The sequence below is a fragment of the Thamnophis sirtalis genome, unplaced genomic scaffold, assembly GCF_051295495.1.
Source record: "Thamnophis sirtalis isolate CommonGarterSnake01/CBP01778 unplaced genomic scaffold, rThaSir2_p1.2 scaffold_16, whole genome shotgun sequence".
Lineage (NCBI taxonomy): Eukaryota > Metazoa > Chordata > Lepidosauria > Squamata > Natricidae > Thamnophis > Thamnophis sirtalis.
In genome coordinates this window covers 5,450,761-5,522,849 of record NW_028261396.1, presented here as the reverse complement: position 1 = coordinate 5,522,849, position 72,089 = coordinate 5,450,761, and the positions used below count along the sequence as shown (strand labels likewise).

The 72,089-nt window shown below is 41.0% G+C and overlaps 1 protein-coding gene across 1 annotated transcript; it reads left to right on the top strand.

Moving 5' to 3' along the window:
* The first annotated feature begins 13,751 nt into the window (after positions 1 to 13,751).
* DCDC2C (doublecortin domain containing 2C) lies at positions 13,752 to 46,843 on the top strand. The gene is made up of 13 exons (XM_087702773.1): positions 13,752 to 14,050; positions 19,459 to 19,510; positions 21,102 to 21,178; positions 23,991 to 24,122; positions 25,633 to 25,770; positions 28,263 to 28,311; positions 30,476 to 30,629; positions 35,782 to 35,882; positions 37,482 to 37,544; positions 43,005 to 43,028; positions 43,360 to 43,370; positions 46,292 to 46,352; positions 46,793 to 46,843. The coding sequence occupies exons 1-13, from the start codon at positions 13,752 to 13,754 to the stop codon at positions 46,841 to 46,843; spliced, it is 1,212 nt and encodes a 403-aa protein (XP_087558899.1).
* The last annotated feature ends 25,246 nt before the right edge of the window (positions 46,844 to 72,089 follow it).

The following is a 72,089-nucleotide window of genomic DNA, read 5'->3' as shown; positions in this document are numbered from 1 at the left end:
ATCAAGGGTAGCTCGCGCTGAGGGCGAATGTCTGGGGGGGCCGGGCCGTCTGTTTCCGCAGGGAGGCGGCGCCTTAACTGGTCCTGGTGGCGCCTCCATTGCGTTCCGTCGGCCAGACCGGCCCTGAAGGAACAGGGACCAGTCAAAGCTGTAATTGTTGCGGGGACCCACCGTGGGTCCCCTGAAAAGGAACGAGCCCAAACAGGATCCCCTAACTTAAACGTATGGGACGGAAGGGCCCCCAAGTTACTCGGTAAATCCCCTGCATAAAGTGGATGGAGCCTATCTAGGGAGGTTCGCAATCTCCTACCCATCAAGAGCTCCGCAGGACTTTTATTAATTGTTGGACAGGGAGTAGAGTGCTGGCTCAAGAGGTAGGCCGCCACTCTCTCTTGCCAGTCCCCCTGATCCATGCGGCCCAAAGCTTCTTTAGCTGAGCGAACTGCGCGCTCCGCCCTACCGTTACTAGCTGGATGATACGGGGCTGTAGCCGCGTGTCTAATCCCTTGCTCTGCCAAAAATTCTTGGAACATAGTGGAGGTAAACTGGGGCCCGTTGTCTGAAACTATCACATCTGGTAGCCCGTGTGTGGCGAACATCTTACGAAGAGCCCTCACGGTACTCTCTGCCGTAGTGGAGGTCATGATTACCAACTCCACCCACTTAGAGTAAGCATCAACCACTATCATAAAGTTTCGGCCGTGAAAGGGACCGGCAAAATCAATATGTAAACGGGACCATGGGCCTCTAGGAATTTCCCACTCCCGAGGGGCGGCTGTGGGGGGATTCGGCCTAGAATTTTGGCATATTCTACATCGACCAACATAATCTGCGATCTCCGAGTCTAACAGGGGCCACCACACATAACTACGGGCTAAAGCTTTCATTCGCGCTATCCCTGGATGATTTTTATGGAGCGCGGGCAGGATTCGTGCCCGTAGAACTTTGGGGATCACTACCCTATCCCCCCAAACAAGGCAACCCCCGTGAAGGGCAAGTTCGGCCTGTCGTGCCTTAAACGGTCGAAATTCTTCCGCTACCTTTTTTTCGGGCCACCCCCTCAACACCCATGAAGCTACTTGAGACAAAATGGGGTCAGCCTTTGTGCAAGCTGCAACATCCACGGCTGAAACGGGAAGATCGGATTCAGCAATAGACAAAATGGAGAGAGAGGGCACGAGGGCTGTGTCCGTCTGTGGCAAAGGGCAACGACTCAGGGCGTCTGCGTGCCCAAGCTGCTTACCCGGACGGTATACCAGCGCATATGAATACGCCGCCAAAAACTCAGTCCAACGTGTCATGCGGGGGGACAAAATGGGGGGGGTTGGCTTATCGCCCGCCAATAGGCCTAAAAGCGGCTTGTGATCCGTAACAAGGGTAAAATTCCTACCGTAAAGGTAGTCATGAAAACGCTTGATACCGGACACTGCAGCTAGAGCTTCTTTGTCAATTTGGCTATAATTTCGCTCCGTTGATGAGAGCGTCCGGGAGTAGAAGGCTATAGGAGCCTCTGAGCCGTTCGGGAGGGCATGGCTCAGAACCGCCCCTATGCCGTAGGGAGAGGCGTCACACGTTAAAACCAAGGGCATCCAGTCGCTATATTGGATTAGGACTGCTGCCGAGGTTAAAATGTCCTTTATAGCCGCGAACGCCTGCGCTTCACGGCTACCCCATTTCCAGGCCGCTGACCGGTCAAGCAATCGGTGTAACGGTTCAGCTAACGACGCCTTGTGGGGAATAAAAGGGGCATAAAAGTTTAAAAGCCCCAGGAACGCCTGCAATTCCGCCCTCGAGGTGGGTGCAGGAGCGTTTTTTATGGCCGCAACTTTCGAGGGAGTAGGGTGGATGCCTTGTGCATCAATGAGAAATCCCAAAAACTCTACTTGGGGAACAGCAATTTCGCACTTGCTGCGCTTTAACTTCAATCCGGCCTCCCTGAAGCGTGTAAGGACCTCCCGCAATGTTTTTTGGAGTTCCTGGTGGCTAGGGGCTGCAACTAGGACGTCGTCAAAATAAGGAACGACGCCTGGGATCCCATGGAGCAACCGCTCCATGAGGCTCTGAAATATCCCTGGAGCAACCGAAACGCCAAATTGGAGGCGGCGGCAACGGAAAGCCCCACGATGGGTGACAATAGTCTGGGCTGTAGCCGCATTATCGTCTACGGGGAGCTGCTGATAGGCCTGTGCCATATCCAGCTTAGCGAAAATGCGGCCTTGCCCCAAAGAATGAAGTAGATGTTGCACTACAGGCACAGGATATGGATTTGCCTGCAGGGCCAAGTTGATGGTCGACTTATAGTCGGCACATATCCTCACCGATCCGTCGGGTTTGACCGGGAGGACTATAGGGGTTTCCCAAAGGGCATGATCTACGGGCTCTATTACCCCCTGCTCTATAAGCTTATCCAATTCAGCATCTACCTTCGCTTTCAATGCAAGGGGAACCCTACGTGCCTTCAACCTAATGGGCGCGACCTGGGGATCGAGGCAAAGGGAAATGGGGGTGCCCTTATAACAACCTAATTTCCCATCGAACACGTCTGCGAACTCATCCAAAACGCTATCTACGGCTCGGGGAACTATCCTATGCACCCCTTCTATAGTGAGGCCCAAAACGGGGAACCAATCTAACCCCAAGAGAGCGGGCAGGTTATCCTTAACAATTAAAACTGGAAGTTTCCCCTTAAAATCTCCGTATTCCACCCAAATGTGGAATATTCCTGCCGTGGGAATCCCATTTCCCTGGTAATCTAAAAGGGAGACCCCGGCAGGACGCAATTTACTCTGTGGAACCCTAGGGCAAAGGCGGGAAAACAGAGCCCAAGATAAAAGGGAACGGGAAGACCCGGAGTCCACCTCCATTCGGCAAGGCTGACCTTCAAGACGAACGACGGTACTAATTTTACGACCGCCGGCAGGGACGTGGGAAGCCTGATAGACTACACACTCGGCACTAGAGAGCTGGTGGGTTGAATGGCAGTCCTCAGCTCGCCTCGCTGGACGTGGTTGTTGGCGGCGTTGCAATGTCTGACGCTGGTTGCTGGGCTGCGTGAACGATGGAACTGGCAAGAAAACCCGGCAAACCCTGGCGAGATGTCCTTCCCCCCGGCAACGGCGGCAGACAGCAGAACGAAACGGGCAAGATACGCGGCTATGACGGCCGCCGCATCCATGGCAAGGCATGTTTGAAGCTGGCTGAACGGACGTCGGCGGCTGCTGGTGTGGCCTCTGCTTCGGCTGCGTCCTCATCTGTCCGACGGTTTCCTCCTCCTCGTCTTCCATAGTGGAGAGGTCGTCAACGAGGTTCGTTTGATTGGAAGGTCCCGCAGCGGTTTGCATGAAAGGTTTCAGCTGGAGGCGTTCCATGTCGGCCGTGGATTGTTCGGAAAGTTCTGCTGCTCGCGCAGTCTCCACAGCTTGCGCCAAAGTAATTTTATGGTTCCAGAACATACGGCTGCGCAATCGTACGTCGCGGACCCCGCATACAAACTGCTCCACAAGATTCTCCTCTAGGTCTGCAAAGTCGCATTGGGCGGCCACTGTGCGCAATGCCTCGAGGAACTGACTGATAGATTCGCTGGGCTTCTGCACTCGGCGGCGAAAAGTAAACCGACGAGCAATCAAAGAAGATGAGGGGGCGTAATGGTCCCTCAACCTGGACATTAGCTCGTCCCACCCAAGTTTGTAAGCTGGCCTCGGAGCGGCCAAAGCTCTCGCAGAAGCAAACATAGAAGGCTCGCAACAAGACAGGAAAAAACAGCACTTCTCCTCGTCAGTCTGTGCCCTGTTTTTTGACGCGATTAAATAGCATTCAAAACGCTCCATGAAGCCGTCCCAGGATTCTCCCGCAGACCCAAACGGCGCGAAAGGAGAAAGCACTGTTGCCATTCTGATGCAAAAAGCCAGGAAAAGAGGAAAGAAGAAACAGAGAAGATTTTGTTCGCTGCCGGCGTTCCTGACCTGAAGGTATGGTTTAAACGCGGAGGCAAGCTGGTTTGTTCTTCTCCGTGGTCATGGGAATCTCATCCCACCTTCGTCGCCAGTTTTGCATCTTGGAGCGGAAAGAGGAAGACGCGACAAGAGGGTAGTAAACAGCAACCTTTATTCTAGCAGAGTAAACTATGATTCACCTAGCGTGGTTCGCATCAAATGTTTATACTCCCGGGTTTGGGCAATGAGCCAATGGGCGTCAAGTCTCTCGGCCAATCAGGGAAGAGATTGAACCGGCTCCGCCCGCAAGCCAGTATTCAACAGATATTAATGTAATTGGCTTCCCAAGGTTGCTAGTGTTGGAAGTAAACTGGGATACGTTTATTAATATAAACGAACTACAAAATTAACTCCAGCATGCAAACAAAACTTAAAACTGATTAACTGTCTCTGCTTGATTTTTGGGGAATCCAGAACCCTACAGCTTCCTTACCACAAACAGTATCAGTGGCTTATAATTTCACAACAGCACAAGGAAACAAGTCAGTTAACAATTTTGTAGACCTGTGTATGGATAACAAACTGCATATGCTTATTTAATAAACATAATTAATAAAGCTGTTCAATTTTGATATTTGCTGTGATTGATTATAGTTCTGGTTTAGGTTCACCTTATTATCTATATTAAACTTATCTACGTTAACCTACATTGTTATGGCATTTCTAAATAAGTCACTGAATCAGCTGGGTACATTAGATAAACAAAACATTTTCAGTTAGCACGACTCTTCCTTGCTTTCCTCCACCACTATACCAATGAGTCCTCACAGACTGTTTCAGTGTGCTGTTATAGGCTAGTAGTACAGATGTTAGATAAGGACTCGGGGGACCCACAAAGCAGATTTGATGAATGGGGAGATCTTTAGTTCTTAACTTATCTCACAAAATAATTGTGAAAAGTGAAGTTCTATGTCCTAGTGCTATTTAGTGCTTCAAATTCATTTCCGTAAAAGAGCTTCTGGGAATGTGAACATAATTAAAGGAGTTATATTTTCCCCTGGATCATATGACAGTTCCAGGCGACAAGGTCCAAGAAAAAAAGGTAATTTCTTTAAAGAATTGCAAACAAGATGCTCAATTGGCATTTCCATGTGCTCCAAGCATCTTTTTGGAACAGAATCTGAAATGCTTTTATGGCCCACTGATGTACACCGTCTTGAGTTCATATAGAAGAAAGATATAAAGGACCAAAGCATTTAAAAAAAAACCAGTGGGATACTGATCTCAAAAAAATAAAATTTAAATGGCTAAAATATAATATTTGTATATTTAGCATAATATAGACAAACTGGCAAGAAGTTCCAGTAAATGATAATTAAGAAACTTTCAAATCCTTATAATCAATGGTTCTAAGAGTGAACATATATTTCTAAAAAACCTATTGCTAGCAACTAGCACATGCACACACAACAATAACTTTGTTTCTTATATGTTTGCTTTCAAAATAATTATCTTATGTATAAGAGAATAAATTTTTTTTATCTTATTTTGTTGTGAGTTTTTCTTTTGCTCCCATTTATCTTTCTGTTAAAGCTAAAATCTGACAGTGTACCACTAATAAATGTTAAACAGAATTTACCTGGTAACTGATTTAGTATCACAAAATTTGACTTTTTCTTCTATGACAAATGGTTCATTATGCTTTCCATGTAACAATTCCCTTTTTGCTTATATTAAACATTACAGTTTGGCAGCAAATCCAATCTTTTAAATGCAACGCTAGGATAAGAACTTGTAAGTTGTTTCTAATTTTCTAATTGTCCCTTTGGACCCACAGGAATTCATTCATTCATTCATTCATTCATTCATTCATTCATTCATTCATTCATTCATTCATTCATTCATTCATTCATTCATTATTTATTTATTTATTTATTTATTTATTTATTTATTTATTTATTTATTTATTTATTTATTTATTTATTTATTTATTTGTCTTGTATGCCGCCCACTCCCGGAGGACTCCGGGCGGCTCACAAAAGACAAGGGAAAGGGGGGAACAAGACAAAGACAACATATTAAAAACAAAACCAACATTCACAATTTCTGTGGAGGTAGATGTTTCTCAGCCCCCCCAGCCTGCTGGAACAGCCAGGACTTGGTGGCTTTGCGGAAGGCCGGGAGGGTAGTAAGGGTCCGGATCTCAACAGGGAGCTCGTTCCAGAGGGCTGGAGCTGCAACAGAGAAGGCCCTCCCCCGGGGAGTCGCCAGCCGACATTGGCTGGCCGATGGAATCTGGAGGAGACCCAACCTGTGCGATCTAATTGGTCTGAGAGAGGTAATCGGCAGGAGGCAGTCTCTCAGAATGAATCTGTGGAGATCCCATTAATTGCAAGAATTCCAATACTGTCGCTTGAAAAAGCTTAGTCCAGGCTGTGACCACAAAACACTGCACAACTTTTGAGTTGTCTACAGTGGTGGGTAGTGAAAGGGCTGGGAGGTTCCAAAGTGCAAGGGAAGACTCGACAGCTCAGATCCACTCGGGAACCTGCATTACTCTCACATGTGTCTGTTCTCTGGATGCAGTTCTATAATCCAGCTGTCTGAAGATAGTTTGCATTGTAATATTGAATTCTGATTGTTTTGAACCTGAGACAATCATCAGAAGGGGATGCTGCTGCTGCTGCTTTTATCCGCATCCCCTTTCCCAGAAAGCCGATACCTGTTGAAGAAAGGAGAGCCGCTGCTTTCAAAGGTGCCGGGTTTCAAGTCCTACGACTTCTATGCCTAGGAAAATCCTCACAAGTGGAAAAACCAAGTTCTCTCTCTTTACTGGTGCTTTTCCAAACATGTGAATCAGATGTTTGGTCTGGATGGTAGAGAAAATGGAAGCTTTCAATTGCCAGTTTCCAAATTCACAAATCAGCTGATCCCCAGCACTGGAGATTTAAATAGCGGTTAAGATAATAAAGTTTGGTTTGAAAGAAATGGACTTTTCCATTGTCTAAATCAGAATGATTCTGGGCCGGGGTGAGTTGCTGCCAGTTTTACTGCTGGTTCGCAACCCCTTCGCACGTGCTCTGTTCAATGTAAATTGTTCTTCGCGCATGTGCAGAACAATTTACAGTGAAGTGCGCATGTGCAGTCACTAAAAACCAAAATGGTGGCGGCCCAGCGGTGGTGAGGGAATTGGTTCGGGGGCGTGGCAGGCCTGGGTCACTGATGGTTCTGCGGCCCAGGCCTGAATCCCACTACCAGTTCGGCTGAACCGGGAGCAACCCACCTCTGATTCTGGGCCTGGAAAAGAAATAGCATCACCTACTAGGTGGCTCAGTGGCTAAGACACTTGATCAGACGGGTCGGCAAGTTCAGTGGTTGGAATCCCTAGTAGAGGTCTCTGCATGAGCAGGGATTGGACTAGATGGCTTCCAAGGTCCCTTCCAACTCTTGTTCCTGTTTACTGTTTACCAGCTTTTCAACAGGTGCTCAGCTGATTCTAATATTTCTGAAAGGTGTTTTAGCATGACTCAGGAATTGGCAGCTAACCATAGTTCTCTGATACACCAGCATTAGGTCCCCTTGTGTGCAATTCTCCTCCCTTCGTATTGCGCTATTTTTCTCAGCTATCTGAAGGATCTGCCGCTAACACACCTCCCCAGGTTGAATCAGCCCTAAATGTGGAAATCAGTGCACGCCACCCAAGTTGAGCCATGTGCAATATAATCATTTATGTTGCCACATTGCCCTCTAGTGCCCTTGGGTGTGAAAACCAAGAAGTTTGGGTTTATCACAAGTAGTGGTGAGTTAAATGCTTTGAAATGTGTCAAGGAACTTTTTGCCACTTCATGGGAATGCTGATTGGATAACCGCTGCTATCACCATCTCTAGTGTATAGGTACGTAAGAGAGGAATACTTACAACCCAGAAGACAGGCTCACTAAGCCTTATCAAACAAGATGAAATTCAACGGCGATAAAAACACTTAGGCAAGAAAAACCAAATGTACAGGTACAGAATAAGTGATACCAGGCTCAATGGCAGTAACTGTGAGAGGGATCTTGGAGTCCTAGTGGACAACCATTGAAATATGAGCCAGCCATGTGCAGCAGCTGCCAAAAAAGCCAACACAGTTCTAGGCTACATAAACAGAGGGAGAGAATCAAGATCACGTGAAGGGTTAATACCACTTTACAAGGCCTTGGTAAGGCCACACTTGGAATACTGCATCCAGTTTTGGTCGCCATGGCATATAAAGATGTTGAGACTCTAGAAACAGTGCAGAGAAGAGCAATAAAAGTAATTAGGGGGCTAAACACATGAAGAACACGTGCAGGATTAGGAGTGGGGGGGAGTCAAGAGGGAATCAAACCCATTCTCCAAAGCACCTGACAAAAAACAGTGGACGAAACTAATCAAGGGGAGAACCAACCTAGAACTAGAACTCAGGAGAAATTTCCGGACAATGAAAAATCAACCAGGGGAAGAAGGAGCTTCCTCCAAAATTCGTGGGTGCCACATCACTTGAGATTTTTTTGAAGATATTAGATAACCATTTGTCTCCAATGGTAAAAGGCAGTGATAGCAAAACTTTTTCGCCTCGGATGCCAAAAGAACGAGTGTGCGCGCTATTGTGTGTGCTCGGATGCCCACCCCATAACTTAATGCCCCCCTGCACCATGTGCCCTGTGCATGCGTGCGTGACACACACACAAATCTGCTGCCCTGCGCATGGCTTTCTTAGAGCCCGGGAAGGGCAAAAACAACCTCGCCTGCACCCCCTGGAGGCCAGAAAGGACCCATTTTCCAAATTCCGGTGGGCCAATAGGTCCATTTCTAGGAGCCTGGGGAGAGAAAAAACGCCCCTCCCTGCTCCCCGGAGACCCTTTGGAGGATGGAAATGACCCGTTTTTTCCCCCGACTTCTGGTTTGCATTTTGGGCCGTTTTTTTGCCCTCTAGAGACTTCAGGGAAGCCTCTGGAGGGCAAAAAAAGGGTGCAATGCACAAACTGGAAGTTTGGGAACAGGTTCTGAGTTGCCCGTAGGGCCGTTTTTCTCCCTCCAGAGGCTTCAGGAGGGTGAAAAACGACCAAAAATGAAGATCGAAATCAGCTGGCTAGCCCATGCATGCGTGCTGGAACCGACAGGGCAATGCCTTGCATACCATAAGAAATGGCTCTGCATGCAAATTGTGGCACGTTTGCCATAGGTTCATCGTCACGGGAATAGGGTCTCCTACTTGAAGAGGGGATTGGACTAGAAAAACCTCAAAGGTCCTTCCAACTGTTGTTTTGTTCTTCTTTGTTATGTTAAGCATTAGAACATTATCTTACTTGAAAAAAAGATATCATTAGAGAATTTTTTAACTTATTTTAAAAAAATTGAACTGAAAACTAGCATAACTTTGTCATTTTACTTTAGTACAGTTCTGTGTCTTTTACAATTGCAAAATAAATACATGGATTTCCCTTACTGTTTTTTTTAGAATAGAGACTATTAACAGAAGCTTAGTATTTAGGAAGTATTTTCCTCAAAATCTTCTGATACAAAGAAAATATGATAAGCATTATTAAAATTGGGATAAGTGGTGTATGCTTTAAAAAAAACACTGATTATGACATTTAGAACATGCTAGATATCTTAAAATACTGAATACTTTCCTGATCACAAAGTAGCTGGGAGGTGATGACTTTGGGCCAAAATGTTTGCCATCGAAACCTGTTTCCAGGTAAGAAGACTTGAAGCTCCGCGGACTACAGACACCCCAACCCTGGACTGCATTCTATTTTGAAGTTTTATTAAGTATTTTTAAAAAGAGCTGGATCAGACTGAACCCATCCAAGTCACAAACAGAAAGCTCAGTAATGAGATGATCAAGTCATGTCTTATTTTTTTTGCTATTGAACAAACCAGCATAAAGTGGAAGTTACGGTGTCAGACCAACCTGGTTCTGATCTTTGTAGGTGATCTGATCAGAGGGACTTCTTCTAAATAGCTATTTTTTCAGCAAGTCCCTTATAGCATCATATTTCTCTCTGCCTTTCACTGTTTCAATACAACCCATTTGCAAGGACAGAATTTGTAGACAAACTAAAACTTTATAATTCCCTCGATCCTTCCAGAGCCAATTTGTTCTTTCCATCATACTCCAGGCATCAGCATTTTACCCTGGACCCAGATAATAGGGAAGCCTTCCTTCTCATCTAGGCTGCCACACGATTGATGGGGCAAATCCAAGGACAAGAACACAAAGAAACAAATATACACTATATTGGCGAAAGTATTCGCTCACCCATCCACATAATCAGACTCAGTTGTGAGCGAATACTTTTGGCAATACGGTGTATGGAAATACCTCTGCAAACCTCTGCAATTCTTAAATTAAGATAAAATCCATAAAGATCCCAGTGTCAACATATTTTACGTTCCTCAAATACAGATCTAGGTATCCTGTCATCTGCACTGACAGCTATAGGAAGACAATGGTCTTTTAGGGTTCCTAGACATATGCCCAGAGGTGGGTTCCTACCAGTTCGCACCTGTTCGGTAGAACCGGTTTGTCAAATCTACCAAACTGGTTAGAAGAGGTTCCACCAGTGGACCCGGAAAGCAGGCCACACCTACAGAAGAGGCTCCAAAAACTTTTGAAACCCACCACTGGTCCTTGGATATGATTATTCTACACTATCATGCTCCTATTTATAAAACTCAGTGCCTCTGTGAAAGGTAAGGATGACGACTGCGTTTGTGGTGCAATCAGAACATTGCGTGTGTTGAAGTTGTTTTAACGCAAACCAAAGATGCCTTTTAAAAAACAAGTTTACATCCTATTCTTATGCATGCCAGTGCTGTGTGAGAGGTAATTTAAGGTGGTTCTGACAAGCGTCGTCGGCATCTTCATATCCGGTCACATGGGCGGCAAGCCACTCCCATCCGGTCACATCGGCAGCAAGCCACTCCCACAAAGGAGGCCACACCCACAGAGTAGGTTCGAACAATTTTTGAAACCCACCACTGCCTATGCCGTACATGTCTCTTTCCAGCAGTGGGATTCGCTTACCATCCCTACCAGTTTGCAGATGTGAGCGTTAATGCGCAGTGCTCGCACATTACATCGGGGTGGGGTTCGCCGCTACTGGTTCATCTGAACCGGAGAGAACCAGCTGAATACCACCTCTGGTTCTTTCAAAGCATAATGACTTGTCCTTGGTGCTTCTTTTTTTAAAAACTCCTTTCTGCCAACACTTCTAAAATGTTTATCTAGAGTGAAATTATTGGCTGTCCCATATGACCTTGAGCAAGTCAGGTGGCAAAACTGCACGAAGAGCATGGAAATTAAGAGACAAGTGCATTAATCTTTAATGCATTAATTAGTTAGAACATCAATCAAGACTACTAATTAAATTTCAAACTGCATTTGCTTTTGGAGTTTTATCTATTAGAAGGATGGCAATTTAATTAATGTCTTCTGGTGCTTGATCAAATTCCACTCATAAAGGAATACTCGGATGGGTATACATATAACCCAGGCCCTCTGGTGAGCAGATGGATGCATGGTTCCATTAGTTTTTGTGACAACGCATGTCAGTGGTTGGCCAATGCTTCCTTCCAGGTGTTTTCTGTCTCCTTAACTCAGCCCCAAATCCTAATATTCCCTGGAGATTCCCATCCTAACAGAAATGCAACCGCTTATATTGCATTGTCCAAGTGACTGTCGAGACCGTCTGCTGCCACATACCTCCCTCAGACCAATAAGATCGGACAGGATGGGCCTTCTCTGGGTACCGTCAGCGGGACAATGCCGGCTGGCGACGCCTAGGAGTAGGGCCTTCTCTGTTGCCACTCCGGCCATATGGAATGAGCTGCCCCCTGAGATCCGGGCCCTCCCCACTCTCATGGCCTTTCGCAAAGCCATTAAAACCTGGCTTTTCTGGCAGGCTTGGGGCTGTTGACCCCTTGATTGAGGTCCAGCCCCCTCCTGATTGGGTGTTTGTTGTGTTTCCCTTTTTAACCTTGTTGTGTCCCATTGTTTTTAATAATTCTTTCTAATCTTTTTTTCATTTCTGTAAGCTGCCCAGAGTCCTCCGGGATTGGGCGGCATAGAAATTTAATAAATGAAATGAAATGAAGTGCAGCTGAGACAGCCTGAAAATGGTTTTAAGAACTGGAGAGTGGTTCCCCCCCCCATCCTGTTACTCCAGCTCAAGACTTCCTGTTCAGACAATTCTTACTGGAGCTGTCTGAGTTGATTACCTGCTTCTTTGAAGCTCCGTTTCACTCCCAAAGGAGCGTGTGTGAGAGAAGCTCACCCACTACCAGCAAACCGCTTGTGAACGTCAGGGCAGCCCACCTCTGAGTAAGCAATATCATTACTATAAGGCAGTGGTTCCCAAACTTGGCAACTTTAAGACTTGAGGACTTCAACTCCCAGAATTCTCCAGCCAGCAGAGCTGGCTGGAGAATTCTGAGAGTTGAAGTCCACAAGTCTTAAAGTTGCCAAGTTTGGGAACCACTGCTATAAGGTCACCGGTTGACCATCAGGCATATCACTCATCTAGGCAAGGCTACTGCAATTAGAGTAATAACAGCTGTGTTTTACTGATCAGATCGTCTGCATTTACTCGGTGCCTGTTCTGTTATTTTTTTCCCCTTTTAAAAATGTTGAGATATCAAGTTCCTTGACATATAATACAGTATAGAACAGTGTTTCTCAACCTTGGCAACTTGAAGATCTCCGGACTTCAACTCCCAGCATTCGCTGGCTGGGGAATTCTGGGAGTTGAAGTCCAGACATCTTCAAGTTGACAAGGTTGAGAAACACTGTATTAGGAGTTTCTCTCCCCCCCCCACAAACAACCCCCCATACTGATGAGCCAAGGTGGTGCAGTGGTCAAATGCAGCACTGCAGGCTACTGCTAGATCAGCAGTTCAGCGGTTCAAATCCCACCGGCTCAGGGTTGACTCAGCCTTCCATCCTTCCGAGGTGGGTAAAATGAGGACCCGGATTGTTGGGGGCAATAGGCTGACTCTCTGTAAACCGCTTAGAGAGGACTGAAGGCCCTATGAAGCAGTATATAAGTCTACTGCTATTGCTATACTCTAAGCTTGCCTTGCAAGGGAGCCGCGGCTCAACCTCTGGGCTGTTTCTCCATCCTCGCTTTCCCTTTGCTGCAAAGCCTTGGATTTCCTCGTCTCCCCATCCTGGACCGAGGACAAAGTTTCTCAGGGCTCCGCGTGGCCAAGCGAAGGACCAGCAACGTTTCAAACTCTTTCTTGGCAGACTTCCCCGCGGGCGAGAGGTAGCCGGGGACCTGAGCAGGCTCTCTTACCCATCTGCAGACCGAGCAGGTCCTCCCGTCCTCCCGGCTTCCTTGACGGAGCCTGAGCGAAAGCTCCGTGCTGGAAGAGGCAGCTTCTCCTGCTTGCCTCCCACGCCCCCCCTCCATCCCCGTCTCCCCCCAACCTAAGGAGGTTTCGAGGCAACCGCACCGCCTTCCCCCCGGCGGGACCCTCGGTGTAATCTCTGAGTCACAATCCTCCCCCTCGGCGTGACGCCCAGCCCGGTGGGTGGAGGTGAAAGGGGGCGAGACGGAGCTGCTCCCCGGAGGGCTGGTGGTGGGGGGGTAGGGCGTGGGGTGGGGGGCATCAGTGTGGTTGACACTATGAGGTAGGAGGTTGCTGAAGGAGCATCCTTGAAAGGCGAGGCTGAAGCTCTTCATTTTGCCCCCACCTCCTTTCTAAGATAGGAGATCTTCTTTTTCTTTGGATGCCTTTTCTATCTTTCCCAGCCCTCTGCGTAAAGTAGTAGTAGCCGATTCAAGCATGATCGGAACAGCCCGGCCTCGGGCGGTGCACAGCTTAACCGAGTCCATCCCTGTCCGGACCATTTGGGTCTACCGTAACGGGGATCCGTTCTACCTGGCGAGGAAGTTTATCATCAACCCTCGGCACGTGCCCAACTTCGAAGCCTTCATGATCCAGCTGAACGAAGATGTGCCAACCCCCTTTGGGGTGCGGAAGCTCTACACCCCCCTGCAAGGGCATACCATCACAGACCTCCCGGAACTGCAGCAGGGAGGGAGATACGTGGTGGCTGGCAGGGAGAAGTTTAGGAAACTCAAGTAAGTATGAAGAGCGGATCCTTGCAAGTCGGTAGGAGCTTAAAAGTTTGGCAAAGTTTCTTTTTCTCTCCTCAATTTTATTAGGTAACAGTCCAGGTAGTACAAATTCCAAAGAAAATCTTCACCGGCGCTAATTTTAAACCTTTATCCAGTGTTGTCAAAAGAAAAAAAAAAGAGATGCTTGATAGGGGAGTTTAGCATAAAACTGAAGATATTAGTGGGAAATTCAAAAGTCCTTGTTGCAATTAACACCCCCCCCCCCCGCATTCTTGTGCTAACTAGATGAACTGCATTTGCCTTTGCAATATTCATTAGAATATAGTTTATAGTTTATTTATTTGTATGCCGCCCTTTTCCCTGAGGGGACTCAGGGCGGCTCACAAGTTAGGGGAAGGGGAGGACAAAACAAGTTATGAACATAAAACAATACATTGTTAAAAGAAAACACAACTATCATACCATTCGGGTGGGGTTAGGGTCTTTAGCCCCAGGCCTGCTGGGACAGCCAGATTTTAAGGGCAGTGCGGAAAGTCTGGAGGGTGGTGAGGGTCCGAATCTCCACGGGGAGTTCGTTCCAGAGGGTCGGAGCAGCCACCGAGAAGGCTCTCCTCCGGGTAGTTGCCAGATGACATTGGCTCGTTGATGGAGTTCGGAGGAGGCCTAATCTATGCGATCTAATTGGTCTAGTGGAGGTAATTGGCAGTAGGCGGTCTCTCAAACTGATGCAAGTGGATTTATAGCTTGCCTGATATATATGGTACTAGGGAATAGAATAGAATAGAGTTCTTTATTGGCCAAGTGTGATTAAATACACAAGGAATTTGTCTGGTGCATATGCTCTCTGTACATAAAAAGACAAAGATACATTCGTCAAGAATCTTAAGGTACAACACTTAGTGATAGTCATAGGGTACAAATAAGCAATCAGGAAACTATCAATATCAATTGTAAAGATACAAGCAACAAAGTTACAGTCCTGCAGTCATAATTGGGAGAAGATGGGTGATAGGAAGTATGAGAAGACTAATAGTAATAGTAACACAGCCTTAGTGAACATTTTGACAGTGGTGAGGGAATTATTTGTTTAGCAGAGCGATGGCGTTTGGGAAAAATTGTTCTTGTGTCTAGTTGTTTCTGGTGTGCAGTGTTCTATAGCGTCGTTTTGAGGGTAGGAGTTGAAACAACTTATGTCCAGCATGCGAGGGGTCTGTAAATATTTTCATGGTCTTCTTTTTGACTCGTGCAGTGTACAGGTCCTCAATGGAAGTCAGGTTTTTTCCTGTAGTTCTAATTAAATGCACTGAATAATGGTTTTAAAATCCCACTAAACTTTCAGCACACACAAACGCTCCCATTTTGACACTCTGCCGAAAAGGTTCGCCGACACTGGACTAGATCCATGATTTCACACTTAAGTAGCCACGTGAGCTGGCTTAGTTTTATCTTTACCACTAGCAACTGATGATGCTACCTACCTAGTTTTTGCAAGAAAAGAATCAGTCAAGCTCAGCGCCAAGTGCCCCTCTCAGTTTTATTTTTGGCCAGAGTTTCTGCCATTGATTGTTGTGTGATTCCAAGCTATATTGATTAGTTCAGAGAAAAAATGGGTAATTCAAGCAATTCGCTAACCAAGCTGTGTGTTTTATTAATGCAGCCGAGTGCTTTTACATTCTTTCGTTCTTTCTTGTTTTAGCTGAGCAAGGAAATTAAGAACAGAGGTATCGCAATATAGGCCAATAAGTAGATTTCTACCTTGGGTCACATACGTGCTGTTTTTTTCTTTAAGAAAGTAGAGAGTGATAAAAACTTTGGTTTGGCTTAAATGCTAATTTTGGGGGGAGTTGTAGTGATTGGCCTGCCTATAAATTAGTGGCCAGCTGGTATAAAATCATTTGCTTACCAGGAATCTATCAATTGCCGTTGGATTGAAAGAATCGTTTTTATGACGATGTTTCATTGTTCACTTGGTTAAAATATGTTGTTGCTATTAAACTGGAAACTCCAATATACTCTATAACAGTGTTTCTCAACCTTGGCAACTTGAAGATGTCCGGACTTCAACTCCCAGAATTCCCCAGCCAGCATTCGCTGGCTGGGGAATTCTGGGAGTTGAAGTCCGGACATCTTCAAGTTGCCAAGGTTGAGAAACACTGCTCTATAATCTAAACTTCTTCCCAAGGTCTTTTGTTTATATGCATAATTATTCATAATTGGCTCACTAGAATCATTGAGACTCACATCCAAGTTCAGGTAGTCCTTGACTTACAACAGTTCGCTTATTGAGCATTCAAAGTTACAGTGGCGCTGAAAAAAAGGGATTTATGACTGCTTTTCCCAGTTACAGTCGTAGTATCCCCAGGATTATGTGATCAAAATTCAGACCCTTGGCAAACTGGTTCCTATTTATGACCATTGCAGTGTCCCGGGGTTATGTGATCATTTTTTGCAAGCTTCTGATAAGGTCAGTGGGGAAGCCAGATTTTCACTTAACTCGGTTACTAACTAATCAGCTGCAGTGATTCATTTAACAACTGTTGCAAGAAAGGTCGTAAAATGGAGCAAAACTCACTTAACATAACTTTTTGGCTCAATTGTGATCATAAGTAGAGGACTATCTGTAAAGGCAAACTGGGCTGCAGATTTGTTGAACTGTAACTTTTTACTGAGTTTGCTGAAACGTGGTAACTCTCAGTTGCTTGGTGGATGAGAGCTGGAATTCATATCAAATAGCAATAGCAATAGCAGTTAGACTTATATACCGCTTCATAGGGCTTTCAGCCCTCTCTAAGCGGTTTACAGAGTCAGCATATCGCCCCCACAGTCTGGATCCTCATTTCACCCACCTCGGAAGGATGGAAGGCTGAGTCAACCTTGAGCCGGTGAGATTTGAACCGCTGAACTGCAGATAGCAGTCAGCTGAAGTGGCCTGCAGTGCTGCACTCTACCCACTGCGCCACCTCGGCTCTACAATTCCCACTGTAAGATAATGTTTAATGAGGACCCGGATTGTTGGGGGCGATATGCTGACTCTGTAAACCGCTTAGAGAGGGCTGCAAGCCCTATGAAGCGGTATATAAGTCTATTTTGTAGTGACATGCTTATTGTGTGATACCTGGCCAGTCTATTTACAGGGCAAAATTATGCAAGAGAATTTTTATAAAATGATGTATTGCTGGTATATGACACCAGATAAGCTGTCAAAAATATGCAGGGGAATTTCAAATATTCATTGGAAAAGTAATCAAATTGAGGATATTTTTTCATATTTGGTGGACATGCAAGAAAGCTAGGAAATACTGGGGTCAAACATATCGTCTGATGCAGAAGATTTTAAAAGTTAATTTGCAATTGAAACCAGAGGGGTTTTTTTGGGGTGGTGGTGGTGTTAATGGCCAGGCGAATGGACATCAGCTTATGGAACTCCACTTTTATATATGGTAACAGCAGTGAGACTTTTATATGCACAAAGGTGGAAATACCTATAATGGAAGAATGGATGGTGAAGCTGATGTACTGTAATTGGTGGAGATGATGAAAGTGACAGATTTGACTAAAGAAAACACTGACTTAATTTAATTCTACTTGGAAACCACTTTTGGGACCTTGTAAGACATTGAAAGAAATGAAATGTTAATTTTGGGATCTGATGATTAGAATTATATAGTATTATAAGAATAAGATGGGTGGATGGGAGGGAGGGAGGGAGGGAGGGAGGGAAGGAGGGAAGGAAGGAAGGAAGGAAGGAAGGAAGGAAGGAAGGAAGGAGAAAGAAAGAACCTCAGACTTCATGCAGATTTTCAGAATTTGCTGATGAATTCCCAGATACTAAATGGTCAGAGTTCCTTTTCCATCATAGTTAGCTATGTCTGCTGTGTCTTCTATTTCATCAAAAAGTGATTAATCTCCATTGCTCTATGTTGCCATGGGTCTCTAAACAGAGCCACAAAAATATGTGGTGGTCCAATTCCCATGACATGTTTAACTTGATAAGCGAGTGAAGGTTTTGTGTGTCCTGAGAATTACAAAAAGCCTGTTGACAAGTGTCCTTAAGGAAGTTGGATTTAGCACAAAATTGATCCAGATGTAATTCCCCATCGTCATCTAACTCCCTTCGAGTCATGCAGACTATTTATCTGATAATTAATTTCAGAGCTTCTGATGGGACGTCAATTCCTGGGTAGTGTGTCCCGCTGCATGCCCCCCGTCTCCTCCACTGAGGGTCCCCAAAAGTAGAAAGCTTTGTGAGAGACCTATGTAAAGAGTGATAAATAATAAAAACTGATTCTGTAAAATAGACTTAAGTGGGAGTTTATTATCTGTTTAGCCTTTAGATCAAATACATTTCTCCTGCTTAGATTGTTCATCACTTTGGGGATAATTAAATAATGTTGAAGTTCTGTGGCTTATACATTTTTTTAATGAATGAAAAGATATGAGCAATGAAATTGTTTTTGTTGAACTGACACTTGTTAAATGATGCTGTTTGAAGTAAACCAACACTTCAGCCCAAATTGTTTACTGACGCGCATTGTTAATTTAGCTTTATTTTTTTTTTTTTGCCTCAGAGATATTTTCCAAGAAAAATCTATTGTGAGAACCCTAGTAGTAGGGTGCGTGGATTTTAGTGGACTAGTAAATAGTAACATGTCTGCATACCGCAGTGAGTCAGTTATTAGAAACTGGTATAGGTTAGGATTAGGATTAAGATAATGAAATACGTTAAGATTTAATTAATCTGGATCAGACCTATGTATCTCCCTATTAAACCTATTCTTCTAATGTTCATCACTACATACTGGTACATTTTGTCTCTAGTAACCTACTTTAGTTCTGGCATTTGATTGAAGAGAATCTAGGTACATTGCGTGGCACGACAAAACCGCGCTCGACTAAAGCGCGCCCGATGAAACCGCGTCGCTGACATCATCAACAGGGCAACAACAGCGAGCGTGGAGAAAGAAGGGCGCTTTAAATAGCGCTTTGAAAGCAAGCCGATTCAACTTAAGGTAAGGGTTAGGTTTAGGGTTAGGTTTAGGGTTAGGTTTAGTGTTAGGGTTAGGTTTAGGGTTAGGTTAAAGGTTAGGGTTAGGTTAAGGGTTAGGATTAGGTTTAGGGTTAGGTTAAGGGTTAGATTTAGGGTTAGGTTTAGGATTAGGTTTAGGGGGGTTAGGTTTAGGTTTAGCGTTTACAGTGTGCTTCTGTCTCCGCGCTGTTGTCGCCCTGTGATGATGTCAGCTCCGCGGTTTCATCGAGCGCGCTTTAGTCGAACGCGGTTTTGTGGTGGAACCGGTACATTGAGCTTCTACATAAGGCAAGATTGCTGCATTGGACCAGATTTCTCTTTTGGACCCTACTTACAAGTTGATTGACAAATTAATGAGAATGTGATGTATTATACTTTTCCGCAGTTACTCAGATATAGGGACAAAGAAACCTGAAACGAAGAAGAGGGATGAGGTGGTGAGTATCTCATCAGTGCCATGTTCAATAATTTTCTGAAGGAAACCGTGACTCCATTTTATCAATTTATCATGGACCAACTTAATTTAATTCAGCATGTTAAGGCTTAGTAAACGAGCTGAATTTATTTTACTACTTTATATAGAGCAGTGGTTCCCAAACTTGGCAACTTTAAGACTTGTGGACTTCAACTCCCAGAATTCTCCAGCCAGCTCTGCTGGGAGTTGAAGTCCACAAGTCTTAAAGTTGCCAAGTTTGGGAACCACTGATATAGAGAGTTTACATATTTAGCCTACATTTGATTACAACGTAGAAGAGTAAAATGCAATAACTGTTTGGTAAACCATAATATATGAATTTATATATATTCTCTTCCAACTTGCTGGATTTTTTTCTTTCTTTCCTTACACATAGTCTGCACATAACGAATGTCCCTGCATTCAGCAACTGCCAGCATCTGGAATTGTTTCTGAATGCAAATGTTGAATGTTGATTTTATTTATATGCCGTCCTTTTCCCCCGAAGGGGACTCAGGGCGGCTCACAACTCAACCAGGGAAGGGGGATACAAACAAAAAATTAAAAACAACACAAAACAATGCATAATTAAAAACACACAGCAGTCATACCAATTCGAGATGGGGGCAACAGTTCTTTAGTCCCAGGCCTGTCGGAACAGCCAGGTTTTAAGGGCTTTGCGGAAGGCCTGGAGGGTGGTGAGGGTTCGAATCTCCACGGGGAGATCGTTCCAGAGGGCCGGAGCAGCCACAGAGAAGGCTCTCCTCCGGGTAGTCGCCAGTCGACACTGGCCGGCGGATGGAATTCGGAGGAGGCCTAATCTGTGGGATCTAATCGGTCTAGTGGAGGTTATTGGCAGCAGGCAGTCTCTCAAGTACCCAGGTCCAATACCATGAAGGGCTTTATAAGTGACGACTAGTGCCTTGAAGCGTATCCGGAGACTAATAGGCAGCCAGTGCAGCTCGCGGAGGATAGGTGTTACATGGGTGAACCGAGGCGCACCCACAATCGCTCGCGCGGCTGCATTCTGGACAAGCTGAAGTCGCCGAATGCTCTTCAAGGGCTGCCCCATGTAGAGCACGTTGCAGTAGTCCAGATAACAATATCCTGACTGAATCAGTGATTGGAGCTCAGGAACAGACGTGTATAGCAGCAATTGTCACTCCCTGAATGTCCTCCACACAAGAAATAGCTTTTTCCCCCCCTTAGCAGCTTTCCCCCACACCCCAATTCTGTCTTCATCTAGTCACTTCTGCCAATAATAGAATTGGAACTCTGGTTTCTGATGAAAAAGAATGTTTTACAAATTGAAAGTAATTGCAATTTATAAAACAACAACGTGGGGCTTGATGTGTAAGAAGTATAAGTATCATTCAGTCTGGATAATCAAAGCAAATTCTTGGAGAAGGTTTCTTAAATTGCAAGGGAAAGGTTTTAGCAATACATTCTAGCCAGAATTTGAATCATTAGAAAGGTACCCACATTTCAAATCTGGCCTTGTCCGGAGCTGTGCAGATATGTAGGGCAAACATGAGCTGGCCTTTAAGATTCTGGAGTCTTTCTGTCTCTTGCAGATTCGACCAGTAGTCCATAGTAATATAAAAGTTCCTTCCAAATGGCAATCAATTTATAATAAACCAAGAAATATTAAGTGAGTATTTACTTTTAGACTTATTAAGACTGTAAGTTTCTTAGAGTTCTCACATTGCTGTTTATGTCCAACTGAAAAAAATGATATATGAAGATGGCTTGAAGGTTGGGCTAGAATTCAAATCCCCGTTCGACATAGAATAATAAGATCGATAAAAATGACAAATTCATTATCTGGATGGCTAGATCAGTGTTTCTCAACCTTGGCAACTTGAAGATGTCTGGACTTCAACTCCCAGAATTCCCCAGCCAGCGAATGCTGGCTGGGGAATTCTGGGAGTTGAAGTCCAGACATCTTCAAGTTGCCAAGGTTGAGAAACACTGGACTAGATGACCAACCCATAATAACTTATTAAACTTTGGGGCTACCTGACTCTAAAATGACTCTGAGTGGCTCACAACAATCAAAGAAGCAAGTTTGGGGTTAATTATGCTTCTTGTCTCCCAAGGCTTTTTCTGGGGATAGGGGAAGACAGCTTTGCATCCTCCTCTGGACCCTGGAGCTGGGTGGGATCAAACACACAAAAAAACCCCCATAAGCCAATTTTCTCCAGTCTGGTATCTTCCAGGCATATTTGTTTATCTGATGGGCAACAGGCTTGCAAGCAAATAAAAGAGGTCAGTTGGGTTTATATAGGAGCATCCAGACCAGTGGTGGGATTCAAATAATTTAACAGCCGGTTCTCTGCCCTAATGACCATCTGGGTAGGCGGGGCTCGGTGTTCATGTGACAGAATGGGTGTGGCCAACTCAACGTCACTCACATTGATGGGCGCTTCGCCTTAGCTGTTACAATATAATAAGGGTTAACCGGAGAGTCAGTTTCTGTAAGCAGGGCAATGAAGATCAGGCTAGAAACAACACCAGAATGTTTCCTTCCTGCCTTCCTAACAGGATTAGCCCTGTGAAGTGGGGAAAAACAAAAGGAGATTTCTTCCAACAACCGGTTCTCCCAACTGCTTTGGACAATTAACAACCGGTTCTGCCAGATAGGTGTGAACTGGCTGAATCCCACCACTGATCCATACATTAGTTTTTCCTTGTTTTTTTATTGCAACAAGACTCCAACTGGACCACTTCAGCAGGCAGCAAATTCTTTTTTATATAGAAGATCCTGAGAAACGCCTTCTTTTCAGTACTTACCTTTCAGTAATTTATTCTCATCTCACTTTCCTGAAATTACAAGAATAAAGCTACGTTGATAAAGTTAGCACTAATATAAATCTTAGTTTTTCAGACTTCTGGGATATATGAAAAAGAAAAGGAAGGGGCAATGTTTTACAATGTTTGCAAATGGGCTTGGCTATGCCTTTCTTATGCTCAGATAGTGGATCTTTTCTTAAATGTATGTAAGTGCCTCTAAAATTTATTTCAATGAAGAAACGTTAATATGTGTATAATGACAGTTCCACTAGATGGCCCCAAATATCTTATAAATGCAACTTCCATTGCTTTAGAGTCCTGTTTTAAAGAATCAGCCAGACACAAATATTTGGCCTGAAACCAGATTTACATAATTGATTGAGATGGTTAGTGAATACATTGTGATTTTGGTATGTTGCTGTACTAAGAACGATATTGGAATGTTTTTCCTAGATAATATACAACAGTTTTAATAATAGTCAAAGCAACAATCTACAGTTGCTGCAAATAGTTTCAATGATATATTGCTATAGATAAAGAAGTAGGATGTGAAACTAAAAAGATGAATTTGAAACTAGCTGAATTTTCCAGAACTATATAGCACATTGGTATCACAGTATTCTTCAACCCTTGAGGTTGAGTTGTATTTAATAGTTTTTCGTGTAATGGAACAGATACACACTTAAGTGAAATGCTTAAGGGATTAACAGCAGTATTGAGAACAATCCTTGGCTTAACAAAGCTTATTAGAAATTCCCTTTCCTTCAAACACATGTATGACTGTGAAAGAAAAAGTGGAGGAATAGAAGGTCTGTACCTATATGTATATTTATATCTATCTATCTATCTATCTATCTATCTATCTATCTATCTATCTATCTATCTATCTATCTTTCTATCTATCTATCTATCTATCTATCTATCTATCTATCTATCTATCTATCTATCTATCTATCTATCTATCTATCTATCCATCCATCCATCCATCCATCCATCCATCCATCCATCCATCCCTATCTATCTATCTATCTATCTATCTATCTATCTATCTATCTATCTATCTATCTATCTATCTATCTATCATCTATCTCTGTCTATCATCTACCTACCTACCTACCTACCTACCTACCTACCTACCTACCTACCTGATAAATTATCCAAATTCACTCCTTTTAAACAAATATTTTTGTATTCACATCTCAATCATAGTTTCTTAGGAGCATAAGTCCCACTGATTTCATTTTAACCATATCTGGATTAGTGTAGTATCAGTCCCACAATACTTCCATAAATAATTACAGGTTGAGGAAGAAACATTTTCTAATTCAGGCCTCAGTAGAAAAATCAATTGATTTTATTAGCTTTTTAAAAGAATTACACTTTATTTCCTCTGGGAATTGTTAAGGACATCTTCAGTTGGTATAGAGAGAAAATAATTAAATTTTCAAAAGCCAAACCTTTCTTGAGTTCTTCAACTAGACATATTTATATTGTTGAAATATGAACATTAACAACCTAAGGAGTTTGGAATTTATTCAATAAATTAAGATTTAAAATTTATTACTGGATTTGGGTGTATCCTTCATGAAATACCATCAATGTGATTTGCTTATGTATTTTGAGCAATGTATCCTATTAAATTTAGGTTTACGTATGTTTGTTTTTGACAGTGTTTTCACAAATGGAGATCTCTTCATATCACCCATGAAAATCCTTATACCTAGATTTACACTAAATAATTGGAACAGTGTCCTCGCCCTTGTAAATGAAAAAGTATTTCCTCGCTCTGGGTATATTAATAGGTAAGCTAATCTTATAGTAAACTTTTATAAGAAGAATGACCAATGGCGATTAAGATAGGTGGCTTTTAATAACCACAACCAAACAGATCACACAGATCCAACAAAACCACTTCCAGGAACACATTTCCCTATAATATGAGTGGGGGGAGGCAGGGAGAGATACACTAGAAGCAGTTAATTGATTGATTGATTGATTGATTGATTTTGATTTATAGGCCGCCTAATCCCGGAGGACTAGATGGTTAGATGGTTAGCTTCATTAGATATCGAATTATAACATCTATCCCATTGGAATTCTATGGCCCCATATTATGGTAATTTTATCATGGTTTTATCTTAATTTAACATTTTATCTCCTATCTTATATTGTCCACATATCTTTTATATGCACATCAGAGGTGGGTTGCCAATTCAGGCCGAACCATCAGTGATGGTGGGAGGTCTTGCCCAGACGCTTCTGTGCATGCGTAGAAGTGTTGTGTGTGAGGACGCTCGAAGCAGTAGTGAAAAAATTAGCAACCCACCTCTGATGCATATATGTCTGTCTGTATGTCTGTATGTATATGCTGATGCTTTATTTAACCTACGTTTGTATATCAGTGATTGCATGACCTCAGATGCCGTATAGTATAAAGCACGTTAGGGCAGAACAAGAAGCAGTGGGTGGAAACTAATCAAGGAGAGAAGCAACCTAGAACTAAGGAGAAATTTCCTGACAGAACAATCAATCAGTGGAATGACTTGTGAATTCTACAACACGAGACGTTTTAAAGAAGAGATTGAACAGCCATTTGTCTGAAGTGGTATATGCTTTCCTGCCTGAGCAGACAGTTGGACTAGAAGACCTCTAAGATCCCTTCCAACTCTGTTATTCTGAGGAACCTTTCAGTTTTGTAGACCATAGTTTGGAAGAATCCATTGTCTAATTTGTTTTTGCTCTTGAATATTTAAAACTCTTGTCGGTTTGCATGCAAGTTGAAGGAACACAGGATTTCTACATGATTTCTGGGGTGCATCTGGGTTTGGCTTACAACTTGAGTAACCACATTTCTTTACAGCATTGCCAATGGATAGCACTGCAAGTTTCAGGTAAACTGTTTTTTTCCCCCTTCTCTGTACTTGCCTTTAACTTGCAGTAAAGATCTAATCCTGATTTACCCTAAAAGGTATTTTAATGTATATTGCTTTTTTCTACCCAGCCTAAAATTTGGAGTTGAATTACCAATTTCTCAATATTAGAGCCAGAAAATTATCTCTCCATCTGGTCATTGTTTGAATATATTTTTTTATTGTCATTGTTTCTTAATTCTCTTTTTATAATAATTCCATTCTGTTCCTTCTTGGATTCGGAGGTCCCTCAAGTTTACCAGTTCTTCTCTCTGTTTTGGTTTTACATAATTGAAGACCAAAGATAGAATTCAAAATATAAAAATAAACATTTCATGGTGAGTAAAGTTCATAATGTCGTTTAGGTATACTTATACCCATATTAATTTCCTCTTCTTTGTAGATTGTTTACTTTAAATGGTCAGCCTATACATGGACCTGATCAATTAGAAGATAACCAATTTTATGTTGCATGTGGCAAAGAACGATTTCTGCGTTTGCCATACTGGCAACATCCTAAAGTTCCAGAAAATATTCGTCGGTAAGCTGGGTCTTATCTAAACTGATCTTATGTAGCTAGTTGCTGAAAACCAGCTCTAGCTGAGCCAAAAACCTTATTTTCCCTAGAGTTAAGATAAAGATTTATGATGACTTGGATTGTATGTATTTTACAGGAATTGTTTTTCTAAAATGAAAAATACGAAGTTGATCTGCAGATTTAACTGTTTAAATCCTCCTTTAACCCAAAGCTTTTTAAATGCACCCATTTGTCTCTATTACTTCCAATTTGTTTAATATTAATTTGCTGGAATAATAAAGTACTTATTTAACATATATGACAATTTCATTGTCAATATGTCAATAATATTGTGTTAAAATATTCAAATATTTTTTTAAAACAATGGTATCTATCTCATTGTTGCTGTTCCTTTATTTTTTAATTATTGAAGGCGTACTTCTAATTAATATATTAGTCACTGATTTTATTATTTTGTTCCATCTATGCGATATGTAAAATATTACAAAGAAAGCTCTAATACCCCTGACATTCCATAATGCACAGATACTATTTTTAAAATTTCATACATTCCATAATGCAGTGTTTCTCAACCTTGGCAACTTGAAGATGTCCGGACTTCAACTCCCAGAATTCCCCAGCAGTGGTTAGGACAGTGTTTCTCAACCTTGTCAACTTGAAGATGTCCGGACTTCAACTCCCAGAGTTCCCCAGCCAGCATTCGCTGGCTGGGGAATTCTGGGAGTTGAAGTCCGGACATCTTCAAGTTGCTAAGGTTGAGAAACACTGCCATAATGTATAGATTTGGAGATGATGCCAATAGGGAATTCAAAGAAAGCAACACTCTAAATCTCTTGTATTCCAAACATTTATATTAAGTGGGTAGCAGGGAGTTCTTCTATTGTCTTTAAGGCATTCTTTGTCCTTCATGAAAAAATTAGATTGATTCTACTAGGTAACAATAGAGACAGTACTCTAAATAGACTGGAACAGCCTTTAAAATTGTGGAAACTCATATTAAGTTAGGCTTGTTTTAATCAATTTTATTCTGTGATATTTCTAATAGTGTCTCTTTCTTTAACCTTCTGTTTTTATCTCATGGAACTGAACCATCCCTGCTGGATTCTTCCTTTCTAGGATCAAGATAAAGTCATCTTAATTTGATAAGATGTAGTAAAGCAGATGTGTTCAGATCGGGGGTGAGGTGGGGGGGTGGAGGGACCACTTTGTAATCCACTCAAAATTATCCAGAGATTCACAGCTAACTATTTTCAGTGCACCACTGGCAAGGATCTTGTAACTTGACAGCTTTAAGACTTGCATGCTTCAATGCCAGAGTTTCTGAATAGCTGCTTGGACCGACCCAAGTACTAATTCATAATTTCATATCCGGTCACATGGGTGGCAAGCCACTCCCACAAAGGAGGCCACACCCACAGAGTAGGTTCCAACAATTTTTGAAACCCACCACTGTTCAGCAATGAATGGCTTCAGAACATTCCAGAATGTTCCCTTCCCTTCCAGACATTACCAGAGTTCTCTAGAACATGATGTTTTGTGGGCGACTTGACAATTTCTCAAGGTAATTGCCAAACTACAATCCGGAGCTGGTTTGCAAAGTCCTGGGAGTGATCTGGCTCTGAAAACAGACCTGTTTTCATTCACAACTTTGTGGGATCTGAAATGTTCTGTTCTTTTATCTCTACGTATTGCCCATCCTGAACAGTAACTGGTTAGGTCGCAAGCAGTCTGAACCGTTTCACATCGGAAAAGAAAAAGGGGAAGGAAGTGCTTTCAGGACGGTATCTAGCAGTAAATAATGAAAGATTACCTGAAAGGTAAAATCTAGGAAGAAATTTTATGTCCAAAACCTAGATCAGTGTTTCTCAACCTTGGTCACTTGAAGATATCTGGACTTCAACTCCCAGAATTCCCCAGCCAGCGAATGCTGGCTGGGGAATTCTGGGAGTTGAAGTCCAGATATCTTCAAGTGACCAAGGTTGAGAAACACTGACCTAGATCATGCCCTTAAATTAGGAATGAACAATATTTAGTACTGAAATGTTTAAGGTACGGCTCCAGACTTCTGTCAAAAGATGTCAGCATATTGAAAGTTTTAGAATGACCTATTCATAAGTGTCAAGGGAATACCTGGTGAATAATTATACTATATTAATTTAATTTAATTTAACTAAATTTGTACACATTTAGTTTTTATCCTGGCTTTATTGATTTTTCCCCCCTTAGCCCAGGCTCATGAAAGATTGCACACTACTGCAAATTCTTAAATCCTAAGATGTCTCTGAAAAGGTTTTCTATTCTCTCACCTTTCTACTTTAAAAAAATGCTCTCATGCTCACAACTGAGATTATAGTAGTTTCTGACCAACTAATCTGAAAGTTATTTATGAATCTGAATGGTAGTTCTTACTCTATTAAATAAAGATAATTACAATAATATGATTTACAGTTACATTTATAAATAATTATTTAGGTAAATTGTCCTTTGCCTTTTAGACATTTTTTGAATTCACCAGAACCTCCAGAAAAGCCCTCTCTGAAAAAGGTAAGAATTTGTTTTAAATACTATGAAAAATGCAGTGCATATATAACATTAACTCTGAATATTGCTTGAGCTGAATATTGTCTTGCAGTTGAGCTAATTGTATGGGCGAACTCTCAGTCTAAATGATTTTTAGTTACTACTCTACTATTTTTGCATATCATTTATTACCGTACGAAATATAATACCGTAGCACCACAGCACAAAGGTTGTTCTTCCCGGTTCCACCACAAAACCACGCTCGACTAAACCGCGTCCGACTAAACCGCGTCGCTGACGTCATCAACAGGGCGACAACAGCGCGGAGACAGAAGCACGCTGTAAACCCTAAATCTAAAATTAACCCCTAAACCTAAACCTAACCCCCCTAAACCTAACCCTAACCTAACCCTAAACCTAACCCTTAACCTAACCCTTAACCTAACCCTAAATCTAACCCTTAACCTAACCCTAAACCTAATCCTAACCCTTAACCTAACCCTAAACCTAACCCTAACCCTAACCCTTACCTTAAGTTGAATCGGCTTGCTTTCAAAGTGCTATTTAAAGCGCCCTTCTTTCTCTGCGCTGGCTGTTGTCGCCCTGTTGATGATGTTAGCGACGCGGTTTAATCGGGTGCGGTTTAGTTGAGCGCGGTTTTGACGGGTCACGGTTCTTCCCTTATGGCAATGCAAAAAGCAAAATCTTGGTAAATCCCCAAAATGTGATAGCCAATACTCCTTGATTAGTTTCTATCCGTTTCTTCTTGTCCTGCCTTAAGCGCTTTGTAGAATAGGTTGACTCCTCTTCCTTGTGACATCACCTTAGAAGGGGTTGAGGTCATGTTACCTCTGGCCTACAATAACAGCCCAAAGTTTGAGGACAGGGCATAAAAATCATTCATCCCCTTGTACCTTTGAACAATTGATGAAGAAATGGTCATTAAAATAGATATTTTCTGACAAAGGAAAGAGCTGGGCCATATGTTCTCATTCTTCAGTCCATTTCTCTTTGTTACCTTTTGACCGTGAGCTGATGTATATTATGTGCTTGTACTTTTTTTACTTCTTCTTTTTGCTTATTATATTTTTTTATTTTACTTATTTTGCCTTCAAGTCATTATAGACCCTTGGTGATTGCCTAGGCTAGTCCCAGCATTTTCTTGGCAAGGTTTTGGAAGTGGCTTGCCCTTGTCTCCTTTGTGATCGGCCCAACGTCACCCAGTGTGCTTTGAACTCAAAGCAGGCACCCCCGGGCCTAAGAGAGAACTAATGCTGGGTCTTCCCACTTGCGATCCGACACCATAGCCTCTATACCTCACCGAGACTCCAGAGCAGAGAGAGGGAGAGAAAGAGAGTTCTGAACACCAAAGAAATAAATCCATCATTTTCTATTTCTATTTCTATTTATTAAATTTATAGGCCGCCCAATCCCGAAGGACTTCGGGCGGCTTACAGAAATAAAATTTTAAGAAAAAGGTTAAAACAGACAAACAGAAAAGACCAGATTAAAAGAAACACATCATGCACCCAGTCTAAGCGGGGCTGGACCTCGGTTAAGAGGTCAACAGCCCCAGGCCTGCCGGAATAGCCAGGTTTTAATAGCTTTCCTGAAGGCCATGAGAGTGGGTAGGGTCCAGATCTCTGGGGGTAGTTCATTCCATAGGGCCGGAGCAGCAACAGAGAAAGCCCTCCTCTGAGGCGCCGCCAGCCGACATTGTCTAGCTCAGTGTTTCCCAACCTTGGCAACTTGAAGATGTCTGGACTTCAACTCCCAGAATTCCCCAGCCAGCATTCGCTGGCTGGGGAATTCTGGGACTTGAAGTCCAGACATCTTCAAGTTGCCAAGGTTGAGAAACACTGGTCTAGCTGATGGCACCTGGAGAAGGCCCACCCTGTGCGATCTTATTGGTCTTAGGGACGTGTGCGGCAGAAGACGGTCTCGTAGATATCCGGGTCCTGATCCATATAGGGCTTTAAAGGTAATAACCAGCACCTTGAATTGTGCTCGGAGACCAATAGGGAGCCAGTGCAGCTCGTGGAGGATAAGTGTAGTGTGGGTGTACCTTGGTACACCCAATATCACTCACGCGGCTGCATTCTGGACCAATTGTAGTCTCCAAACACTTTTCAGGGGCAGCCCCATGTAGAGCGCATTACAGTAATTTTGGGATTTGTATTGGTTGCAGCCTCCTATAGAAGCACCTAAGCAAAGCGATCACATTGTGACTCCCATAGAAGTATCAAGACAAGGAGGAGGAGACAAGAGCTCCGTCTATTACGCCAAATCAAATAAAGCAAGTCAAGGAAGACAGGCTCCTAGACCTGAGTCTCCCAGCGATGGTAACATGATATAATGTAGCCGGTGCCTAAAATAATCAGAATGACATTGGGTCTTTTCCTACTTGCCCTTAATTGCGGCACAGATTTGATCTGGGAGTTTAGTCGTCCTTCACTATACTAGCATTAAAGTCGTGTTTTCCCCTTATTCCAGCTTCAAGATGTATAAAATCCATTCAGCTTTATCCCCTTCATTTTGGAGCAGTGTTTATCAACCACAGTAACTTTAAGCTGTGTGGATTTCAACTCCCAGAATCCTTCAGCCATCATGATTGGCTGAAGAATTCTGGGTATTGGTCCAGAGAGATCCAGTCCTCGGCTGCTATTTTGGGATGTGCTACAGGGCTCAATACTCTCCCCACTCCTTTTCAACATCTGTATGAAATCACTGGGCTTCATCCTTCCGAGGTGGCGCAGTGGTTAGGGTGCAGTCCTGCAGGCCACTTCAGCTGACTGTTATCTGCAGTTCAGCGGTTCAAATCTCACCGGCTCAAGGTTGACTCAGCCTTCCATCCTTCCGAGGTGGGTGAAATGAGGACCCAGACTGTGGGGGGTGATATGCTGACTCTGTAAACTGCTTAGAGAGGGCTGAAAGCCCTATGAAGTGGTATATAAGTCTAACTGCTATTGCTATTCACCAAAGGTTTAGGTATTTACAGTATGCCGATGACACCCAACTCTATACCTCTACTCTTGGTCACCCAAGTGGTGCTGTGGCTACTCTCTCGCGGTGCCTGGAGACTGTGGGATCCTGGATGGAGGAAAAACAGGCTTTGACTGACCCTTGGCAAGACTGAGTATCTTGGAGTACCCGGAGCTCCAGGATCTAGGACTTTGTCATCTTTGACTCTGGATGGAGTGGCACTGCCTCATTCAGTTCCGGTCTGGAACTTTGGGGTTCTCTTGGACTTGTGACGCCTGTTCGAGGAGCAGGTGGCTGTCACAGCTGGGACAGCCTTTGCACAACTTTGAGTTGTGTACTAGTTGTGGCCTTTCCAGGATCAGGATTCCTTGCACTTAGTCATTCAATAGGAATAGCAATAGCAGTTAGACTTATATACCGCTTCCTAGGGCTTTCAGCCCTCTCTAAGCGGTTTACAGAGTCAGCATATCCCCCCCCCACAGTCTGGGTCCTCATTTTACCCACCTCAGAAGGATGGAAGGCTGAGTCGACCTTGAGCCGGTGAGATTAGAACCGCTGAACTGCAGATAACAGCTGAAGTGGCCTGTAGTACTGCACCTTAACCACTGCGCCACCTCGGCTCTTCAGTTCCTAGTCATCTCATAGTTGGACTATTGTAATGAGTGCTAGATGGGGCCATCCTTGAAGAGCATTCAGAGATGAAGCCGGTGCAGAGTTCACTGGTAGAGGCAGTTTTGGGGGCCCCAAGAGTAGCCCCTATAACACCACTGCTCCAAAAGCTGCATTGGTTGCCGGTCTGCTTCCGGGTAGTAATTCAAGATGTTAGTGATGACCTTTAAAGCCCTTCATGGCATGGGTCCAAGTTGCTTGAGGGAGCATCTCACCACACTGGGATTGACCCATCCCACTCATGCTGGCAGGAGGAGATATGCTGCGGGTTCATTCAGCCTGATTATTCTGGCTGGTGGGGTCCGGGAGGAGGGCCTTCTCTGCTGTTCCTTTTGCCCTCTGGAACATCCTGCCCCCCTCCAATGTGGCCCCAGCCCTCCTATTCTTTCCTGAGGGCCTTTTGTAAGGGCCTAAAGACCTGGCCCTGCCAGTTGGCTTGGAGGCCCAATGGGGGAACAGCATTGTTGATTGATTAGTGGTTGATCAAGTAACAACAGTTTCTACCTCTCCCCATTCTACCCTGGCCCTCCCCACGTGTCCTTGATTTTAATATTGGTTTTAATTTATTCTTGTTTTAAGGTAGATATTTTTTTTTATGTCTGTCTCTGCCTCCCAGAGTTATCTTATGGTAAGAGGAGGGGCCAATAAAATTTAGGAATGAATAAATAAATAAAATATAAATAAATTGAAGTCCACATACTTTAACATTGCTGAGATTGAGAAACACTGCTTTGGAGAGAAGTCAAATATTGGCAATGATTGGGAACAGGGACAACAGATATAAGATAAGGACTGCCAGTGAAAACAGAAATTTTCACACAATATTCTTTCTGAAGGGATGGATGGACCGCAGTGGGAAAAGGCCCTTTGTAATTGTACTTGTATATTCTTCTTGTGCTTGAGAAATAAATATAATTGGGGCTTACATCAAACTATTTTGATTAAATTATATGTGACAGTAATTGCAAAACAATTGTCTCCAAATGCAACTTTCGCTTTTAAACACTTCACAGTTAGTTCTATAAGCTCAACAGAAGAGTTTGCTCTTCAAGAATATTAATTCTTGTTCATACCTCTTTAATTTTTTTGCCTTAAAATCAGTTGTGCAAAGAAAGAACCTCACAATTTACACTTAGTATAGGCACCTCCTGAGGAGCTTAAGAGACTACTTAGAGCTACAAGGTTGATTTAGTTATACTTTAATTCTCAAAATATGTAACATCATCATTCTTTAAGAATTGGGTAGCAAAAAATTCTCATTATATTTTGCACAACATTGGTAGCCTCTTCAGACGCTTCTCATTTGCCATTGAAATTTGGCCATAAAACACATTGCCAAATTTCACTTATTAATGGCTTAGATCCCATATTCACTTACTTCAAAGCTCATGTTAGGAACCGGAAGTTGACAAAATGAAAAATATCCATTTTAAGATTCAAAGATGAATTACATTAAAATTTCAGATACACTTTGGAATTGTTTGTATCTTAAAATGCTCTCATTTCTTCTCTGGGATAAACCTATCTGATGATTGTGTATTTGTGCTTAATGTACAATTATGTGAAAAAGTATGTCTTTTCTTGATTTTCTGGATTTTTGCATATCTCTGCTGCTGCTTTTATCAAAATTACACATGAAAAGGGAATTTGAGTGAATAAATCACCCAAAGGTTTCAAATTTGTTTCATTTTTTTAAATAAACAGAGTCATCTGACATGTAATTTATCAGAGTGAAAAAGTTAATCCCTCTGCTTGTAATTTGGTTGATGTAGTTAAAGAGTTAATTAGGACCGACAAGTATTTCAGTAAATTGTCAGCTGATTTGATCCAGCTTTACATATCTTACACAAACTTTGATTTTTCCTAGTGGCACGCTGTGCCCTTTTCAAAAGAAATTCCTGAAGACTTCCATAGAAATAATATTGATACCTGTCTCTGTGGAAAAAATTCGAAATCTTATATGAAGCTTTGGAATCCACCCATCTATAGTCCAAGATATGGTTTTAAAATGAAAAGATTTGGAACAATAGGGAACAGCTATCCTGTCAAAATCTCTCCAAGAGCATAAAATTGTTTAGAAAGTCACAAAGGACCACAGAACAATATCCAGAGACTTGCAGTCTTCTTTAACCTTTGTTAAAATGAGCTTATAGAACTCCAACACCACAAAAAGAAAACAAACTGAGAAAACATGAAATTCATGCGAGAATAGCAAGACAGAAGTCATGGCTCATAACAGAACATTAATGCTCACCTCAAGTTCGGAAGAAAAAATATCTGGATTACTCCAGACTTGTGAAGCAATGTTCTGTGGACAGATGAATCAAAAGTACAACTTTCGAAGCTACATGAGGTTATGGCTATTGGAAACCAAGCATGGTATTCCACAAGAAGAATATCATACCACTTATCAATCATAGATATCATCATAATTTAGGGACACTTTGCTGCTTCAGAATCTGGATGTGCCACTATTTAAAGGAAGTGGAATTCTGTTTGTTTTGGAAGATTACAAAGAAGAATATTAGATCTTATGTCTCCTAAACGAAGTGGAAACCATGAGGTAGTGATCCCAAACATACAAGTAAGTCTCCAAGAACATGGATAAAGAAAAACAAACTAATTGTTTTGGAATGAAAAGTATCAAAGTCATAAACACCACGCAATTGTTACAGCAGGCACTGAAGTGAATGGGCCACACTAGAAAACCTTCAAATGCTACTGAAATGAAGCAGTTTGCCATGGAGAATTGGCTAACATTCCTACTTAGTGATGTGAAGGACTGAACATTTGGAGGCAGTTATCAAAGTTAAGAGTGGTACAACTAATAACTGAAACTAAGGGGGCAGCAACTCTCTCATATTGGTACATCACATGTTGGATGACGTTGTTGATGCATTCATTCTCTTTATGCCTCAGTAGATCCACATGAAGAGAGCCAGTTTGGTTAAGGGATCAGACTAGAATTCGGGAGAACTTGAGCTCTTCCCACCAGAGACACAATCTCAGCTGGGTAGCCTTGGGCCCTATGCCTCTCCGACCTGGAAAAGAGGCAGTGGCAAGCCACTTCTGGAAAAATAAACGTTGCCAAGAAAACTCAGGAATTACTCTTCAGATTTAAAGGCACCAAAAAATAAATGTAGCTGTAATGAAATAACAAAGTGGATAATGCTCAAGTATTTTTTTCCTTAAAAGTGTAAGATGATGCCCCCTAAAGTACTATTATTATACTATCGCAATATTGAAAAATTAATAACTGTTTAAAACACAGTGTGTGTTTTTCTTATAGGAACCTTCTTGTTGCAATGAACAAATGCACTTTCACCGATGTGTGTACTTTTGTTGTTTTTTTCATTATACTCATTTTGGTTCTTTGTTTTTAGAAAACAGTTGCAAAAATCCAAAGCTTACAGTGGTTCCTTTTTTGTGCATTTGGGTTTTAGGCAGCCCATATTGGATCAATTTGCCTTGAAATACTAATTGAAACCACACATACAAAACAAAGCTGAACAACTTGTAGCAGGCAGCTAAAAATTTAGGAATTTAAATATTTCTATTATTTATCAATTCATGCTTCTGAAGCTGAATAATATCTCCTTTTGCTTACTCATTTACTAATAAGGATGATTCTTTAATGTAAAAAAATACTAACCCTAATAATTATTATTAGACAACTGTTGCTTAAAAAATGAGGTTCAAATACCTGTTAGCTACAAATAACGCTTAGCAAAAATAATGTAGCTGCAGTTGTCATTTTATAGTGTACAATGTATGTGTACAATGTTTATGTTAGTGGTTTCATAGAGTAAGATAAACAGTTTTTTTTAATTAATTTATTTTCAGAGCATAGTGTCTATGTAGCTCATAAATCCCCGACAGAAATTGAAGGAGCTCGTGAGATTCAAGAAGACAAAAATGTTAAAGTGGAAATACCCATTGATCAGGTCAGTTTAAAATAGATTTTTTTTTCTGAATGAATTTATTAGCATTTTTATTCCCAATTGCCCTTGTTTGTTTTTCTTTTAGGACTAGTAAGAAAGTCAGAATGTTTCTGTAAAGAACCTAACATCTTGCCAACTAGATCTCCATTTCAGATTTTAAGTAGCAGGTTTTTTTTTTTTTTTAGTAAGGGGGAGGGAGTGTTCTTTTAAGTGAACAAAAATGATGAGAAAATACAGTCACCAGTATGTATACTCAAAAAAACAGTCTATGCTATATCTTCAGAAATAAAATATTATTATAATAAAATCTTTAGAAGTCTCTGACTTTGTAGATTCGTCTCTGACTTTCGCATTATTGCGTACCAGAGGTGGGTTCCTACCAGTTCGCACCTATTCGGTAGAACCGGTTCGTCAAATCTACCGAACTGGTTAGAAGAGGTTCCACCAGTGGACCCGGAAAGCAGGCCACACCTACAGAAGAGGTTCCAAAATTGTTTGAAACCCACCACTGTTGCGTACCTATTGGCCTAGTTCCACTTCAAGACTCTTGAACACTGACTTATGAGATGAGAAAATACGCAGTCATGCCTTGTTTAATTAAGATGATTTCCAGATGAATGACTTTTCTTACTAGTCTAAAGATGCTATGTAACTATTCCATTTTCAAAGGGGGGTGTTTATATTTTTGCTGCCATCTACTGGCCAGGTATGGTTATACCCCGTATTTCAAAGAAGCAGCAGTATACAGTATATTTTATAATTGTTTTTAAAAATTCCACTGGTTGTTTATTCCCCTGATTTTGATAGTCCATTATTAAAGGGAGAGAATTAAAAAAAAACTTTTTTTCTGACCAAACACAATCATTAGTAAGAAGTGGCTTTTTGATTTGCTTGTAGAAAGTAGAGAAATCAGTTTTTAAAAGCTAAATAGAGCATGGCTTATTTTCTGATTGTGATAAAATTATGCCAAAAAGCTTATGCTTTGCTTTTTTCTGGTCATGTAAATCATAACTGGATTTTATTTTAATAAAGTCTGTTGCTGAGGTTTTCTAAAACAAGGAAATTTATTCATATCCTGGGATTACAATAAAACGTATTAGTTTTCTTACTGGTTTTTCAACATTGGAGAGTAATATAGGTGTTTAAACTCCAGTGCTTTTAATGGCAATAAATCACTGCTTGCCTTCCCCCCCCCCCCTTATTTGTGATAAAATAATATAGGGTAAATTTCATTTTACTGAATTATTCTCATGCAAATCTTAAATAGATTTTATTTCTAAGCAAAGCTATAGTGGAGAGTGTCCAAAATTAGAAAAGGTATTTGCATCCTGGAATTAGAAAAGAAGAGGTTACTTTTTGTTAATTGTTTTTACAGCATTTGAATTCATATTGGTTATTTCAAATGAAATCTCAGGTATAAATCCTTTTTTGTCAGTTTGTTAAAAAAGTATTACGACATTTGCAACAGTTTTTGTGTTTATATTGCTACTCGAAAGAAAAATAGCCGGCTGCCTTTTTTTTTTCTTAATCTGTAATTTTAAAAAGGTGAAAGTTGCTTACTTTTGTTTATATAAATCTGTACTGGAATTTATGTTATCCAAGGTTCCAGCTGAGATCATCCAGGACGAGGAGATTTATGCAGATCCTGGGAGTATAAAAGAGCAGGTTTGTTTCATTTTTTGTTTTTGTTTTTGTGGTTGTTTTAAGCAATAGTTTAGTTTAGTTTACTTTATTGTCAATGAAATTAAATGCCATCTTCAGTGTACATCATACATAAGAAAACTATAAAACAGTATACGAAAACACACGTCCTTCACATGCTATACAATTGAATTGAAAACCCCTGATACTGCATTAATAGTACACTATACAGTAGAATTCCACATAGTTACTGCCCTGGGATAGAAGCTGTTTTTCAGCCTCTTTGTCCTTGCTTTTATTATCCTGTACCGTCTGCCAGATGGTAATAGTTTAAAAAAAAAGGGGAGCTCAGGATGAAATGGATCTTTAAGAATGTTTTGAACTTTCTTAAGGCAGCGGGAGCCATAAAGCTCTTCCAAAGAGGGGAGGGGGCAACCCATGATCCTCTGGGCAATGACGTTGACCCTCTGGAGTGGTGTCTTATCTGCCCCTGTGCAATTGGCAAACCAGACACAGGCGCAGTAATTTAAAATACTCTCCATAGTGCAGCAGTAGATGGTCACCAGCAGTTTTCCATTCATTTGTTGTTTCCTGAGACGTCTCAGGTAGTAAAATCTCTGCTGGGCCCTTTTGACCAGGGCTGCAATGTGGCAGGTCAGGTTTTCTTTTATGATAACACCCAAAAACTTAAAACTGGCCATTTGCTCCACTTGGTCTCCATTGATAACCAAGAGCGTGATGTCTGATCTCTTCCTTCTGTAGTTCTCTATAAGCTCCTTGGTCTTATGGGTGTTAAGGATAAGGTGACCGGACGTCCCAATTTCAGTGGGACAGTCCCGCTTTTGAACAATTTGTCCCGTGCCCCAGGGTTTTTTTTTAAAAGTCCCGATTTTTTTTTAAGTTACGAAAAAGCCTCCAGCCGCCTTGAGGCTCTCCTAGCAACTGGGAGCGTATATTCTTCGAGCCAAGCGCATTCCCTCCCGCGCGTCCTTGGGAGCTGTTGCCAATGGCTGAGGGAGGAGAAGACTTCACTCCATGTGGAGACCGCGGGCTTCCCTCGAGGATTTTTTCTTCTTCTGTTGCTTTGAGCAGCCCCTCCCTCCCCCCTCTCTTTCTCTTTCTCTCTCTCTCCCTCTCTCTCTCTCTCTCTCTCTCTCTCTCGGATCTGGCGGGCTGCCTCCGAGGCTGTCCAAGCTCAGCCCCTCCCCCTCCCCCCGGACTGCTGCTTCACCTCGGCTGCTTGGGGCTTCTAAATTGGCATTGTGTGTTGTTTGGGGAGGGGATTACTGTGCCATAGAAACACAGTGTATGTCTCACGTGGCTGATAACCTGGTCTCTATACAGAAGAGGTAATTTTAAAAACTTCGGAGCGAATCCAGAAAGAGGGGAAAAAGAGGCTGAAGGAGTGTTTGCACAGGGGGGGGGGATTTATAAATGGCCCAGTGAATCCAGAGGAGGAGTGTGTTTGTGTGTGTGTGTGAGAGAGAGAGACTATCACTAAGTGTTGTAGCTTCTGATTCTTGATGAATGTATTCTATTTTATTTTTCTTTATGTACACTGAGAGCATATTCACCAAAGACCGCCTCCTGCCGATTACCTCCCAAAGACCCATTAGATCCCACAGCCTAGGCCTCCTCCGAATTCCATCTACCGGCCAATGCCGATTGTCAACCACCCGGAGGAGGGCCTTCTCTGTGGCTGCTCCGGCCCTCTGGAACGAACTCCCCACGGAGATTCGAACCCTCACCTCCCTTCAGGCTTTCCGTAAAGCTGTTAAGACCTGGCTGTTCCGGCAGGCCTGGGGCTCCTGAGTTCCATCCCCACTCGAATTGGTGTGCTTGTTGAGATCTTTTAAACTGGCTCTGTACTGTTGTTTGTCTTCATTTTCTTTTTCCTTTTGTATTGTGTCCCTCCCCTCCCGGTTTGTTAGCCGCCCTGAGTCCCTCGGGAATAGGGCGGCATACAAGTTGAATAAACCTCTAAACCTCTAAACCTCTAAGACAAATTCCTTGTGTGTCCAATCACACTTGGCTAATAAACTATTCTATTCTATTCTATTCTATTCTATTCTATTCTATTCTATTCTATTCATTTCTATTTCAATTCTAACAAGGAGTTTAGCTTCTCTCTCTTGAAAATGTAAGCTACCATAAGGCATTATAATGCAAGCTAGCTTTAGCTTTCAAACAGTTCATTTAGTGACCAAAGTTACAATGGCATTGAAAAAAGTGACCGATGACCATTTAGCGACCATTTTTCACACTTAGTGACCATTTTTCACACTTAGCGACTATTTTTCACACTTAGCGACCATTGCAGCATCTTCAAAATTTTGATGTTTGGCAACAGATTCGTATTTATGCTGGTTTCAGTGTCCTGGGGTGACCTTTTGACAAAATATAAAATTTTTAATCAAGCCCCCCCCCCCTCCCCATGAATGGTGTACTTCTTTACCAATCTGAAAATCTGGTCACCTTAGTTAAAGACCAAGTTATTGTCTCTACACCACGAAAGCAACCGGTCCCCCTCATCTCGATAGTCAGACTCATCCCCTCTGGAGATGAGTCCCACCACTGGGATTATAGGGAATAATGTATTAGATATGTAAAAAGAAATCCTGATTATAACATAAACTTTTTTTTTTCATTTTAAAACCAAAAATAATTTAGCAACTAAAATCATTTAGGATATTTGTCATTTGCATTTACTGTTCATAAGAAGCGGCATTCAGGGTTGCTGACAAAAAGCAAAAGATGTAAAGGGTTTTAAAAAAGACAGTAGAAAAAAGTTACTTTTCTTTAATTCATGACGATATAGGAAAACTTTGATTTATTTCCATCTTTTATGCAAATATAACTAGAATTTATCTTACCAAGGCTCCAGCTGAGATTGTTCGGGATGAGACAATTGATGCTGAGAATGTAAAGGAACAGGTCAGTTTAACTTTCGTTTTTTTTATAATATAAGAAAGCAAACATAGATATTTAATATGGAATCTCAGTTTTGAGTGCTTGCTTCCTAATTTGTTAAAAAGAGAAATGAACGTAAAATAACCAAAACTATTGGTGATAATTGATCTAATTAACAGCTGAAAAAAAACCCCCAGCACAGATATTTTGCTAATCACCTCAGTTGAAGGGTAGCAAAGCTTCAGGAGTATTGAAATCTATGTGCTTAATAATTAACCGTTTGACGGTTTAGGCAAATCCTGGAAGTGGGCACAATAATATGATTTCTATTTAATTGTCTTTCTGTGTTTAACATAAAAATATATAGTATACATTATGCATAATTTCGATTTCATTTCTACCTTACTCAAGATAGTCACAGCTTTACACCACACACACACACACACACAAACACACACACACACACAACCCTGTTGAATCTATGGAGATTCCCAATCAACAGGCCAAGATTGTCCCAGAGGTGCTTTTCCAAAAGGCAACTGGAGTTTCTTGTTTGTTTTCCTTTGAAAACATTTTGTTTCTCGTCCAAGGACTGAAGAAGTTTCTTGGATGAGCAGCAAAATGTTTTCAAAGAAAAAAAACCAAGAAGATCCAATTGGCCCAGAGGTGGGCCAATTGGACCAGTTCGGTAGAACCGGCAGAACCGGTGCGTCAAATCTACCGAACCGGTTAGAAGAGGTTCCACCAGTGGACCCGGAAAGCAGGCCACACCTACAGAATAGGTTCCAAAATTTTTTGAAACTCACCACTCTCTCTCTCTCTCTCTCTCTCTCACACACACACACACACACACAAACACACACACACACAAACTCACTCACTCACACACAGAGACTCACACAGAAAGAGAAAAAGAAAGGAAGAAAGAAAGAAATAAAAAAAGAAAAAAAGGAAAGAAAAAGTGAGAGAGATGAAAGAAAAAAGGAAAAAGGGACAATGAGACAAAAGGAAGGAGAGTGAGAGTGAGAGTGAGAGAGAGAGAGAGAAAGAGAGAGAGAGAGAGAACACATGGCTGGCAAGCCACTCCCACAAAGGAGGCCACACCCACAGAGAAGGTTCGAAAATTTTTTGAAACCCACCACTGAATTGGCCTTTGGAAAAGCATTTTTGGGACAAGCTGTTGAATCATAATATCAAAAATAGTATAGCCCGCTTCCTCTCCTCAGTTCCAGCCATTTGGGACATGCATGCAACATCACGTGGAACATGGGTGGGGTTTGCATCCCGATGTTACAACACTGCTTTGACCAATTTGTCTCTCCTAATATGGGTGCACAAGGCTACATAATTCAGCCCTGGCAGATGGTCATCCACTGAGGACAGAAGCAATCTCTTTATGGAGAGAGAAATCATTATGCTTGCCCTCCAAATGATTTTATCCATAGCAATTTTGACCACTGTCTCTCTGACCTTCCTCAAGTATCATGTAGAGGAGGGTGGACACAGCCATTAAGTGAACCATTGCAATTGTTAAATTAGTAACATATTTGCTAAGTGAATCTGGCTTCTCCGTTGACTTTGCTTGTCAGATGGTCACAAAAGGCAATCACATGACTTTAGGGCCAGAGGTGGTATTCTGCTGGTTCGCACCGGTTCGGGTGAACCGTTAGTGGCGGCGGCGGTGTGAGGCTCCACCCACCCACCCAGACTTCATCACAGACCTTCTGCGCATGCTCAAACGTGTGTGCGTTCCCGCTACGAATCACCAGTGAAGATAATAGGACACCATTGCTGCTTGGGACACTGCAATAGTCCTAAAAAGAGGCCAGTTACTCAGCATCCAAATTTTGATCACGTGACAATGGGTATGCTGCAAAGATCCTAAGTGTAAAAAAAAAACCTATGGTCGAAAGTTTGAAATAAGTCATAAGTGTGAAAACCTAGAGTCATAAGTGACTTTTTTTTCCAATGGCCATTGCAACTTTGAATGGTCACTGAATGAACAATTATAAATCAAGGACTATCTGTGTTTGGAGCAAGTGGTTGCAGCCAGGTTACCCCTTTCAAGGTTATAACCAGCACACAGTATAGGACTAATGTTACTTGACTGCTTTGGGCTGTAAAGTATGAAAACTAGCGCTTAAGACACAAGACTGTTTCGGCTTTTATTCAGAGCTTTGTCTAGCCTGTTATTCTGGTGTATATCTAGGTACTAGTTTATAGTTATAGTTTATAGTTTTATTGATTTGTATGCCGCCCACTCCCGAAGGACTCCGGGCGGCTTACAATAAAACAAGGGAGAGGGAATAATACACAAACAACATTAAAATATACAACAATCACAATCTCCGGGGGGCGTTTATTGTTCATTGCAAGATATTTTTTGAATAACAGTAACCCAGAATTGCAAGATATTTTTTGAATAACAGTAACCCAGAATGTTGTTTATTATAGAACGTACAATAAAATAAAAAGCTGTACTCAGCTATCATAGATAAGGTGTAGCAAATGTTACCTCTTGGATTTAAAGACTAAAAAGTGGAAAGGTTAATTCTTACTGCTTTTTTCCTGTAGGCAAAAGAAGGTGAGCAACTGCAGGTCAGTGTTAAAAAAAATTTTTTTTCCAGTTGTTAAAACTTATGAAATGGCAAAATCTGAAGTTCTTGAGTTAGGAAATTTTGCTTTTTTGCTTAGGCTTCATGGTCTCTTTATAGTGGCCAAACTGTCATGGAAACCAATTAGGGTCACCTCTGATTAGTACATGAATAGGAGATTACCTTGAAATCCCTGGCTATAAAAATATGGAAGTAAAAATAAATCTAGAAGAAAGCTATTAACTTATTATTCCCTTCCAAATTGCACGGATCTGTCACTAGGAGTCTAGCTCAACTCCAAGGAGACATTAATTTTTTTTTTTCTTTACGGTAAGCATTCCTTCAGGTGAGTTAGTTTATTACATCAGAAAGTAAAACTCTTATTTTTTCATATTGCTTCCATCGCAGAACAGAGAAAATGGACTTTTATGCATCTCACTGTTCCATATATTTATTGTGATCTCAGATTAATTTCAAAGGGAAAAGGTGGCTATAGAAAAGCTAAATTACAGTCTTACCTGCCAATTACAATTGATATATCAGATTAGGGAAAGCATTGACAGGATATTGAAGAAGTAGTCCGCCAAATTTAGCTCCTACTCGAAATCCTTCTTTTTCTTATCAAATATTTATAATGTATCAAATTTAAGTTACTACTGTGATACAAATAAAGGGAAGCCTTTTCCATGGTTCTTTAAAAATTATAATTTTTACACAGCCCCAGGTTTGGTCATTCCTTCATGATATTTGGAATAAACAATAACATATTTTTCATAGATTTGAATAAGCAGGAGGTTTATTTTAAAATCCTAACTCAATGAGTTAGGATAAAAAAATAACTAAAGATTTTATTCTCTGGTAAAATTATTTTTCTTCTGTTAAGATTCAGTTTTAGAATAAGAAACTATTAAGTTTCTATTAACTATTAATAGTTAATAACTATTAACGTATAGATATAGGTCTTTTCAATGTGTCTAAATTTTCTTATATTATCTATAGAACATCTGTAAAACATTTGCTTTTGCAAAGTTACAAAACATTTGCTTCTATTGGGTTAAGCAAGGAATGTGGTTTAAATACTTGCTAAAATCCATAGGAATAATTTATTACTATTGATTGCTTCAGCAATCCACTATCAGTGAAAGAGTATCTTTTAATTAATAATGCCAAATCTGCCAATAAGGTGCATATTGCTTGATGAAGCATTTTGTCTCCCACTGAAATTGTGTGACTTTAAAAAATTAAATCTATATTGATTTTCTAATTGGTTTTACATGCACTACCCACAAATCCTTTTAAGTGAATATCTCTGCTTATTTTCAGAACACAACTTAGTACCTTACAGTTATATATTTTAGAATTGCTACCAAAGATGATCTGATATCAATTCACTGGAATTGTTAGGCATCAGCTGAAATCTGAAGAGATGTGTAGAACTAACTTGCAATTAAAGTTTTTAATCCAGGCTTCATCAGTGTCTCTGCTGTGTGACATAAGAAGGCCTTAGTAAATTTAGCACCACTGTGAATCAGATCAAATTATTTTGCACTTAAAATTTCTGACTCAAAACTTTTGAGTTCAAAATGGTGCAAATTCAGAATATTTTCTACATTATTGGAAAGGCTAGGATCTTTGTGACTCTCACAACAGTCACTCGAGCCCTTGTGGTCTCTAGGCTGGAATACTGCAATGTGCTCTACATGGGGCTGCCCTTGAAGAGCATCCGGCGACTTCAGCTAGTCCAGAATGCGGCCGCGCGAGTGATAGTGGGCGCACCTCGGTACGCCCACATAACACCCATCCTCTGCGAGCTGCGCTGGCTACCTGTTGATCTCCGGGTGCGCTTCAAGGTGCTACTTACCATTCATAAAGCCCTCCATGGTAGTGGATCTGAGTACTTGAGAGACCGCCTTCTGCCGATTACCTCCCTTCGTCCCATCAGATCGCACAGAGTGGGCCTCCTCCGAGTTCCATCTGCCAGTCAGTGCCGACTGGCGACTACGCGGAGGAGAGCCTTCTCAGTAGCAGCTCCGACCCTTTGGAACGATCTCCCCATAGAGATTCGCACCCTCACCACAGTCCAGAGCTTCCGCACAGCCCTTAAGATCTGGCTATCCCATCAGGCCTGGGGATAAGATCTTCATACACCCCACCCGAATGTTGAATGAATGTTGTGTTTTATTGCTATTTTTATTTGTACCCACATATTATTTTACGTTCTGTCTTGCACTCCCTTCCCATGAGTTGTAAGCCGCCCTGAGTCCCCTCAGGGAAAAGGGCGGCCTATAAGTGACAATAAATACTAAATACTAAATACTAAAGCTCACTGCCCAGGTTCAAGACCTGAGCACCTTGCGACGGGGTGAACTTTCATCCTTGCCTCAACTTCTACTCACCTAGCAAAGCATGAAAATGTGAGTAGATAAATAGGTACCACTTTGGTGGGAAAGTAATAGCGTTCTCTGAGCCTCAGTGTATAGCCTTGCTGGCCACATGACCACGGAAAGGGTCTTTGGACAACGCTGGCTTCCAGAAATGAGTACCATGCCTTAGGGTCAGACATATCTGTAGAGGGAAACGTTTACCTTTACCATTATGTGTGTGTATGTATGTATATACTATATGTGTCTGTGTAGACCAGGGGTGGGTTTCAACCGGTTCGCGGCGGTCCCTGCGAACCGGTTGGTCGGCGAACCCGGAAGTAAGTAACGGGAACGGCGAAGGGCCCACCCGCGCGCCCGCGCTCCTTACCCAGTTTTGACGAGTTCTGCGCTTCCACACATGCGCAGGACACATACAGTGCCTGCGCGATCCTCCAGGAGCAGCTGGAGCATCGCACAGATGCTGGTATGCATGCGTGTGCTGCACGCGTGCATGCACGCGCTGTGCGCGTGCGCGAGGATGCCGCCGGCCTTGTTCCAACCGAACCGGTTGGAACGGGGCGAGAAACCCACCCCTGGTGTAGACACACATACTTTATTTATTTTTAAAAAATGTATGCTGTCCATCTCACTGATAAAGTGATTCTGGGCGATCTACAATATATTAAAAAGGTACAAAAGATAATATAAGGTGATTAAAATTAAGAGGATTAAATAATATATACAATATATATATATATATACTGAAAACAAATATATGCATACTGTATACGTGAACACACATACACATATGTATACCATATATGTATATAATATGTACTATCTATAAAAAATCTTGCTGTTCGACAGGACTTTCGTGATCTCTAATGATTGATTTCTGTTACAGGGGAGAAAAGGTGCTTTCAAAAGAATGTTTGGATTCTTTTTCAGTAGATCAAGGAGTAAAGGTACGTCATACTTACTCTTTCAACATCGTAAATGCCTTCAGATATACTTCACCTCGCAACTGAGCAAGTATTATTACTGCATTCTTAACATCAACAATCGATATTGTGATAGAAGCTCAGGAAAATTTCACCGATAGGCAAAGAAGTTATATTCTTTCGGCTAATTTCAAAGTTATGTGTTTTGAGATTCAGGATGGATTCAGTGCTTTTTCATATAGCAGAGTTTGTGGAATTCGCTGCTTAAAAATTTGGTGACGGCCAAAACTCTGTATGGACTTAGCTGGAAGTAGACATAATGAAAGAGAGTAAGGTTTGTCGGTCACTGATCTTCCTCTTTCCCTCCTTCCCTCCCTTTGTGGGACAGTGTATTTTGTGTACCACTTGCAGTGTGTGAGATGCCTGATAAGCAGTGTGATGCTGTTTTCTTATCTTGCTCATAGGCTGTCCAACAGGTACACCGGAATTGTGGATTAGTTAAGCCCATGGTCTGATCCATACAGCTTTTCACCTCTTAGCTCTTGGCTGTTATAATTAGTAAGAGGTTTATACCTGTAGTCATCTTGGCATTCTTTGGTCAGTGCTGAGCTGTGGGTATTTGGTAAGATGAAGCGGATCGATGTGTCCTTCAGTGTGTGCCACCTGACCATTTTTATGAAATATATTTTTCTTACTCCCTTCTAATATTCTGCTACGTCACATCTTCTTTAGGGCATGCGTTAGCAGTCAGTTAAAGATCTCTGATATGTGTACATGTGTAATTATTTTTTTTAAAGATGTGTTTTTTATTTGTTTTGACCTCAACTTCATATTGAAATACAGAAAGCTCTGATACTGAAAACATACTGAAATACATAAAAAATTGAATGTTCCATGAGAAATCAAAATATAGTAACTCTTTTATTTGTTGATTGCCCAGAGTCACTTAGGTTAAAAAGGGGAGTATATAAAATTGATAACTAAATATAATAAATTGATAAATAAAATGTAACAGCAACAAAAATGGATGATTCCTAGGAGCAACAAGGATTAGGAAGACAGAAATCTAGATCCTGGGTTAAAGATAACATCAACTCAGTTAAATAATCTACTTTTCAATAAATAAGTTCAATAAGTTGTGGTAGGGAAATAGGATACAGATGAAGAGAAAAGAATAATCTTTATACCCAAAAGTGTAACCAAGCTGTCAACTGATATACTTAAGACATGCAAAAGAAAGCTAAACCAATGCTAAAGTAGAATACATAGTTGAAAATAGTATTTTGGATGTATGGTTTAGTTCCCTTGGAAATCTTCTAATTCATCTGGAAGCTTCATTATTTTGAAGATTATGTTAACAATGAACAATGCACTACTGATTAATATAATGATGAAAATAATGTAGACATAATTACATGTGTAATTATTACATTAATTCTTTATATTTTTTGTGGACCCATTTAACATTTTCTTAGGTTTGCTCCAAAAAAATGAATAGTATGAAATGGAGAAGAGTTGCGTACTGCCTCCCGTGGTAGCTTGCGCAAATGCTCATTTGAGCCATAGGTAAAAAGTCCATCCAAAAAAATGGCCTCCCGGTCATCCGGTTGCAGAAGGTGGGGTAAATCTTGTGCCTTTGAAAAAGCAGCTGGGAGGGGCACATAATCCCAGAATTTAAATGCACCACAGAGAACAACGGAGCGACCTTATGGATGCTAGCAATCACTGCTGTGTGGTTTATGCAAAACATTCGTGTATGAACCTTTCGACACATGCAGCAAATAGTTTGGGGGTTCTAAAACATGCGAGTTTATATGTTTTGCTCCAGACGGGGATCGAAATGCAGTTCTGGGTAGAAAGGTTTCATGTCTTTTGCTTTAGTTGTGGTTGTGATTGGAAGTAGCCTTACTCCTTCTCTTGTCTAGTAAAGAATAAAGCCATCATAAAGAGAGCATTTATGTCCCTCCTACTATTCACATAGGTTGGTTTGTGGGGAAGGGGCTGATCTGAGTTGAGTTCTGGGGCAAGGCACTTGGAGGGGGAGCTATTGTGGCTCTGTCTCTGGAGTCGGATTGAAGACGGATCCACACAGAGGGAGAACTTACCGCGAGGGACCATTGGATCCAGCTGGGGAACGGTATCTCCGCTCGAAGGGTAATGATTGGAGGTAAATATCTGGTTGCTCTCCTGCCTGCCTCTCAGGCAACCTCCGCCACCTTAATTTAGTTTACGGCCAGTCCTCGACTTCTGACCACAATTGAGCCCCATTTTACGACCTTGCTTGCCACAGTTGCTAAGTGAATCACTGCAGTTGTTAAGTTAGTAACACAGTTATTAAGTGAACCTGGCTTCCCCTTTGACTTTGCTTGTCAGAAGGGGATCACATGACCCCGGGACACTGCGACCGTCGCAAACACAGGACAGTTGCCTAGCATCTACATTTTGATAATGTCCCCATGGGAATGCTGCAATGGTTGCAAATGTGAAAAAGAGCCATAAGTCAGGTTTTTTCAGTGCTGTTGTAACTTCAAATGGTCACTGAACAAATGGCTGTAAGTCAAGGACTGTATGTATGTATGTATGTATGTATGTATGTATGTGTGTGTGTGTGTGTGTATATATATATATATATATATATATATATATATATATATATATATATATATATATATATATATATATATATACACACATACACACACACACACACACACACACATATATATATCTTCAGTTTTGATTCAAGGTCATGTGATGTGATGGTGAGGGAGGGAGGGAGAGAGAAGAGAGGGAGACAGATTTCTTTTACCTTGTCCCCATTTCACTCTGCAAGATCAAAAACACAGAACTTCGCATTCTCTCCTCACTCCTTTCTGTTAAAATATTTATATGTTATCCTGAATTCAAGGGAGGACAGGGTAATGCTAAGGATACTGTCATGCATTGCTGCACATTAAGAAGCATAATCTTTAAACTAATATGGAATCCCGGTGTGGTTGATATCTGTCTTGTTCTTTATCAAGGTTTATGAGTATCGTTATCACAGATTTTAAAAACTAAGATCATACATGATTCGAGTCGCATATAATTAGAACGTTGTTGTTAATCCATTCCTATCCATAACTATTCATAATTAGATATGGTCTATACCCATGATGGTGAACCTGTGGCACACACCAGAGGTGGCACACAGAGCCCTCTCTGTGGGCATGCGCACCATTGCCAGCTGCTCTTCCAGGTTCCGACATGCGCATGCATGCCAGACAGCTGGACCGGAGCACATGCACGTGTCGGCTAGCTGGTGTTCCGGCGCTCCGGTGCGCGTGCTCCAGTTTCGAAGCTTGGTGGTGAAAAGATTAGATCTTTTGGGGGCGTTGAGGACAAGAGGAACTGATGTAATCATTATTTAATACTATATGATACTGGCTATGTATAGTATACGTGATTGTCTGTTATGAAAATGGAAATAAAAAAGGCTGGCTGAAATCTGGCTCAAAAAATAAAAAGAAAAAAAAGAAAATAAAAGAGATGGCCAGCAAATAAATGTCATAAATAAATAATTTTATTAATAATAAAAAAAGATTAGCCACCACTGGTCTATACAGTCAAAAGTCAATAAACAAAAATAGACATCTTTTTGGAAGCATTTTCCATTATCCATTGAATATTAGCATTGAGTTTCCAGTGGCCCTGCCTCTTCTGAATCCAATTTATATGTATCAAAGTTTTCGTTTTATGTATTGTTGAAGTCTGGATTGTAAAATCTTAGTATTATCATGCTGTAATGCAGTGTTTCTCAACCTTGGCAACTTGAAGATGTCAGGACTTCAACTCCCAGAATTCCCCAGCCAGCATTCGCTGGCTGGGGAATTCTGGGAGTTGAAGTCCGGACATCTTCAAGTTGCCAAGGTTGAGAAACACTGCTTTTAATGTGATATCAGTTCAATTGTCATTAGAATGTTCTTTAACACTTTTTTTTTAAAAAAGTCCTGGAATAAAATAAATGCTTTCCAGTTTTGTGGCCTCGGCTGTGTTTTCTCTACCTCCTTAAAACCCACATGTACCACTTTTAACTGCATCATTTTATAAGATTTTAAACCGGTTTGCTGCATTTCATCAATTTCTGCAGGTTTGTTGATCGCGGCGTTTTCGTTTTAATGATAATTTTGTTAAAGATTAAAAGTTACCACAGTAAAAAACTAAAACTAAAAAAAAAACTAGAAGGTGTAGGAAAGAAGGGGAAAATAGAAAGAAAAATAGAAAAGAAAGAAAAATGAGAATATAATAAAGAAAAAGAAAATTTACTCAGTTACAAAAAATCTATATACTGTATTTTTCGGAAAATAAGACGCACCTTTTTCCCTCAAAAAAGAGGCTGAAAATCTGGGTGTGTCTTATACACTGAATACAGCACTTTTGGCCTGAAACCCTGCCCCCTTTGCAAAAATGGCGATGCATAACCTTTAGGAGGCTTCCGGAGTGCTCCTGGGGGCTGGGGAGGGCAAAAATGAGCAAAAAACAGGCCTTTTTGCCCCCCCCCAGTCCCCAGGAGCACTCCATAAACCTCCTAAAGGCTGCTCATGCCCCCCCTTTTTTTGACAAAAAATGGCCCATTTTTGCAAAAAACGGGCCGTTTTTGGGAGGTCTGAAGAGTGCAAAACCTTTTTTTTAAATTTGCTTCTTCAAAATCTTGGTGCGTCTTATACTCTGAAAAATATGGTAGCCATTTTTAGCGGCTTCCCGGAGATCCTCATACTTCATTTTGTACAATGAAAACAAATTATCAGTTTATTTCATATGTTGTTTTACCTTCAACTTTAGCATTTTTGGTAGTGTGTTGAAAAAAGTTGAACTTTCAACATCAGTTTATCCTGAATTTATGCTTGGAGCTTAATCATGGCGTGCCCCCAGTCTGAAAGATTTACCTTCAATTCAAATTGAGATCCTTCTGTTATTTTGGGGTTGCACCTGAGTATTAATATTGCTAACTGCTCAATTTCATCCGTGACTTTCTTGTTTGAAATAGAAGGTGCTCTGCTAATATTAATCATTTATAGAATGTATAGTGCCCAATTCCCAATGACTCTCTGTGGCTTACAGTTAAAAAGTTAAAAAAAAAGTAGAAAAAACCAACATATAACTAGAACCCAATTCCATCAGGGACTCAACCTTCACTCTGCCCCAAAGCCAAGGAGAATAGTCTGGTAGCTTCCTCAACATCATCAGGGTGGGAGCATCCAGATCTCTGATAGGAAGTGACCCACTTAGATCAATTAATTTGCTTACTCCTAGAATATCAATATTTATTCAGTGCTCTACATGGGGCTGCCCCTGAAAAGTGTTCGGAGACTACATTTGGTCCAGAATGCAGCCGCGCGAGTGATACTGGGTGTACCGAGATACACCCATGTTACACCTATCCTCTGCGAGCTGCACTGGCTCCCTATTGGTCTCCGAACGCACTTCAAGGTGCTGGTTATCACCTTTAAAGCCCTACATGGCCTAGGACCTGGATATCTATGAGACCGCCTCCTGCCACATACCTCCCAGCGTCCGATAAGATCTCACAGGATGGGCCTTTTCCAGGTGCCGTCGACTAGACCAGTGTTTCTCAACCTTGGCGACTTTAAGTCCTGTGGACTTCAACTCCCAGAATTCCCCAGCCAGCGAGAGCTGGCTGGGGGATTCTGGGAGTTGAAGTCCACAGGACTTAAAGTCGCCAAGGTTGAGAAACACTGGACTAGACAATGTCGTCTGGCGTCTCCTCGGGGGAGGGCCTTCTCTGTAGCTGCCCGGCCCTTTGGAACAATCTACCCCCTGAGATCCGGACCCTCCCCACTCTCTCGGCCTTCCGAAAGTCTACGAAGATCTGGCTATTCCAGCAGGCCTGGGACTGTTGACCCTTGATTGAGTTCCAGCCCCACTAAGGTTAAGTGTGTGTTGTGTTCTTTTAACTTGCTTTGTCTTTGTATTTTAAATTTTTTAGTATTTTTAAAACTGTTTTTATGTAAGCCGCCCGGAGTCCTTCCGGATTGGGAGGCATACAAATTCATTAAATCTTGAATCTTGAATCTAGTTATGCTTAATCTTTTCAGATCTGCCATCAAGCTTGCCTTTGTTTATGATTCTGACATGTTCCAGTGATTGTGTGTGTGGGTCTGTGTGTGTGTGTGTGTCTGTCTGTGTCTGGGTGTTCGTGTGCAGTACACAGATCACAGATTTGCTCCCTTGCGTTCTGTTCAGAGCTTATGATCATTTCAAAGTTATGACGAAGAGAAAACTAGGCATGAACATTAAGTAGTAAAGAGCCTTAAATAATTCAGTTACTGATTCAAAGAAGTTTTGCTTCACAATGAAAGAGGCAAAACCTTCGCAGCATCAATCCCCCCGTTCTGTAATTCAAGAACTTCAAAGCTTCCCCCCCACCCCAAATGGACCTGGCTTTATGAACCGACCTCTGTTATGAATGAGGCTCTCTTTTAGACTATATTCTTTATTTCTTCTGAAATCGTTTCCAATATTAAGTGTATGTTAAACTTGTAATCTAATCCACATATTACTTACGTCAGCTGTTTCATTTCTTTTTGAGAATTACTATCTCTGTTCCTATCATGGCTATTACAATTGTTTTTGTCATTGGAGAGGCTAAATAGGGTTCCCCCCCCTCTTTTAAAAAAAGTCATAAATGTCTTACTGTTAAATTCAATAACTAGCATCATGAATATGCTGCTGCAGATTTCCAGTTTCAAAAGATTAATAGGCTGTTTGTTAAAAGAAGATGAATAGAAATTGAGAAAACTTAGATTTTACAAGTGCATAGCTTTTAACCATAGAATTTAATGAAGGAGTGTTTTTATCATAGGACTTAATTCCTTTTGGAATATAAGTTTATGTGTAATATACCAAAGGCATAGCTTTTAAAGCAAAAATGTCAGAGGAAGAAAGACATATATAAGAGACTAAAATTCCAACAATAAAAAAGAAATCACAAAATTAAATTAAATTTATAACAAAAGGAAAAAAAGAAACATTTTTTCTTATCCATATAAATTAAAAGTATAGAAAATTACTCTTGACCAGTACATTCTATGTAAATTTTTTTGCATATGGTTGAATATCTGTAACATTTCATTTCTTCTTTTTCATTTCTTTCCCTTTTCATTATATAAATTTACGTATTTATTTTATATTTTATTTTTCAATAAGAAATAAGATTTGTTCTCCATATCAAGTTCATGAAGTCGGCAAGAATTACTAAACATATAATGCTTACTTTGCATTGTTTCAATTTTCAATTTTTATTTTGCCTTTGGGAAGAATTTACTTTGTAATTCTGTTGATTGTAAAATAATTAGTTTATTGGATCAAATTCAATGAGAAAGTTAATATCGCCTACTTCTAGAAAGTGGCAGATAAGTAATAACGTATCTGACAGCGTATTTATTAAATACAGTATGTCTAATTTTCCCATTTGCAATCTACTATATTTAATCGGATGAAAGTAAAATAAATACACCATATATATGCTTTTCCTGCTTTCCATATGAAGCCTTCTAACCTTCCTTTCTTTCCCCTTAATTAATTCTTTGAAATGTCTCCACATTCGATCCCTAAATACAGAGGCATTAAAATATCCTAAAGTTAATTTTATGATATTCAGAACTTTATGTTAAAATTCATATAGTAACAACAACAGCCTGTTTACTTTTCCTTTCACATAAGGTTTCATTTCTTGGTTGATTAGGTTTAGGTAAATAACTGAGCATTACAGATGTAATGAGAAAAATATTTTGTACTCTCAATTACTTTTCTTGGTGAAAAGGTATAATTATAGGCACTTAGTCCTGAGTATTATTATTTCATTTCTATTGCAGATGTAGTAGTACATTGTGTCAATATAATTGCCTAACATACAGATTAAAATATCCTGCTTTTATTTCCATTGCCATATTGTGGAAACATTTCACATCTCCCCCAGGCTGCAAATATTCAGCGATTAATGGGCATGCCATTTCCAGGGAAGTGATAATATGTGAAATCTCATTTGTCTTGATAGGCAAATGCCTTCTTTTATGTAGATTTAAGACTTCTGTATACTGGATCAGGTTCGTTAATTGATTTCATTTAATTTCTTGTTCTGTGCAATCCACAGAATGAGGGTTTCTGCAGTTTTTATAAAGAGAATTTTATTGTATCCTGCTTATTGTATTGCCAATGTATACGAAAGATGCATCCTTACTGGACAATAAACTCTAAATTCTAAAATGTGTGGAAGAAATCCTATTTAGAAACCAGAATGTCTTATTTGGAAGCATAAATCGGTGCTAGAAATGCACGCCGTCTTTAAAGGGTTACATATGTTCTTGCTCTATGTGTGGTAAAAATGTATTTAATTATGGTATCATGTTTGGCTACGCTGTATGGAGCGCTGAGATATTCAGAAAAATATGGAAATGTGAGCCTGGGAATAAAATAGAGTTTTATCATGAGCTGTCAGATGTAGGATTCTGCCTCGTTTGCTGATCTTGGTAGAAAGTTTATAGGAAATGAAGAAAGAGACTGCGGCCAGAAAGACTTCTGCTACATGTAAGTCAGTGATAACGAAATCATGCAGAACTGTATTAAAACATTTCTTCTAAAGCTATTTTGGTAGTCGATCTAGAAAATTGGAGACAGAAATCCAGGCTTTTTCGTTTAGTCGCGAAGGACTTAAAAAAATGCAGTGGTGTGTTATCTTTTGCCACGACACACAGTTCAGCTTAGCCAGTGCCTCAGTATCCATATGCAGGTGGTTCTCGACTTACAACGCTGAGTGACTGTTCAAAGTTAACAACACTACTGAAAAAGTGACTTATGGACATTTTTCACACTTACGACTACTGCAAGTATCCCCATGGTCAGATGATTTATATTCAGATCAGGGATGAAATACTATCAGTTTCGACTGGTTCGCCTGAACCGGTAGTAAAAAAATGCTACCGGTTCGGGCGAACCGGTATTTCCAACAATCAGCCGCGTGATGATCGGCTGTGACGCATTATAATAGCTAGAACAGTGTTTCTCAACCTTGGCAACTTGAAGATGTCCGGACTTCAACTCCCAGAATTCCCCAGCCAGCGAATGCGGTCCGATGAAGTCCGGACATCTTCAAGTTGCCAAGGTTGAGAAACACTGAGCTAGAATCATCGGATTTCCTGCTTTTGTAGCTAATCAAAATCGCGTGGCACAGTGGATCCACTCCCAGCTGTTCTACTTACCTTGGAAGGCTTCAAAATGTTCTTTTTTTGGCACTGCGTGGGCGGGCCTCAAGTGCGCATGCGCACGAAGTGTGCGCTCGGTAGCAGACTCACTGAACCAGTAACGCACTTCAGGGGATTACACCGCTGATTCAGATGCTTGATAACTGACAGATATCTATCGCGGTTTCAATGTCCTGGGGTCATGTGATCATTTTTTGCAACTTTCCGATCAGCAAAGTCAATGGAGAAGTCAGATTCAATCTTAACAATCGTGTTACTAACTGCAGTGATTCACTTAACAAATGTGGCAAGTCAAGTCGTAAAATGGGGCAAAAAGTGTTTTAACAAATGCTTCATTTAGCAAGAGCCGAGGTGGCGCAGTGGGTAGAGTGCAGTACTGCAGGCCACTTCAGCTGACTGCTATCTGCAGTTCAGCAGTTCTAATCCCACTGGCTCAAGGTTGACTCAGCCTTCCATCCTTCCGAGGTTGGTAAAATGAGGACCCGGATTGTTGGAGGCAATATGCTGACTCTGTAAACCGCTTAGAGAGGGCTGAAAGCCCCATGAAGCGGTATATAAGTCTAATTGCTATTGCTATTGCTATTGCTAAGAGAAATTTTGGGCTCAACTGCAGTTGTAAGTTGAGGACTACCCATAATATTTTTTCTCTCTGCTAACACTAGCTAATAAACAGCGAAGGGGTGGGAATCTTGTAACGTCATAGCAGAAAGTCGGCACTATTAGACATGAAAGAGAGAATCAGGCAGGCAGCTGACATTTCTGGCATCTCCCACAAAGCCTGGTCCTTCTGTTTGAAACATTAATTCTAATAGCAATAGCAGTAGACTTATATACCGCTTCATAGGCCTTTCAGGCCTCTCTAAGCGGTTTACAGAGAGTCAGCATATTGCCCCCAACAATCTGGGTCCTCATTTTACCCACCTCGGAAGGATGGAAGGCTGAGTCAACCCTGAGCCGGTGAGATTTGAACCGCTGACCTGCTGATCTAGCAGTAGCCTGCAGTGCTGCATTTAACCACTGCGCCACCTTGGCTCTAATCTTGATGATGATTTTTAACCTGGAGATGTTTCCTAGTCTACTAGAGGTTTAAAGGTTAAAATGGGATAATTCCACATTCAGTTCCATTAATTTTCTTGGAAGAAGGGCCTGCGATCTTGAGATTATCGGATAAATAAACATCACAGAATGTGTATATAGGATTCTTATATTTAATTTCATGTTTTTCTCTGGATGTTTTGACTTCCTGTAGGTTTGATTTTCTTGCAACATTGAATATTCCTAAATCTAGATGTTGAAATCATATTGATTATCTATCATTGTCTATTAAATACTCCAGCATTTTTTCCACTAAACCTCCCCCCCCCTAGTTTTCAACACTTTTTAAGTAAGTACCTCTGAAATGGAAGTGATAATATTTACATCCAGTGATTCCGTTATAAAAGATTCTGAAAAAAAAACCCCAAACTTCTCTCTACATCTAACAGATAGTGTTGAATGTGTAACAGCAGTGCTATTTCATGAAATTATGATGTGCTTTTACTGAGAGGTATTGTGCCATATTCTACTTTTCATTCTTACTGATCAATGTAAAATGTAAAACGTGGATAATATTTTAACAACAATGACCATTTCACAATTGTGCTAATTACTTCTTCACATAAGAGAAACAGTTTCTTGCCGTAGAAATGAATAGAATTTGCTTTACCATGGGAATAACGTGCACACAATTTTTAGATATAAAGGAAAGCGATGAAGAACAAGATAGAAAGAAACAAATGAAGGATCACCCTCCAGAAAATGAATACTGGGATGCCTATGGGTATGACTGAAGGAACTATTTTAAACATCTTGCCACCTGTTCTTATAAAGGTATAATATAAAAGTTTGATATTTCAAAGATACTTTCTCATGTATTAAGCCTCCCAGATCTGCTTTCAGAAGTCTTCATTATGAATAGAAGGTAGCAAAGAGAGGTGGAAAATTCTACTGCTATGTTCTTGTTAACAGACTTTTTGCAACTCAAATATGATACTCCTATCATACCTCTTAGCACATACCTGAGAAAATGATCTAGATAAAACTTCAGCCTTTAATAAAAATAGAAATTAGATTTGATATTAGTATAGTAATAGGCAGTACATTCCTATACATTTATATTGTACTGTACTATACTATACTATACATTATATTTATTATATTTGTAAAATTTAATGGGATTTACTGCAAGTTAAATAGCTGTAGAATTAGAGAGGTATAATACAAAGCTAAAATGAACACATATCATAAATGAGGACTTATTCTGAAATAGTGGCATATAGGATTACCCTGTTGGTATTAAAGGATAGAGCAATATTTTTAATGTGGATTAGTTTGCATATTCTTTTAGGTTAAAATAATTATTGCATTATTCAAAATTAACCTGATCATTCTTGCTACTGAAGCATATTCGTTAGGCTTTAAGTAAACATTACAGGAAATATTACATGAGAGTTAATTCGTATTTACAGTCACAATATATTATAATAATAATAATCCATTCTTTTCTTTTTTAGGTTTCTAATCTTACAACCCTTGAAAAATCATGTTTATTGATGATATATTCTATCTTTCAAACACAATTAAAAATGTAAACTTTAGCAACGGGTTGTCTGATTTATATTTTTGGGTGCATTCCTCCATAAAGGTTTGGTAAGAATGAGCACGTAAAATATCTGAACAAAACTGCAATGTACAGTGATTTTCACTATACAAGTTGTTGATGATTAATTCTTTTGTAACTTCCTGATGAACTCTCTTTCTATGTCTCCATAATCAGCAAGCCTGCTGTGTAATATAATTGCACTTGAAAGAGAATCGCCATCTCATGAAATGAATAAAACTCATTATTAAATCTGATAATTGAAGAAAAAACATTCAAATATCCAAACAGAATAGCATCTTTTCCTGTGCTTTCAGGATAAAAAACACCAATGTTTTAGGAATACTCTAGTTTCATGCAATTTATAACATCTGAATTTTTAGAAACTATGTTGTTATAGAAGAATAAATACATTTCACGTCAGTTAAATTATTAATTAATAAATTAATAAAACCAATCTTGAAAGGGAACTAAGAAACTAACATTCACAGAATGTTAAGAAACAAAATCCTCCCAGATCTCATAAGGACAGATATGCTGCTAAATCTAATTTTAAAATTGTAACTGAAACGTAATTATACCCTGTCAATTCATATTAGCAAAAAACTACCAGTATATAAATAATTATTGTATCTAGAATCATCTATTTCCCCCCTCCCTCCCTCCAGATTGTAATCACAGTTTTTTTCAGTGATAGCTGTCGGTATTTTTCTTTCTATTGTATTTTAGCATATTACATTGTTTTTTGAACCCACAGCCATTCTCTCATAAGTTACAAATACTTATAGAACCAGCCAAATCCAATTAAGCCAGTTTAAGTTAGAGGGACACAGTGGCTCAGTAGCTAAGATGCTGAGCTTGTTGATCAGAAGGTCGGCAGTTCAGCGGTTTGAACCCCTAGCACTGCATAACAGAGTAAGCTCCCATTACTTGTCCCAGCTTCTGCCAACGTAGCAGTTCGAAAGCATGTAAAAATGCAAGTAGAAAAATAGGGAGGCCTTTGGTGGGAAGGGAACAGCGTTCCATGTGCCTTTGGCGTTTAGTCATGCCAGCCACATGACCATGGAGACGTCTTCGGACAGCAATGTCTCTTTGGCTTTGAAACGGAGATGAGCACTGCCCCCTAGAGTTGGGAACAACTAGCACATATGTGCAAGGGGAACCTTTACCTTTAAGTTAGAGACATGGAGAGCTTTTGGACCTATTCATTGTTACAATATTTTTGACAATATTTCTATCTACTCATTCTGGTTCAGTTATTTATTCATTTTTATTCTATTTGCATCCTGCCTTTATTATTTTTATAAGTAACTCAAGGCTGTGAGTTACTTGTAAAATACACCTTCCTCTGCCTGTTTTCCAAGTTTATAGATATAGAATTTAAACCACGATTGAATCTACTTTTTCATGGATAATATAACTATGGGAGGAACAATTATTACTGCCAAAGCCAAGAAATTTAAAGGAGGAGGATCTCATGTTCTTTCTGTGATGGTTTGAGGAAAAGCTCTTTTTACATATACTTTGTACTGCCCATGTATGCTTATTTGACCATTTACTCCAACACAATTAAAAATTTGTCTCTGAGAAATTTGGTAGGGTGTAGAATGATTAATGACTGAACATCATCATTTTTCAGAAATATCACAATGAAACCTTGTCAAGTTGCCTTATTTAACCTGTGTCTATATTTTTTTTCCAGTGAGGCTTCTTGTGCCATCCTTAAATATATTTGTATTAGGCTGCAAATTTCTCATGTATGGTATATGAGGCCCAAAAGCAGGGCCTTTTGATAACCAAGATGAAAAGATTGGAGATGTTGGAGTTATCATATCGGATGGTTAAATGGATGGGTGGATGGGTGGATTAGGATTATATCCTATCTTTCAAGAATTCAAGGTGGTACACATGGAACTACTACTTCCTAGGCTGATCTATAATAATGTTCTGGGCTTCCCCAGCAGCACAAAGCGAAGTCCTCGTCCCAATAAACCTCTTTTATTTAATTTACATTGAATTTCTCTCCAGCAAAGTCCTGGCCCTCAGTCTTTCAAGATAGTTTACAATTACCGACTTTTAGTGGCCAGGCCGATATCTTTCAGACACCGCAATACTTTGCAAGGATGTAGGAATGAACTAATTGTCTCCTGCAAACACCCCTCCCCTTTTGCTCCTCTTTTATTCCCTATGGGAGGGGCCATTCACCGTCCACCCGTGGCTTTACTTCCAAGTCGACCCGTGTTCCTTAGCTGTTCCCTTCATCTGGCAACTCTGCGCATGCACACACTGGGAACTGGCTCCAAGTGTTCATCTGCCTCACTGACGTCTGACTCCGAAGGCGGCTGATAACTGTCAGACGGCCCGGGCCCCATCTCTGTCTCCGACGCAGAGCCCTCATCAGCGCTTTCCCCAGACTCCAGGACTGGCCCCTGTTCCTCCCCAACCTCCTCACTTTCCAAGCCTGCTACCAGCTCTGCTGGTTGCTGGCAGTCCACAACAAAGACCAGTCCTGTGACGTCCTGTCCTGAGAGACCGTGACTGATCCAAATTAGTAAATTTCTTTACGTGTCCTTGTCTGGGGAGGATAGAACCTGAATGTCTGTCATGCAACCTCTATTCTTCACAGGGATTCCAATTATAGCAGTGCTTTAATGCTGAAGCATTCCAGTCCTTCCACTCAATGATTGTGTGTCTTCCTTCAAACAAATTTGATGAAAGGAAACGGCCACCTATTTGTGTAAATGTTTCTACCAGAGACCGAAATAAGCCACAGAGCTATTTATGAACAGGGGAAGAAATTCTGAGTTAAAACTACAATGGTGAAAAATAATAAAAGACTTGAAATGTTCTGCCTCATAAATATCCCATAAACCTTTATAGCTGCCCCTCCTTTCATGTATCATCTTTCATTGATCCGTCAGCTTTTCCAGTTGCATCAAAATTTCTATTTCCTTATCAAGCATTGCATATGGCAACCTGTGAAAAGATTAGGGATGGAATCACACAGATACCTATTACAAAGCACAGGATAGCTTCTGCCACGCTGTGTTGATATCCCTTATTCCCCCTGACTGTTAAAAATATATTTAGCAATAAGCCAGCAATCTTTAGTCTAGCCTGATGCTTTTTTTTGCTTTGCCGAGGTAACCGCTGACAGATCCGGAGAAACAAGACAAGGACATCTGGTTTCTGAGGAAGGACTATCAAGATCGCTCCCAGTCATTTCTGAAATGGATTTTTGAAATTATGGTTCACTGGCAAATTAAAGCATTTTGAAATATTGGTATGTCTAAAACTGAACTGCAATGAAAGGCCAGTGTGCTTTCTTTCAAAGGAGAAGGTAGAATGTATGTGAATGAGGGACAGGCTGATCTAATTTTTGTCTAGCTTTGCTGGTGATCTGTTAACGTATTTGGGGATTTCTAATGTTCTGCCAACCTGCCATTGTTTTTCAGCATTTGAAGCATTGTTATATCTGTCAAAAATAACAGCAAGGGTAACTTTAGGAAGATCACTAATCAATAAAGAGATATTTCTTTCAGCTCCCTTATCACTCACCTCAATGTCACCTCTAGAACCCTTTTCAATGCATTACCCATTCTTTAATCTCGTACCTTTTCTAACAGAACTAATAGTGTCTGTTAAAGTCTAAGTCGAGTGGATTATTTAGTGCCTTTCATCAAAATGAATTCCTGGCACCCCTTGTTGAGTTAAAAAGCCCTGTGGAAAGAGAGCCATGTTGATCTTATGGTAGCCAAAATCAGGAACCTTTTCAGACTCAAAACGTTTTATCAAAAGGTTTAGGCATTCATGACTGCAGCTCACTTTATCAGATGCAAGATGGAAAATGCAAGATGGAATTAATAGAGTTGAAAATTCAATCTTTTATTCATTGAATCAATCAGAATAGAGCTGAGAGGGGCCTTGGAGGTCTTCTAGTCTAACCCCCTGCTCAAGCAGGAGACCCTATACCCCTGCCCAATCTCTTCTTAAGAACTTTCAGGGATGAAGCAACCACAACTTCTGAAGACAACTTCTGTTCCACCAGTTAATTGTCCTCACTGTTAGGAAGTTTCTCCTTAATTCCAGATTGCTTCTTTCCTTGATTAGTTTCCATTGTTTCTCATCTTGCCTTCTGGTGCTTTGGAGAATAAGTTGACCCGCTCTTCTTTGTGACAGCCCTTCAAATACGGCTATTGTGTCACCCCCCCCCCCCCGGTGCTTCTTTTCCGTAGACTACTCTGGACTGGCTGCTCTGATGAAGTAAGTTGCAAATCATGAAAGGTGTTGGTTATTAACTTTAAAGCCCTACATGGCTTAGGGCCAGCGTACCTTCGAGACCGCCTACTGCCACATACCTCCCAGCGGCGGGTAAGATCCCACAGATTGGGCCTTCTTCGGATGCCGTCAGCCAGACAGTGTCGGTTGGCGGGCCCCCGGAGGAGAGCCTTCTCTGTGGCTGCTCCGACTCTTTGGAATCAGCTACCCCCAGAGATCTGGACCATACCCACTCTCATGGCCTTCAGGAAAGCTGTAAAAACTTGGCTGTTCCGGCAGGCCTGGGGCTGTTGACCTCATTGTTGAGGTCCAGCCCTGATTAGAATGAATGTATGTGGTGTGATTTTAAACCTACCTACCTTTCTTTCTTTCTTTCTTTCTTTCTTTCTTTCTTTCTTTCTTTCTTTCTTTCTTTCTTTCTTTCTTTCTTTCTTTCTCTTTTTTGTAAGCCGCCCGGACTCCTTCGGGATTGGGCGTCATATAAATTTTATAAATAAATAAATAATAAATAAATAAACCTTACACCTTTTTATAAAATGTGTTAATTTGAAAAGGTGGTACCAGGCTGTTGGTCTTCGTGCTACAAGCAGCAATCCGCGGTCTCTCTCTCTAGCAATAGGAGACCCTATTTTCTGCCATACACGCTCAGTGCCCATGGGTTGAAGACTCTGCATTAAATACATGCTTCCACTGAATGTGCTCTTGTGCCATACGGCTCCAAGCGGCTGCTAGCATTCCAAAGGCCTGAGAGATGCACTAACTAAGCACTGTATTAAGAACGGGGCGGGCAAGATAAGAAAGGCTGCTTGGCAGTTTCACAGGCTGCAAAAACATACATTAAAATTTCCCATTTGGAGGGTTGATGCTCTATCTCAGGAATGCAAAATGTGTTTTCCTTGATCCCTTTTGCAGCCCTCCCCCCCAGCCTGTCTCGGAATGATGGGGGTGGGGGGATTCCAAAGTTTGCCCCCCCTTTTGGTAACAAATTAAATGCCTTCACTTTCCCCCCCCTCATGTATTCTGAATGGTACTTTCCCAGTGAGTCTTCATATTCTTAATTTAGCGAGTCCATTCTTGTGTTGTGATTCTTGAAGAGAAAGATTGAAATGTCTTGGGGGGATTTTTTGGGAATTTCCCTTGAGAAGATGTGATAAAGCAGAGCACTGCTCATATCTATTGTGTAAGTCACACATTCGGATAATGTTAGTGAGGGGGAAAATAAACATATGAGTCACCAATTACGCAGTAGGAATACTCATGTGATAGTAGAAAGGGATGCAGGATCTGTTTTCATTTTTTTTATTGCACCTCCAGCAAATGGCCAATTAGTCTTGATGATGATAAAACTGCTATAAGGCATAACAATTCTTGCTCAATGAGGTGTGTGTCTTTCACTCCTGTCCAGTTCAAACCCTGGCTGCTGGCTGACTGATAACCCTGTCAGTTTGTGATTAAAACCAGTTACATCATCACGTACTTCATGACAAGCCATCTAGCTCCCTTCCAGACAAAACAAACATTTTGGATAAGTCTAAACCCAAATGTTATCTACAGAGAAAAGAAATAAACAGGAGGATATTGCTAAAAATAAAGTGTTACAAGTTTGGGAGAATACAGATTTGCTTGGTGAGTGGTTTCTGGGTTTGGCCAAGTGTGCTAAGAATTTGCTTGCTCAGTGAGAGGGAAATTTCAAAAATTATATCTTTTTTAAAAAAAAAATAGATGGTGTCAGGTCAAATAATGCACAGAAAAACAGTCCTCCCTTGAAAAATACAGAAATAACCAATGCATATTATGTACCTAAAATATGAAGCATTATTTCTACAGAAGGATAATTTTTAGGATGGAGATCTTCTGAGTTGCATTCAGAAGGGAAACAAGTCTAGGCACGTCAACAAATGTATTTATATATGCTTCAGTTTGGAGACAGTTTATTAATTATACAGCATTTACAAATAGAAATGGCATTAGTGGATCTGTCGTAACTGACTTTTCTTTTTTTTTCTAGCCAGATAGCTCAGTTTTTTTTCTCCTTTGATTTTTTCTTTTAAATCAACGTTTGGTGCTAATTCATTTCTAATATCCAAGGGACTGTCCTGCTTTTAATTTTGATTTTGCAGTTGGATTGGCAATTTGCAGAGGAAAGATTAGCTGACTGACAGATAGTGTAACCCACTGGAACATACAAGTCCACAGAATATGCTCTCTCCTGCTGATCAAATGTCCTTTTACTTACAGATTTATAGACATATATACATATTGGAATTACAGGCATACAAACACAGACACATTTTGAGAATATTTCCTACAAAGCATCTGGGAGGACAAAAGTGTTTTTTCCCCAAAGAATGACAGTTATAAGAAAGCTTCTTCTTTAGTGTGATAATTGAGCCATTGACATGATATTAAGGCAGACCCTGAAAGGTTAGGACTTTGCTGATAAAGAAATATGCAAAGATTACCCTGCATATCTCACTGATTTCAATAAGACAGTGAAGAACAGTCTTTAAACTCTTCCACTAAAATCATTGACCTGTCATTAAAGTGTGCTCAGCTTTCACTGGACCCTGTATTTGTTATCTATAATGCAGTGTTTCTCAACCTTGGCAACTTGAAGATGTCTGGATTTCAACTCCCAGAATTCTGGGGATTCTGGGAATTGAAGTCCGGACATCTTCAAGTTGCCAAGGTTGAGAAACACTGTTCTATAATGGAACACCTGGGATCAAAGCAGAATGAAAGTTTTCGGTAACTCCCAATAACTCCCTTGAAGAATTGTCTGGTCGGAAGGAAAGTCCTGTTACAGTCAGACCTGCCAAATGCGTTTGCCATCTCGATGTATGAAATAGCAGCAGGCTTAGCTGAAATATTTCACTTTGATTGTGAATTATTGGATAAAGGTCATCAATTGCAAATATAAATAATCTCTAAGAAAAATGACTCGCCTGCACTGCACCCAGTGTTGTATCACTGGGTTTCTATGATGGATCAATGTTTCTTCAACTGGGCAATTTTGTAATACGTAAACTTCAGTTCCCAGAATACCCCCCAGCCAATATGACCATAGTTTAAAAGAATTCTTCTGGGAGTTGAAGTCCACACATCTAAGGCTACTTTCTTTGCTTTCTATCCAGATGATAGTTAACACCTGTCTCCGGGAGGGAACCTTCCCGCTCCTCTTAAAGGATGCAGTGGTGAGACCCCTCCTGAAGAAACCTTCTCTGGACCCAGCCATTTTGAGCAACTATCGTCCAGTCTCCAACCTTCCCTTCGTGGGGACGGTTGTTGAGAAAGTGGTGGCCTTTCAACTCCGGCGGTCCTTGGATGAAACCGATTATCTGGATTCCTTTCAGTCGGGTTTCAGGCCTGGTTACAGCGTGGAAACTGCTTTGGTCGCGCTGATCGATGATCTCTGGTGAGCCAGGGATAGGGGTCACCCCTCTATCCCTGTGCTCCTTGACCTCTCAGCGGCCTTCAATACCATCGACCATGGTATGACCATAGTTTAAAAGAATTTTTCTGGGAGTTGAAGTCCACACATCTAAGGCTACTTTCTTTGTTTCCCTTCCATGGACTAAATTCTTCCTCAACCAGATCTGGAAGCATCTGAACATTTCACTCAAGAGTATGCATCCTGTTGAGGAATGAGATTCAGCTAGATATTTCCTATTGTGCTGGCCCAATCGGGAATGAAGAATTATAATATGATCGGTACAAAAGTCAAACAACGCGTTTCACAAGATGAAATATTATACAGCATTATTATTTTCTGAATAGATTATTCTAACCAGAGAAGTAAAACTGAAAAGCGTTCTGTGTTAAATACATATAAGGCACAATCTTCCTGAAGTTAAGCTCTGTTAAACTTTATTGATTTCTGCAGTGATAAAGTAAGTGAAGTTTAATTCATCACTAAAATCTAAACGATATAAAAGTGCTGGATTTTTCCATGCGTATACATACAGATCCTCAGGTTTTAATTTTAATTTCATTGGGACTATTTGCTTTGGCTCTTAGGAGCAGTTAATTAGTCTGTCATACAAGATTAAGACAGACCAGAAAAAAATGGTGTGAACATTTAAGTGAAACTAAATGTAAAATAAAAATCATCTTAGCAAGTTTAAATTGTGAATAACTTCAACAGCTCAAAATTGTCCAAAGTCAACCTAGATTCATCTTCACTTCTACTTATCTCAAAATGCTGGAAGTATCTCAACCCAGTCAATGCTGACCTATAACAGACAAAGGAAAGAGACTCCATTCTTATCCTCTGAACCCCTTGTTTTGTGGAAGTCTAACCATCAGTCTCCTGCGACTTCCATGTGGAATACAAAGTAAACACAAACCTTCTGAAATTTCTCCTTGTTTAGAAATGACCAACATCAACTATAGGTAGTCCTCAACTTACCACTACAATTGAGCCCAAACTTTCTGTTCTTAAACAAGACATTGGTTACGTGAATGTTGCCTCCTGTTATGACCTTTTTTTGCCACCGTTGTTAAATGAGTCACTGCAATTGTTAAGTGAATCTAGCGGTGGTTAAGGAAATCTGGCTTTCTCCGGTGACTCTGCTTGTGGGAAGCTAGCTGGAAATGAAGATCACATGATCCCAGGACAGTGCAACTCTCATCAATACCCGTCAGTTGCCCAGTGCCTGGATTCCGATCACATGACCATGGGGGCATTGCAACGGCCGCATGAAAAATGAGCATAAGCCACTCTTTTCAGTGCCATTGTAACTTGAATGGTCGCTAAATGAGGGTTGTAAGTCAAGGAGTACTTGTACTCTGTTTTCTCCATAATAAAGAGGAGGTAAAAACGGGCATCTCAAGAACCCCTGCAGTCACTGAGAAGCGTCTGCAACCTGGTGATTTTTCCAAGTTATGGGTTCTCCTGATAATACATCTTGGTGGGGGGGGAGATGTGCTTGACCTTAGAAAACATTTACCGGTAGAAGGTTACTGTCAGCACCTCTTCATTGAATAATTAGGAAAGAAAACCATGAGAGTCCATTGCTAGAAATCAAGTGTACTTTTACTAATTATAAATGATTAGAAGCGTAGCAAAGCGAAGACTGATTATTTAGGCGCGAAAGTGAGTGATATATAAAATAGCCCATTCCCCACCCCTTGGCATCCCAGTTGCAGTCCAATCATAATTCTCCCAAGTGTCAGGTGTGAGATAACTTCGAAAGGCATCACCAAGATGGAATGTCGGTGCCGTTGGCCTTGGCGGGAAACCTCCTCCGCATGCGCAGTAAGACAGGCAGCAGAAACTCCAGAATCTTCCTCCAGCACAATTAGTAAACCCCTCCCAAATACCATGCCCTCCCTCCCCGTTTCAATGGCAGCCGAAGCAGCAGCAAAGCAGAGGCTGACAGTTACCACAGAAAGACCAAACAGTTCTTACCAGTCTGAACTGCTAATTTAGAGAGAGCTCTTGACATTAGTCTGAAGACCCCAGGAAATGAGGACAAGGACCCAAATTGCCCTCCCCTCTTTTAGAATAGAATAGAACCTTCATCTTCACAGTGTTAGTGATGTAATAAAGGCACATGACATTGCAAGAGAGACGGATTCTTTTATTTTATATGCCTAGTTCAGGAAACGCTTTTGTTTTGCTGTCCACCTCGAGATGTTTTTTCTCCCATACCTTATGGATCAATTAAAACAAATGTTGACCTTTTCGGGGAGGGCTTGACTGATCAATCACTGGCAAAAGAGATCCCTGGCAAAGGAAAAGCTTTTTTTATTTTTTATTTTAAAAAAGAAAGATCTGGTTTCTATTGTTTGAAGGGGAGAATTAAAAAGTCACACGAATACTTTCACATCATTCGGATTGACTGAGAAACGCCGTGATGACTAATGTTCCTTCTCATGCCATTCAGTCCCCTTGACTCCGAGAAATCAATTTCTGTCTTCATTTTCCCCGTTCCCAGTGAGTTCATAAACCATAAGACACTGAGGCCATTTCCACAGCAATGATTTATAGAGCCTTATAGCGTCATCCGGCCATCGCTGTGGCGATATATCAGTAACGAAGACAGGATTTCTATTAACACAGCAATGGCTGGATGATGTTGCAAGATGCTATAAATCAGGAAGGCAGAAAGGGCCCGAGGCCTTTTTTTGCATGAATGTCTCCAAGCTCTGGCTTTCTGTAGTAGATAAAAAACACCACGGCTTGGGAGATGAGCTGTCTGTACTATCACATCATAGAATCCGAGTCCTTTTGTTTCTCTGATCCAGATCCGTAGGTAGCTCCCACTAAGACCCACTATCTACCAGCCTTCCCTTTGCAGATCGCTCCTCCTGTTTTTTGGGGCAAGGTAAAAATATGTGCTGGCACATCTAATTGTTAGCCAAGAAAGTCCTTTAGAAAAGGTTGTGGCAGTGAATGAGGAAACTACATCTTTACAATCATCCTTTCGGCAGAAAGGAATTAAAAGCCTCTCCCCTCCCCTTCTGCTTTTGGTAAATACATTATAAATCTTGGGTTATCAGAGTAGCTGGGATTGGTGGGAGGAAAGGGCACAAGCCTTGTTTCGCTCGTTGTTTTACAGCTGATCTTTGCAAGGTGAAGAGGGAATGAAATAAGACCACCTTTCTGGAAGAATGGAAGCGTGTCTGGCTGCCCAGCATGGAGAATTAAACCAGTGAAGGGTGGAAATGAAGCCCAGGGCTTGTAAAAAGCCGTACAGGAAGTTAGAGCAGTGTTTCTCAACCTTGTCAACTTGAAGATGTCTGGACTTCAACTCCCAGAACTCCCCAGCCAGCATTCGCTGGCTGGGGAATTCTGGGAGTTGAAGTCCAGACATCTTCAAGTTGACAAGGTTGAGAAACGCTGAGTTAGAGGATTGCAAAAAGCTTCATCATTTCTAACACAGGAACTGACTCCCGAGTTATGGAGAAGCCTTTAGGGGTATGTGATCCCTTGGAGCTTTTCTAATAGAGAACAGTTTGATGGGAGGAATTGGGTTTTTTTTTAAAGTGTGCAAACACAAATGCAACATAAAAGCCATAAAGATGGCTTGGGCATAATTTGGGGCGCTATGTTTAATGTCTAAATTAATGAGGCACTGCAGATCATTATAACCCATTTCTGCAGAGACCCTACTCTTCTAGATTAAGCTTGCTACAGATAATGGGATATATTGTAGAATTCTGCTCCATTGATCAAGGCAGGAAGAGCAGATTCTGAAAACCTGGCAATGCTTCTCCTTCTCTCTTTCTTATACCAAAGAAAGTCAAGAGGAGGCAGTCTTGAGTTTCTCTCACACACTTTTTATTTTGCCTTCCTAGACTGGACTCATGTTTTACTAACGGTCTTTGCGTATCTTTTCCAAGGTCACCTCAGTGCTTCTCTACACCTATGAAACAATTCAAGGTATATGCATCTCTGATTAATTTAGCTTTATTGTTCTTCTTATTGAGCTTTTGTTACGTGACCCGGATAATAATAATGAAAATAAATTAGGCTGGATTTAGTGGATTCTGAAAAGGTATTGTAGGCTGTCAAGCTGGGGGTCTGTTTTGTTTCAAAAATGTGATTCCCCAAAAAGTCTCTAAATTCCAGTTTTTATTTTTGAGTTTGGCTGTAGACCATCAGTAATTTTGACCCTTGGGGACCCTTGGCAAAAGAGGAGGCCTGAAATGATGATGATGATGATGATGATGATGATGATGATGATGATAATGATGATGATGATATAATTGTGCATAGGGCGTAGAAACTTCTAACCCTTTTGCTGGTTCCAGATGTACAAAGCTCACCTCTTTCAGCATCTAACACTAAATTAATATTGGGTTTCAGTGTTAACATATGACAATGATTTGTGTTTGTTGCAATTAATATTTTTCCTTATATTTCAGGCTTGAATTTGGAACATAATTTATTTAGAAGACCTAGTATCCATTTGAATGAAATAAACCTGCTGCCAACAAGCCTTAATTTTTCTAGAGAGTGTTACTGAAATTTTCCCAACTCTTTAAGTAGTTGTTGCTAACTATCAACACTTTTGAACATGCACAGTGCACATTTTATTTTCCGAATGCCTTCATGATACTAATTAAGCCTCAAATGTTGCCATTATTGAGTTGGTAATGTGCCAACAATCACAAAACCTCATAAGAAGCAACTTCTAAACATGCACATTTTTTTTAAAAGAAGAAAACGATGAAACAAGAAAAGGAAGCAGATAAAAGGCTGTGTCTGAAGCAAAAGCTGTATGAAGAGTGTTATCACAAAAACATCATTTTCACACTCTCTGTGTAGAAGGAAATTAAAATTCAGTCGTTTACTTGCAAAAGATGTGGCCCACGGTGTTTGAAAGAGCTAGATGTCTCTCAGGGTAGGCCTCAGTCAAAACTTAAGTTAGCAAACATTTAATGTATACATACTAAATTTATACTGGATTGGCAATCCGCTACAGCAAATTTTGATATCACAAATTCTTATTTGTTCCCCTAATGACTTCTATGGCATATTGGCCAGCTACCATATTTGCGTTAAGGCACCAGGCTAGAAAGCAGAAGACTGTGAGTCCTTAAGCCATGAAAACTTGCTGGGGGGGGGGGAGACTCAGCCCAGCCCTCCTCACAGGCTCCTTGTTGTGGGGAAAATAGGAGTAGGAAGATGTGTGTTGGATATGTTTTGCAGCCTTAGATTGTTTATAACAATAATAAACAAATAAGTATGATTAGTATTTTGATCATACTTAGATCATATTAGACATTGGATGGAAGAAACAAATGTATTAAACTGTGATTGTTTGCATTTTGTGGGTATAATTCAGGGGTGGGTTTCTCACCCCGTTCCAACCAGTTCGGTTGGAACGGGGCCAGCGGGGTCCTCGTGCACGCGCGCAGTGCATGCATGCGTACTAGCGTCTCCGTGATGCTCCAGCTGCTCCTGGACGATCGCGCAGGTGCTGTATGCATCCTGCGCATGCGTGGAAGCGCAGAACTCGTCAAAACTGGGTAAGGACCACGGGCGGATGGGCGCGCCCTTCGCCGTTCCTTGAAGTTACTTACTTCCGGGTTCGGCGACCAACCGGTTCACAGGGACCGCCGCGAACTGGTTGAAACCCATCCCTGGTATAATTTCTCTCAATCACTCCAGGTTGGGAGCTGTTGAATCTACGGACATGATGGCATCTTGCCAGTGACGTGCGGTGAGCTTTATGGCTGGTGAGGCAGCTTTTTAGACTTGTGGACTTCAACTCCCAGAATTCCACAGGCAGGCATGCTCAGTTCCGATTTAAAGCAACAGCATTTTTCCCCCTTGCAAAATAAGTTTTCCCATTCTTTTTCTTCTCCCTCCCCCTCCTTCCTCCCTCTCTCCCTCCCTCCCCCCTCTCTCAAACAGACACACGCACACACCTCTCTCACTCACTCACTCAACAAACACAAACACAGAAGTTGGATTGGATATATTTTCCAAAGGCTTGAAAGCAGCTCCTCTGCCATACCCCCCCTTCCCCTGCTGCCTTCCGATCAAACTTTTTGAATTCCTCCCCCCTCCCCACACACGCACCTTTTCCACCTGTTTCAGAGACGATTTCAACTCTGCCTCTGCCTGCCCTC

Bases quoted from the DNA above. Each gene is read 5' to 3' on its own strand.
- DCDC2C (XM_087702773.1), top strand. From the start codon at position 13,752: ATGATCGGAACAGCCCGGCCTCGGGCGGTGCACAGCTTAACCGAGTCC. The intron at 24,123-25,632 runs GTAAGCTAATCT...TCTTCTTTGTAG, and splicing joins CGCTCTGGGTATATTAATAG to ATTGTTTACTTTAAATGGTC. The intron at 28,312-30,475 runs GTAAGAATTTGT...TATTGGTTGCAG, and splicing joins AAAAGCCCTCTCTGAAAAAG to CCTCCTATAGAAGCACCTAA.